Genomic DNA, 71,343 nt, shown 5'->3' with positions numbered 1-71,343 from the left:
TTGGCTATTCAGATTCTTTTACGATTCCAAGCAAATTTTAGGATTGTTTTTTCTATTTCTGTGAAAAATGTCATTGGAATTTTGATAGGGATTGCACTGAATCTGCAGATTGTCTTTGGTGGTATGGACATTTTAACAATATTAATTCTTCCAGTCCATAAACATGGGCTATCCTTCTATTCATTTGTGTCTCCCTCAATTTTTACATCACTGTCTTATAGCTTTCAGCATATATATCTTTCATCTTCTTGGTTAAATTTATTCTTACATATTGTTTTTAATGCTATTGTAAATAGAATTGTTTTTTAAATTTCTATTTCTGATAATTTGTTAACATATAGAAAAGCAACTGATTTTTGTATATTGATTTTGTATCCTTCAACCTCATTGAATTCGTGTATTAGTTCTAACTTTTTTTTTTTTTGGTGGAGTCTAGGGTTTTCTATATATAGAATCATGTCATTTGTAAACAGACATTTTTACTTCTTCTTTAAGAACTTGGATACCTTTTATTTCTTTTTGTTGCCTAATTACTCTAGCTAGTACTATGTTGAATAGAAGTGGTGAGAGTGGAAATTCCTGTCTTTTTCCTGATGTTACAGAAAAAGCTTCCAGATTTTCACTGTTGAGTATGATGTTAGCTGTAGGCTTGTCATGTATGGCCTTTATTATGTTGAGGTACATTATTTCTATGCCTTATTATTGAGAGTTTTTAATCATGAAAGGACGTTGGATTTTGTCAAATTCTTTTTCTGCACGTATTGAGATGATTCTATGATTTTTACCCTTCATTCTGTTAATGTGATGCATCTCATTGATTGATTAGAGCATGTTGAATGAACCATCCTTGGTTCATATTCATATATCCTTTAGGGATATTGGCCTGTAGTTTTTCTTTTCTTGTAGTGTCCAGCAAGGCTTTGGTATCAGTGTAATGCTGGTCTCATAAAATAAGTTTGAAAGTGTTCCCTGATCTTCAATATTTTGAAAGTTTGAGAAGGGTTGGTATTAATTATTCTTTATATATTTAGTAGAATTCACCAGTAAAGACTGTAGGTCCTGGGCTTTTCTTTGTTGGGAGGTTTTTGATACTGATTCAATCTCCTACTCGTTAGTCCGTTCAGATTTTCTATTACTTCATGATTCCATCTTGGTAGGTTATATGTGCCAGGGATTTATCCATTTATTCAAGGTTAAAAAACTTGTTAACATACAATTGTTCATAGTAATCTCTTATGATGCTTTGTATTTCTGTGGTACAGTTGGAATATCTTCTTTTATTTCTATTTATTTGAGTCCTCTCTAATTCTTCGTCTAGCTAAATGTGTGTCCATGTTTATGTTTTTTTTGTTTGTTCGTTTTTTTGTTTTTGTGCGCTTCTTTCTAATTGTATTTCAAGTTCTTTCTAAAACAAGGCCCTTGGATACCCCAGGTTCAATATGCCCCTGGGCCTGGTCCACTGCTGTCTTGTATTCATATGTGGGTATTTGTTTGTTCACCAACATGAAGTCCCAGGATAGGTGTGATAAAACAGGACTCCCTCCTCCATGACACAAGTCCTTTGCTGGTTTCAGAGGTGGATGGCGGTCTTTGCAGAAAACACACAGGAACTTTTTCTTGGAACTGAAGTGGGATGAAAAGTGCCTGCCCTGAACATCACCATCTTTTCCCTGACCCTTTCCCTCCAGTTTCTGAAGATACAGCAGAAAATAATCTTGCTTGAAGATACTGGGTAACAATTCCATAAAAGAAAAACACATGCTTCCAAGGCACTGTGCTTGCAGATATGCTGGGTTTAGTTCAGCTGCTGGATAAGCTGATTGATGCATTCACCTCGATAGCCAGGTGAGCCCACTTCCTTGAGGAAGCCCACTCTATTCTTGGTAGCGTGACGGGCCACTGAGTGTTGGAAAGGGCGCAAGAACCCTGAGATCACCTGAAAATTCTTCCCCAGAAAGGCAATTTCGTGAATGAGGTCTTCCAAGCAAATTACACCAAACTTCCCCAGGTGCTCCTCAATCACTGTGTTGTCTGTCAAAGGGATGATTTTATTCTTGACCTTGGCTTGTCCATGTTTCAAGATGAGTTCCCGAACTGACTTCAAATTTGGAAATCCCCAGGTCACATAAGGTTCCACTATACGAAGCGTTTTTATGGTTTGAGGAGTTACTTGCATAAAGACACCACTGAAAATCTTATTCAGGCGAAGTCTTGCAATGGTTCTCTGCACCGGTAAACTCACCCCATTAATCCTTTCGATGCGTAAAACAAAGGCCAAGGAATGTTTATCTGGCACTTCCAAGCCATGAGGTTTCACTTCTAGTCGTCTGAGTCGCACCTTGTCACGTAGTTGCTGCCAGAAATCATGTAGGAACCATTCTAGTCGCTTAAACTTGATCTCTTTTCCTTTCCTCTGCTCCTTCCTTTGCAAAAGCGCCTGCTTTGCCTGGGTGGCTTTCAGGGCCTGATAAGCCTTCTTCTTTTTCAGGAGATTTTCTGGAACCAAAGGGATCTTTTTTCTTGGCTCTTCCTCCGCCATCTTTCCAACTCTCCATGTTTATGTTTAAAAAAAAATCAGATCTTAGTTTCATTGACCTTTTCTATTGACTTTCTGGTCTCTTATTTCATTTATTTCTGCTCTGATCTTTGTTATTTCCTTCCTTCTACTAACTTTTAGGCTTAGTTTTTTTTTTTTTCTAGTTCTTTGAGGTGTAAAGTTAGGTTGTTTATTTGAAATCCTTTTTTTCTTAATGTAGACATTTATCACTATACATATGCTTTCCTCTTAGAACTGCTTTTGCTACATCTGTAAGATTTGGTATAGTGTGTTTTCATTTTTGTTTGTCTCAAGGAATTTTTTTAAATTTCCCTTTTGATTTCTTCTGTGACTCATTGTTTGTTCAGGAGTGTGTTGTTTAGAACACTCCCTAACACCATACACAAAAATAAACTCAAATGGATTAAAGACCTAAATGTAAGGCCAGATACTATAAAACTCTTAGAGAAAAACATAGGCAGAACACTCTTTGACATAAATTGCGGCAATATCTTTTTCAAGCCATCTCCTTGAGTAATGAAAATAAAAACAAAATTAAGCAAATGGGATCTAATTAAACTTAAGAGTTTTGCACAGAAAAGGAAACCATAAACAAAACAAAAAGGAGTGTGTTGTTTAATTTCCGTAAACAAAACAAAAAGGAGTGTGTTGTTTAATTTCCACAAAAAGGAGTGTGTTGTTTAATTTCCAATTTTGTTTTGTTCCATAAACAAAACAAAAAGGAGTGTGTTGTTTAATTTCCACACATTTGTGAATTTTCTCTGTTGTCCATTTGTTTTCTATTTCATTGGTTTCTGTTCCCTTTGTTTTCACCCTCCTGTTACTGATTTCTAGTTTCATGCCATTTTGGTAGGAAAATGAGATGAGATGGTCAGTATGATTTCAATCTTCTCAAATTTGTTAATACTTGTTTTGTGACCTAACAATACAATCTATCCTGGAGAATGTTTCATGTGTGCTTGAGGAAAATGTGTATTCTGCTGCTGTTGGGTGGAATGTTCTCTCTCTCTCTCTCTCTCTCTCTCTCTCTCTCTCTCTCTCTCTCTATATATATATATATATATATATATATATATATATATATATGTTAGATCAATTTGGTCTAAAGTACAGTTCAAATCCAATGTTTCTTTCTTGATATTCTGTCTGATTTGTCCATTGTTCAAAGTGGGGCATTGAAGGCTCTAACTATTATTGTATTGTTGTCTATTTCTCCCTTCAGAGCTGGGAGCATTTGCTAAAATATTTAGGTGCTCCATTGTTGGGTGCATATATATTTACGATTGTTATACCCTCCTGATGAGTTGACTCCCTTATCATTATATAATGAATTTCTTTTTCTCTTATTACAGTTTCTGATTTAAGCCTATTTTGTCTAATATAAGTATAGCTATCCCTGCTCTCCTTTGGTTTCCATTTGCATGGAATATCTTTTTCCATCCCTTCACTTTAAGCCTATGTGTGCTCTTAAAATGGAAGTGAGTCTCTTGAAGGCAGCATAAAGTTGGGTCTTGCTTTTTATCCCTTCAGCCACTTTGTTCCTTTTGATTGGAGAATTTAATCCATTTACATTTAAAGTAATTATTGATAGTAAGGACTTACTAATACCATCTTATTGTTTTCTAGATGCTTTATAGATCCTGTCTTCCTGGTTCACTGTCTTCCTTTGTGAGTTAATAATTTCCAATAGTGGTATGCTTTGATTCTCTTCTATCTTTTGTGTATCTACTGTAGGTTTTTGCTTTGTGCTTACTGTAAAGCTTACATAAAGCATCTTATAATTATAACAGTCTTTTTAAGCTGGTAACAACTTAAATTTGATTGCATATAAAAACTCTACCCTTTTATTTCCTTCTCCCATTTTACTTTTGATGTCACGGTTCACATCCTTTTATATTCCATATCAATTATATTGTGGGACTTCCCTGGTGGCGCAGTAGTTAAGACTCCTCACTCCCAATGCAGGGGGCCCGGGTTCGATCCCTGGTCAGGCAACTAGATCCCACATGCTGCAACTAAGAGTTCACATGTCACAACTAAAAAGCCAGAGAGCCACAACTATGGAGCCTGCCTGCCACAACTAGGGAGCCCACATGCCACAAATGAGGAGCCCACGAGCTGCAACTAAGTGCACATGTGCCAAAACTAAGAATGGCGTAACCAAATAATTAATTAATTATTGTGGCTATAGTTATTTTAATACTTTTGTCCTTTAACCTTTATAATAAACTTTAGTGATTAACAAACCACCATATACAGTATCAGAATATTTTGAATTTGATTAGGTACATACCTTTACCAGGGTGATTTATATTTTCATATGCTTTCATGTCACTAATGTGCATCCTTTAATTTCAGCTTGAAGAGCTCCTTTCTGCATTTCTTGTGAGGCAGGTCTAGTGGTGATGACCTCCCTCAGCTTTTGTTTGTCTGGGAAAGTGTTTATCTCTCCTTCCTTTCTGGAGGACAGCTTTGCTAGGTAAAGTATTCTAGGTTGGCAGTTGTTTTCTTTCAACACTTTGAATATATCATTCCACTCTCTCCTGGCCTGCAAGATTTCTGTTGGGAAATTCTCTGATAGCTTTATGGGGGTTCCCTTGTATATGAGGACTTTTTTTTTTCTCTTGCTGCATTAAAAATTCTCTCTTTATCTTTGATTTTTAGACAGCTTTATTTTAATGTCTTAGAGAAGATTCAAAACAAAAAGATTCAACAATCTTTGGGGGGACCTATTCGTGAACCTGAATGTCCAAATCTCTCCCCAGATTTGGGGAGTTCTAAGCCATTATTTTTCAAAGTAAACTTTCTGCCCCCTTTTCCCTTTCTTCTTCTTCTGGGACTCCAATAGTGCCTAGACTGTCTCTTTTGATGTTATCCATAATTCACGCAGGATTTCTTCACTCGTTTTCATTCCCTTTACTTTGTTCTTCCCTGAGTGAATAATTTCAAATGATTTGTCTTCAACTTCCTGTCTTACTGAGATAGAGAACAAATGACATGTCTTCAACTTGCTGTATTACTGAGATTCTTCTGCTTGATCAACTGTGCTGTTGCTCTCTATTGCATTTTTCATGTCATTCGCTGTAGAATTCAGCTCCAGAATTTGCTTGGCTCTCTTTTATGAGTTCTAGCTCTCTGTTAAACTTCTTGTTTTATTCATGTATTATTTTTCTTATTTCATTGAATTGTCTTCATGTTTTCTTGTAGCCTGCTGAGCTTCTTTAAATCGACTAATTTGAATTCCTTATCTGGCAAATCACAGCTCTCCACTCCTTTGGGATCAGTTACTGAAGAATTATCATGTTCCTTTATTTTTCATGTCCCATGAAGTGCTGAATGGCCATCTTCACATGTGAAGAGGCAGCCATCTCTTCCAGTCTTTAGTGATTGGCTTTGAAGGAGAAATAGCTTCTGTCAGTTCTACCAGGGATTCTGAGGCTCTTCCAGAACTTTTCTATTGATATACCTGTTTCATATTTCTTGATCCCTCCTAGGGGGGAATTCTTAAGATTCTCTGCCTTCTCTTTATCCTACAAAGCTAGGCTGAGTGCTGAGAGCCTCCTGTTTGCTTTCCCTTGGGCACTGCTGAATATTCAAATCTGTGTACTTTCTCCCAATCCTGCAGAGTCAGGATTTCTGCACGTGCTCACCAGGCATCTGCAAAGGTTCACTCTCACCACCTTCTGGGGTGTGCACAGGGATCCAGCCATGGGTTAGGGGTGTGTGTAGGTGAGTTATACAGAACATTGGGGATGACTTGGTTTCACATTTTAAATTACCATTAAATCACTGGTCCCCAACCTCTTTGGCACCAGAGACCGGTTTCATAGAAGACAATTTTTCCACAGACCAGGGCCAGGGGGGATGGTTTTCGGATGTTTCAAGAGCACTACATTTATTGTGCACTTTATTTCTGTTATTATTACATTGTAATATATAATGAAATAATTATACAACTCACCATACTGCAGAACTGAGCTTGTTTTTCTGCAACTAGATGGTCCCATCTGGGGGTGATGGGAGACAGTGACACTTGAAGTGTGTTGCTTATGTCCAGTCTGCTCCATAATCTCGTTTTGGTTGCTGTCACTGCAGAAAACCCTGCTTCACAAAGAAAGGATGTTGGAAATGGAAGCAGGCTTTTCAGTGCTTTTGTGGCAGCCTCAGGATACTCCGCCTTGACTTTAATCCAGAACGTATGGAGACTTGAAGTTGTCTCAAACATACTTTTAAGGCCACCGTCATTTGTGATCTCAAGCAGCTGATCCTCTTCGAGCACCGGCAAAGTCGATTCACCTGGTTTACTCACATATGGGTCGCGGATCCATTCGTTCCCAGTTCGGGGGTCTTTTGTGGTTGGGAAGTAATGCTCAAACCCTTTTGAAAGCTGAGACAGGTAATCATGCACCAGATGGGAGAAAGAAGGCCCTGGCTCAGTCTCTTTCAAAATCTCTGCTAATGTTTGAAACGTCAAAAATCCCAATGTTCACTCGTCGCCCCCATAATTCCAGTTTGGCTTTGAATGCCAACTTGAACATAGTTGTCCTTCTCCCCTGAAGTGACAGACTGACTTCTTTGAGCAGGTTGAATACGTCACACAAGTAAGCAAGTTTTGCAACCCATTCCGTGTCACTGAAATGTGCTGCCAGTGGTGACTGTTTTTCTAAAAGAAATCTCTGGAGCAGCTCTCATAACTCAAAAACTCTGGCCAGTGATCTACCCTTAGAAAGCCATCTCACCTCTGTGAATAAGAAAAGACGTGTGTGCTCTGTGTCCATCTCCTCACAGAGCTGCATGAACAGACGTGAGTTAAGGGTGTGTACTTTAATGTGGTCGATAATTTTAATCACATCCTTCAAAATGTTAAGTTCAGGTGATGGGCTTCCCTGGTGGCGCAGTGGTTGAGAGTCCGCCTGCCGATGCAGGGGACACGGGTTCGTGCCCCGGCCCGGGAAGATCCCACATGCCGCTGAGTGGCTGGGCCCGTGAGCCATGGCCGCTGAGCCTGCGCATCCGGAGCCTGTGCTCCGCAACGGGAGAGGCCACAATGGTGAGAGGCCCACGTACCACACACAAAAAAATTAAGTTCAGGTGACATTTTTCGGCTAGCCAGCATTTCTCTAAGTGTGTAGACTCACATTCAGAAGTGACCACTTTGACCTGAGTAGTGAAACCAGAAAGCCATCCAGTCATGGCAGCCACTCCGTCCGTGCATATACCGACACAAAATGACCAATTCAGTTTTCCTGATATGTAATCATTCAAAGACTTTAATAGTTCTGCAGCTGTGATGTTGGCTGGCAACAAAAGTGCACATAACATATCCTCATACACATCCTCCTGAAAAATATATTACACAAAGACAAGCATTGCTGCCTTGTTGTCAACACTGATAGACTTGTCAACCTGGATTGCGTACCATGGTGACTCACTAATTCTCTCTAACAATTGTGCCTCAATATCCTCTGCTATTTCATCAATTCTTCCAGTTACAGGGCCAGCCAAAAGAGGAACATGTGCCACCTTTTGAACTGCAGCCTCTCCTAAAAGTTCACGACCAATGTCCTTAGCAGCAGGCAGGATCGACTCTTTACCAATAGTAAAGGGCTTAGCTTTAGCAATGTGGTTAGCCACTAAGTATGATGCTCTCAGTGCAGACACATTTGATGAAGTGGTAGACTTCAATAATTGAACTTCTGTTCTTTGTATTCATTTTTTTTTTTCTTTTGAAAAACCCCAAAGACTTGTCTTTTAACGCAGGGTGCTTGGTCTCCATGCGGTGAAGCTGTTTTGAAGGTTTCATGCTTTCATTGGATAGCCAATCGCCACATATTATACAAAGCAGGCTTGGAGAATGTGAATCACCTGTTGCAATGAACCCGTAATTTAAGTAGGACTCTTGGCATTTTCTTCTAAATGCAGCTTTCTTTTTGTTGGCAGTCTTAGAGTTTTCTGTTGTCTCATCATTGGGTCTTTCCACCTTTTCAAAGAAGCTCTCCAGCGATGTTTGTTTTTTACTCATGTGGGCTACGGTTAGCCTGCGGGCTTACCAAAACTGTGACTGAGACAAGTGTGCAGTGCAGGAAAGAGGCACGGATGGAAGTGGTAAATAAAATAATGGGCGGGCCACACGAGGACTAAAATAAGTGTCGGATTCTGACTTAGAGCCCGCCATCAGATGCAGCTGTACGATTGAAGTACCATCAACTCACTTGCCACTATAAAGCCTGCCACCAAAAGCAGCGTAGTTTTCACTTACCACTCACTCATAGGGTTTTGATGAGTCTGCAAGCAATTGATTTATTATGGTCTCTGTGCAGTCAAACCTCTCTGCTAATGATAATCTGTATTTGCAGCCACTCCCTAGTGCTAGCATCACCACCTCAGCTCCTCCTCAGATCATCAGGCATTAGATTCTCATAAGGAGCGCGCAACCTAGATCCCTTGCATGCACAGTTCACAGTAGGGTTTGCGCTCCTATGAGAATCCAATGCCACCGTTGATCTGATAGGAGGTGGAGCTCAGGCGATAATGCAAGCAATGGGGAGTGGCTGTAAATACAGATGGAGCTTCTCTTGCCCGCCGCTCACCTCCTGCTGTGCAGCCCGGTTCCTAACAGGCCACAGACTGGTGCTGGTCTGTGGCCCCAGGGTTGGGGACCCCTATGTTAAATGATTAGAAGTCATATGAGAATAGTGATTACTGAAACTGACATTTATTTTTAAAATAATGGGGAGAGGGTGGATACATAGAGGACCTTTTTAACACATCCTGCGTGAGATAAGCTTTCCACCCCACTCCCACCTCATGTGCCTCGTTTTAAGAGCACTCACGTGTCCTGTTTCTGCTGAACGATTTACAATCCCTGGAGGCTCTCCGAAGCTTGGGCAGTTTGTAGCATCACATGAGATAAAGAGAAAACACACTATAAACCACATGGTAGTGATGATTTTTTTTCTTCTTTTTTTGGCCACACCACGTGGCATGCAGGATCTTAGTTCCCTGACCAGGGATCAAACCCTTGCCCCTTGCAGTGGAAGTGTAGAGTCTTAACCACTGGACCTCCAGTGATGTCCCCATGGTGATTTAAAAAAAAAAAATACTTGGAATAAGGTTAGTAGAGAGACCACTAAATCCTGGGCTGTGCTTTGAGAATGGCTCACCTCATCTGCCTCTTCTCCTGATTATACTTTTGCTGAATATGTGGGCAATGAACTCACCTAGGTTTTAGTGAGCATGTAAGTTCCTCTTATGATTTTGCAGTTCTGTTGGTACTGAAGATTGAACCTGAAGGGCCAGGGCCAGTTTGGTGTCTGGCACTGGCATGGTAAAGCAGCAGGGAGAACTCAGAGGCAGAGCAGAAGTTGGAAATGCCTCTCGCCAACTCTCTCATTTAGAAATGGGTTTGTCTGAGGCCACACATGAATCAGAGGCAGAGCTGGGATGATAACTCAGGTCTTCTGATCCTGACAGCGTCCCCTCCCTTACACCATGCTGTTCATTTTAGCTCTATCATCAATATTTAAAAACAAATTCATTTGAAACAATGTTTTCCTCCCAATGCAAAGTCACCAAACCAAGAAAACCCTCAAACCAGAATTACAACATGAATAGGGTAATTTCAAATCAGCAACTCCACACAGTAACTACTACATCAAGTGAAAAGGGTCATAAGAGGTACATGGTCTTGTGGCAGAGGTGGGGGGGGGGGTTCCAGCTTTATTGAGATATAATTCACATACCATAGAATTTTCCCTTTTTGTACAATTCAGTGTTACCTAGTATATTGAGTTGTGCAACCATCACCACTGCATAATTCCTGGACATTTTCATCACCCCCAAAGAAACCCTGTGCCCACAAGCAAGCACTCCCCATTCTTCAACCCCAGGCCCCTGCCAGCCTCTAGAAACTACTGATTTACTTTCTATGTCTATGGGTTTGTCGATTCTGGACATTTCATACAAATGAAATAATACAAATGTGGTCTTTTGTGACAGCTTCTTTCACTTAGCATATTCATCCATGTCGGAGCATGTATCAGTACTTCTTTCCTTTTTATGGCTGAACAACACCTCATGGAATGGATGGACCACATTTTCTTTGTTTTCTTTATCTATTCACCAGTGGATGGACATTTGGGTTATTTTCATCTTTTGTCTCTCACGAATAATGCTGCTATGAACATTCATGTACAAGTTCTTTTATGGCCATGTTTTCAATTCTCTCAGGTAAATACTGGGGAGGGGAACTGCTGGGTCATGGTAACTCTATTTTAACTTTTTGAGGAACTGCCAGACTGTTTTCCAAAGCAGCTGGAACACTTGACATTCCCACCAGCAGTGTATGATGGTTCCAGTTCTCTACATCCTCACCAACACTTGTTACTGTCCATCCTTCTGATTACAGCCGTCCTAGTGGGTTCTGGCAGCATTTTTATAACAGAAAGTAGCAGTTAATATACTCTGGGCAAGCGTATTCTCTGATGAACCACAGGACCCACAGGACCCGATCAACCACAGGCGGTAGAATAGGGATGATACTGACAATACTCCCTATCCCACTGCCTGGGTTGCCCTCCCTGACAGTTAAGCACAGTGGTTCTCGAAATGTGGTCCCCAGACTGGCAGCACCAGAATCACCTGGAAACCAGTGAGAAATGCAAACTCTCGGACTCCACCCAGACAGACTGAGTCAGAGCCTGCGGGTCAGGGCCCAGCTCCCTGTGACTCCAGTGACTGTGAGGCCTGTGCAAGCCAGGGGCAGGCAGCCGGCTGCACAGCATCTCTGCCCCTCAGTCAGCTTTAACCCCCTTACTGGTGATGATGACTATGCACCAAATCCTTCATCCCCTGCAAACAAGGATGACAGTGACCAAGGAAAGAGCTACTTGAAGGATTCAATCATGCAGCTCAAGTGGAAGGGCTTGACACCTTCCAGTAATGAGTGACAGATACTGTTGATATAAAATGTTCACAATAATTAATTTTGGACACAGAAAATCCAGCTGGAAGGTAAGTAGGAATTTCACAAGCACCATCCAAGGCAGTAACATAATCTCCATCATACTTGATATTTTAAATGTTCCTTATCCATTCAAAATTTCAAAGAACGTGCAAGCTCGCTGGGAAGGGAATGGCCCGGGAGCTTCACAGAGCAATCATTTGAAATGGTAGAGATGCCTCATCAGTACCAGTGAAATACACCGCAATACTCACCTAAAAAAGCGAGTACTACTGCTTGTTTCTTCCGTACACTGCAATTTAAAAACCTCTCTACACACATTTCTTACAAGCTTACACATTTAGGTGTTAGGGAAGCCTCTTTGTAGCTCCATTTTTGTTACTTCCTTCAGATACTGGCCAGACTCGCTGCTTCTTTGCACCTCCACCTGAAGCCAGGCTCCCATCAAGCCCGGTTTGCTGTGGCTTAGTAACTCCTGCCAGGCGGCCAGGATAGGGAGCCGCTCACTTGTGCACGCGGATGGAAGAACCACGGGTCAAAGCAGCGAAAACCTCACCATCAGAGCGGAACCACTGTAACTCTTCCATCCGATCCTTGACTCCCATACCTCACCGACTGCACCAGTTTTTACAGCATCTCTCTTGTCTGAGATGTCGCGGTGTCTCTGAGTAGATTCAAAACCTTCTGGTAAGTGTCCAGGACGTCCTGAGCGGTGGGTCTCTCTGCAGGCGTCTGGCTCTTACACGCCTTGTGAATATCAAACAAGTGGAATCGGACCATGTCGCTCCCTTCTACGTGCCCCAGAAGGAAACTGGAGACGTCTGGAATCTTCCAGATGTCGATCTTCTCGTCATACGCGGGCATGAGGTCGTCGTGAAAAGGCACGTCCTCTCCGTAGGGCCACAGCTGCTCTGGGGCCACGAAGTCCCCGCGAAGCTCCCGGTGGCCGCACTTCACCAGGGCCCCGGTGCTGCGGTTCACCAGGGGCAGGGCGTCCAGGTCGTTGAGCACGATGCTGAAGTTGGCGGTCAGCAGGTACTGGGACAGCGTCTTGGGCAGGTCGCTGGAGTCGCACATGACCAGCGTGCCCAGGGGACTACGGTGCAGGAAGTCGATGATGGCCACGTAGCCCAGGGCCAGCTGCAGCCTGTGCTGCCATGTGTTCGTGCTCCGGTACTTGGAGAGGTTCAGCGTTGCCTCCAGGCTGCTCAGGGAGCCTAAGGGGTGGTACTCGGTGAGGATGCTGTTGTCATCCTCACAGTAGCCCAGCAGCGTGACAACGTGCTCACTCTGCAACGACTTCAGCATCCGCAGTCCGTGCAGGAAGTCGTCTCTTACCTCCAGCCTGGTGAGCCGCGACAAAGCCACCTTGCGTTCCTTCCACTCGGACAGAAACACCTGGAACACAGCCACAGAGAACGTCAACCTGGAACCCTTGTCAGCTGGTGAGCCAGGATGCAACACGGCAAATGCCTCTCCGTGTCAGACGTGGTGCAGAGGACACAGACATTAGCGAGGCACAGACTGTTCCAAAGACTTGCTCATAAGCAGGACCAGATGCCGGGTGAGGCAAATGCCCTGTCAGGGCGAAGGCCCAGCGCCGAGGAGGCTGGGCAGCTGGTCCGGGTGCTGAGGGCTGTCTGGAGAGCCCGCGGGAATGTCCTGGAAGCTGGTCTGTGGGATGACGGGGCTCGCAGGCCAGCTGTGGAGAATGGGGGGCACTCCTAGGAGAGGGGACGGCATGAACAAAGGCAGGGAGTGGCAGACAGACCAAAGCAGGGCAGCACAAAGCAGGGGCGGGGCGGGAGAAGGCTGGAAAAGTGGTGAGTGGAGAGCTGGAAAACCCCACACAGGGACCGGGCCCAGCCAGCCCATCACACACAACGCCACCATTCGCTTTGAAAGGTGTCAGAGCAAACCACAAACAGGAACGACTCTACGTAAGGAACACAGTTTTACACGGTCCGTGGTTTTGTGACTTCAGCTGTAACAGCAGGAGCTGAAGTGGCACACACTGGACCTGCTGTCCTGGCACACAGCTGGCAGAGGAGCTGCTGTACCACACAGCCTTGGATTCCCATTTCTATCAGCTGGCAAAGAAGAACCACAGAGGAATTCCCTGGCAGTCCAGTGGTTAGGACTCTGCGCTTTCACTGTCATGGGCCCGGGGTTCAATCCCTGGTCAGGGAACTAAGATCTGTGAGCTCTGCGGCTTAGATAGATAGATAGATAGATACATACATACATAGATAAAAAAACAGATAAATAAATAAAGTGGTATGGGAAAAAAAAGAAATAAGAACCACTGATCTTCTGCTCGAGTCCCCAAAGGGAAGGCAGAAGGTTGCAGAAGAGACAACAGGATCCGGGTCAGGACTCCACCGCACCAGGTGGCTCCTGACCCCGTGGGCTGTGTCCCTCTGGCTTTCTCTTCTTCATTGTTAAAATAAAGCTTATGAAAGCAACTTGGGGCATATTTATCAAGAGCCTTTAACATTAAAATCTACAATCTATCTAAGGCAACAATCTGAAATACCTAAAAAGCTCTAAGAATAAAAATCTGGCATTATTTATAAAAGCATAACTGGAAGCTATCCATCCATCAAAAATCGGGGAGCAGTCCAGTTATGCAGGACCACTCAAGGAAGGTTACAGGGCTCAGCAAAATGCAGACCCTGATAGGGTTTTCACAGATAAAAGTCACGTTACAAATGAAAAGGATACAAAGTGTTTTCATACCATTGTTCTAACTGCATAAAACAAGGCAAAATTACATAGGAATCGAAGGATTTTTGCTGTTCTCTTTATATGCTTTTTTTTTTTCTTCATACCTTTTGGTATAACTTTTCCAGAATGAATATATATTACTTTTATATTTTAAAACATTTTTTTAAAGAACTAAAAACTATTATTTCAAATGGAGATGGGCTAGAGGACTGTGAAGATTTATTTTGGGCCTGAGAAGGGAGGTTCCTTAATGGAAAAACCCTTTAACTACTGTTGACCGTTTATTCAAAAGAGAAATCTTTCAAGACCTTCTCAAAAACCCGAATTTGAGAAATTTCACTACGGATAATTTCTATTAAGAAGCCATATTTCTCTGGCTGCTACGGTCACTGTAAGTTTCATGAATATATATTTTATTTATTTTTATACAGACCACATTTTATTCTCTCCATAGATCTGCACCAGCACTGTATTTGATCTCTGACTCCAATATAAAAATCCTGTTTCTGGGCTTCCCTGGTGGCGCAGTGGTTGAGAGTCCGCCTGCCAATGCAGGAGACACGGGTTCGTGCCCCGGGCCGGGAAGATTCCCACATGCCGCGGAGCGGCTGGGCCCGTGAGCCATGGCCGCTGAGCCTGCGCGTCCGGAGCCTGTGCTCCGCAACGGGAGAGGCCACAACAGTGAGAGGCCCGCATACCGTAAAACAAAACAAAACAAAACAAAAAAAACCCTGCTTCTGTTAAGCCCATCACTCCCTTGGGCTCCCCTCCTGCTCATGGTCGGCACCAGTACTAGCAGACGGCTTTGGTGTCCAGGCCCATTTTTCATACAAAACAGTAATCACTTTAGAGAAGCTGCCACGGTTTACGCATTTACTCAACAAGAAACGCGGGAGACGTTCGGCTACAGGCCTCGTGACTTCCTCCTGAACCCTCGTTTATGACAAATCCATTTTTGTGCCTCAGATAAATGAAAGATTAAATACTACTTATTATTAAGTAGTATTAGTCTTTGGGATCTCTCACAAATATCTGAAGCCTCCAATATTAAATATTTGCAAGTTAAAGGTTAAGAATCATTTCTCAGAAACCAACTTTACCTTTTTTTTTTTTTAGTTATAAAAATAATCATGAATACTTTTCTTGGTAAAAGTTCAAATACAGAAGGAGTAGAACTCCTTCCTCTGCATTTACTCCCAACCCAAAGGAAACTAGCTAACTATTTGCCTGGTAACCTCCCAGAAGTTTCTCTATGCGTTTACATGTGTTAATGTCCATTTATAAAATAGCATTTGAGTTTATTATGTAAAGTGGGAATATGACAAATATATTGCAGGTGGCTTTCTTCATTTAACAGATGCCTCAGAAATCTTTCCGTAATGTATATATAGATCTAGGTCATTCTTCTTAAAGCTGCAGGATATTTCATAGTATGGGTGTACTACTTATACTGGTATATTTTCAGTTTTACAGATGATCATTTCTTTTTTTTAAAACTAAAGTATGATATAATAAAAATTCATAAAATTTGGAACAGATGCTGTCAGAATGGATTAGGTTCTTTTTTCTACACAGCTCTATCATTTTACATAAACATTTAATAAGATCTTACGTAATCTATCTTTAAAGACTTGATAGACATTTAAACTATTTCCCATTTATTTCCTAGTAACAACAATTCTGCAATGAATAGCCTTATATTTACATCTCTGTGCACATGTGCAAGTGTTTTTATAAGCTAGGTAAGTAGACGCATCACTGAATGAAGACGAGGTGCTATCAGGACCCTTCAAAGTACCAACATGTACTTTCACCAATCGTGTATAAATCTTGTGTTCTAGAGCCTTAACCACACTAGGTGTTACCAGTCTTGGTAATCTGTGCCAATCTAATGGCTGAAAAACATTTTCCTGTTCCAATATGTATTTCCCTGATTATTAATGAGACTGAGCACTTTTCACCCTCTGGGCATTTCCGTATTTCTTCTGTGGAAAGTCTGTTCATTGTCCTTCATAGTATTTTCTCTAGGGTTGTTTGCTTTGTGCTTATTAATATCTAGTTCTTTATATATTATTCATGTGATCCTTTATTACAAATGTAACGACAAATTTTAGAAGATAATTAGCTTATGTGGTCTTCTGTAGTACAATGTCAAATCTGTCTTCATTCATTTAACAAGTACTTATGTCAATTAAAAAAACTGAAATAAATCCCTGCCCATATGAAATTTACATTCTAGTGCAGGAGGCGGACAAGAGAGAAAATAAATAGGAAGTGTGTGAAGTACATTAGAAGGTAAAACATGCTTTGGAGAAAAATTAAGCAGGGAAGGGTTTACAGCTTTACTAGCTTGGGGAAGCTCTCACTGGGGTGAGGCTCGAACAGGAGCCTGAAGGAGGTGGAGCATGGAGCCACGTGGCATCTGGGACCATGTCCCAGGCGGGGAGGACAGCAGGGTAAAGGCCCTGGGGTGGGATATGTCCACCGGCTGCAGTGTCTGAGCAGGGGGAGGGGAGCAGAGGCTGGGAGAGGCCTTGAGTCGCCGAAAGGACTAGCGTGAGACAGGGCACCCTACACGGAGGAGCTGGCTGCTGTGTGAGAGCATCTGAAGGGGCAAGTGTGGAGGCAGAGAGCGCACTCTGCAGGCTGCCGAGATAATCAGGTACCAGGCACAGAGGCCTGGGCGGGGAGGGGGCCGGGAAGAAGCCGAGGAGCGGCCAAATTCCAGGTCTCTCCTGCGTGTGGAGACGCTGCAACTTGCTGAGGGACTGAACGTGGCTGTGGAGAAGGCAGGATGACAAGGGTGCCTCCCTGGGCGGGGAGGGATAAATTAGGAGTTTGGGATGAACATATACACACTACTATATACAAGACAGATAATCAACAAGGACCTGCTGTGTCGCACAGGGAACTCTACTCAATACTCTGTAATGACCTATATGGGAAAAGAATCTGAAAAAGAGTGGACACATGTATAACTGACTCACTGTGCTGTACATCTGAAGCTAACACAGCATTGTATATCAACTCGACTCCAATATAAAAGAAAAATTAAATACAAAAACAAAAACAAAGGATGCCTCCCGGGTTGTGGTGTAAGCAGCTGGACGGATGGGGTTGTCCTTAGGGTGATGGGGACAGTGAAGGAGGAGCCGGCTAAGGGGATGGTCTGTGACACACTCAGGCTGAGAAGACATTCAACATCCAAGATGTGGGGTAGGCAGGGGATAGAAAAGTCCAGAGTTCTTTCAGGGGATAAAGATACGGGGCTGGACGAGGCCACGCTGGCAGTGCGCACAGAGGAGAAGTCCAAGGCTAAGAGGATGAGGAGGTGGAGCCTGCAGGGGAGACCGAGGGGCGGACGCTGCTATTTCATGCCACGCCTGCGCTCCCGCCAGCCTTCCACAGTAAAAACAGATCACACAAACGAGAGGGCGACAGAGTAAGGGCTGAATCCATTCTTCTGATGGGAGCCAACTCAAATGTTATGGCTTTTTAACGAACCATACCTTAATTTTAAAGGAAAAACCACGTAACCGAGAAAACTCTACTGGAGGGTTGTGCGGCTAAGTACACAGATGCTGCACGGGGCCACACCGCCTCCGCTCCCCCAGGTGGACACGAGTGGCCGGGATGGTGCCTGGTGTCCGCAAAGCACGGTGCAGTGTCCGCCCCCGGAAGCACCGGTTCTACTGCAGCCCTTCCTCCTCACGAGCACTGCTGCCCAAGTCTGTGGTTCAGAAAACAGGCAGCCCTGAGACGTGGCCGCTGCTGTCCTTGAGCGGCTGGCAGAAAACATACCTGTCCGTTCAGTGTCATCTTGGGTTTAAAAATCCAAAAGGGCTGAACCCACTGTCACCTGCAGGCGTCAGACGGGACAGCAGGGAGGGGCAGGTGAAGGGCCTTCACCCTGGGCTCCAGCTCCTTTGAACATCCGAGCTGGATGTGCTGCGTTCATAATCAAAGGGCAGAAAAGGAAAAGCAGGGGGGCAGTCGGCCTTGCCCCCAAACCAGCTGCAGGAAAAGATCTGTGGCCCCAGCAATTCCAAACACAAACCAGAAACACAGCCTGGGGAAAGGGGGGAGGGTGGTGTGCTTGTATAGTGAGGAAACTGTTAAAGATAAGCCAGTATTTTATTTTATGTGGATTCAGCAATGAGCCTTTGTGTTCAGGCCCCTAAAATTTGCTCTATGAACCTTCCACAGGCTAGACTTGCTCTATGAACCAGCCACGGGCTAGGTGCTGAGGACACACAGGTAACTGGTGTCTGTGCCCTCAGGAAGCTTGCATTTATACGAGACAACAAACCAGATGCCAGATGGGAGGGTCCACGGCAGGGGGTGAGATGGGTTTAGAGAGGGATGTCAGGGAAAGCCTCTCAGAGAAGTGACATCTGAGCTGAGATCTGGACATGAGGAGTCGGGCAGATGGGGAGGAAGAGATTTCAGGCTGGGAAAGGCCCCGAGGTGAGAAAGGGCTTGTCTGATCAAGGAACAAAAGAAAGGGCAGGGTGGCTGCAGGGTGGGGTGAGGACCCGGACTGGCCTGGGTGAGTTTAGGAGGAAGGTAGGGCCCGGGTTTGGGGTTTTTCCTAAGGATGCTGTGGGTTTTAAGGAAGGGACATGTGTGGTCTGAAGTGTGTCTGCAAGATGCCTGCCTGGGGCTTGGGGAAGGGCACAGGTGGGCAGGGAGGCCGGTTCCAAGGCCAGGGACAGAGGGGTTACCCAACAAGTTGGGAAATGTTTTGAAAACATACCTGATGGAACTTGCTCTTGGCCTAGTCAGGGGGAGGGGGTGAGGGGACGCAAGCTGACTCCCTGGTCTGGCCGGCGCCACTGGGCGGAGTGCTGGCATTTACTGAGACAGGAGGGCTGGGGAAGAACGGGCTTCAGAGGGGAAATTACCAGGAGTTCCACCTTTGTCACACTTAGATTCTCAAGAGGCTTCCAAGTAGACAGGTCAAGTACAGGTGGATACACAGACCTGCAGCTCAGGGGAGAGGGACGGGCTGCAGGTATCAAGCTGGGGGTCGCCAGCCCATAAAATGCATTTAGAGCAATGGATAGATTAAATCACCTAAGAGTGCATCCCAAGAAGAAAAAGGGGACCCTGGAAGCCACCGGGAGGAATAAGGTTTCTCAGCCTCAGCACCAGGGCCACCTCGGGCCGCGCAGCCACCTGCTGGGGATGGGGCCGTCCCCGCATGTCAGGGTGGTCAGCAGCGCCCCTGATGTCTGCCCACTGGACGCCCGTTCACCTCCCCACGCCCAGCTGTGACAGCCACACGGGGGTCTCTACTCATTGCTAAACGTCCCCTGAGGAGTAGCCTCGCCTCTGGGCTAAGAACCGCTGCTTGAGGCAAGAGCGAACAGGAGAAGTCAAGGGGAGAGTAAATAGGAAGGGCTGCCCAGGGGAGGAAAACCAGAAAGTCGAGGAGCCCGGGCTGCAGGAAAGGTCAAGTGAGAGGCAGGCAGAGCAACATCTGGCCAGGGGTCAGAGGGAAGCTGGGTAAGAGCGTCTCCTTGGAGGTTGGTGTTTGGGAGCCTCTCAGGAGGAGGATGGAAGGGTGGATGGGTGAGGAGGAAGCAGAGGGGAAGCAACAGGGAATCACGGGAAGAGGGTTTTCTCTTTGAAAGCGCGAGCGTTTGTGTGTAGCCAGTAGGGACCACCTTCAGAGTGGGGAAGAGCGATGATGTAGGGAAGGGGGAATCATTTAAAGGGAACTTGTGAGCAGTCAGGGACAACCCCGGAGCTGGAAGGTTTGTAGGTCGGGTGGGCAGATGAGGACAGGGCCTCTGGGTGGCTTCTGTTTTCACAACATCTTAGTAGCAAGATCACCAGCTAAGGAAACGTCTAAGGAAACAACGAGGGGGTTGTTAAAGGAAACGTCTGTCTCAGAGAATGGGAGGAAAAAGTAGCTAAGGGAAAAGAGCCTGACCCCTGGGCTGTGTTGAGGTTTGTGGTCGTGCCGGAATGGCAGGGTTGTGACGTTCCTCTCTGCCTCCAGGACAGCTGCCCAAGTGCAGATACACAGCTGGCGTCAACCGGGTGTGGGGCTTTCCCCGCCAGGCAGGATGGAGACAGAGATGCAGGGAGACGTTGCCAGTGTCTGCGCCAGAGTGACGAGGACACAGCAGCAGAATCTGCTGCTGGGTGAGTCGGAATGCAGACAGGTGGGAGGGTCAGAGAGGGAGAAGGGGGTGGGATCAGCCCACCGAGGCCCCGAGGAGTTACTGAAGCCGGGGCGCCAGGAGGGGCGGGGTGGAGGTCAGACAGGGATGTCAGGAACTTTGGTCACAGAAATTCCTATTGAGAAACTATGCCCCCAGAACGGGTGCCAGAGAGGAGGGATGCCCACATAGGCGGGGTGGCCGCAGCAGAATTGTGGGAGTAGGTGCCTACACGGAGGGTCAGGGGACTGCCCTGGGCCAGACCATGCACAGGCCCTGGGGTCCCAACGGGGCAGGACAGATGGGGCTCCCAGTGGAGCTGACATCTTGCGCTCAGAACACCTGTGACCCAAGGGCAAGTTTCAGCCAAAGAAACAAAATCTCAGTGTAACAGCCCTTTACCTTAACAAACAAACCACATTCCACATTGTTGAATCTACTGGGCTGGGTGTCATCTGCGAGGTTCCGTAAAATCAAATCTGTCCTCAAACAATAATCTGCCACCATCGAAGCTACTCAAAAACATCCTTCAGGGTAAAAAGCAATTCCAAAAAAAATTCCAAAAACGTTCTGAGCGAGCACAGCAGCATGGAAGCAAGTGGGCAGCCCTCAGGGTCCCTCTCCGAAGGAGACAGAAATTACCTGGCTGTGAGTCCTCTACTGCTCCCCTCCCTGGTGACCGCTTAGCCCAATGCTGTCAACACCCCCCAAATCTCCATCCCCGCCCCCGAGTGCCAGACTCGTACACCCGACTGCCTGTGTCCCTGCCTGGCCACCTAAACGGCTCAGGACGGTCACCTCACACACTCACAAGGCCTCCCCAAGCAGGTGACACAGACCCTGTCCTCCCTGCTGCCCCAGCCGGGCGCCTCCGTCATCCCCTCCCTTACACCCCACGTCCAGTCTACTGGGATGTCCTACCGCCCCCACCTTTAAGATACAACCAGAACCCACTGATTTCTTACCGTGTCCGGTGCTGACACTGTCGAGCTGTAGCCACCTGTCACCAATCTCCCCGCGAGCCCGGCCGGGTCTGCTCTGCACACAGGCCAGCAGTCCTCCCCTCCACTCACGCTGCCCGAGGTGGTGCCTGCGGCCAGCACCCCTGGGGCACCCTCACCTCTGAGGCCTTCCTCGCATCCTGCCTCTGGTCCTGGACAAGCAGGCACATCCCACCCAGGGGCGTCTGCTGGTCCCCATCTTTCTTGCTGGGTCATTGTCCCCAAGTACCACACCATTCTGACCACCTGGAGTAACAAGCCCGCGGCTCTTCCCTTGCCCCACTGGCTCAGAGCACGTCACTAACACAGCTTCCTACGCACCTGTTTCTTGTCTTCTTGACTGTCTGACTCCCCAGCCGGCTTCAAGGGCCTTTGTTCTGTCCACTGCTGCACCCCCAGCACCCACTACAATGAGCGGGCGAATCTGAAGAAACCCATTACCTTCCCGTCACCTGGCTTCATGGTTTCACCTCACATTAATTCCCCTCCCTTCTTCCCTCTGACTCCCTCCTTCAAGGTTAATCCTTTCCCCATTCAGGGACGCAGCTGTCTATCCAGCTGCAGCCCTGCCGTCACTCGCTGCGTCCTCACAGAGGGTCTGTCCTGTTCAACACCCTTCACTGGCTTCTGGAGTCACCCTGTCTCAGTGCAACCACTGCAGAAATGCAGCCCATGAGACGGGGCTCTGGAAGCTTCTACGTGAGAACTGAATTCGCCCCTTTGCTTTCTCTTTTTAAAATAAAAATTTTTTAATCAATATAATACCACTATAGAGTTTGAAAAATAAGAACGAAAAAAGCTGCCCCAAATCTTCCTTCACCATAACACACTTTCTATCATTTCAATATTTTTCTACATATATAATCTTGCACATGAAAACTGCATATTGCACAATTTTCTATTTTGCTTTTCTACTTATCATAATGAGAGCTTTTGCACGTTGCCGCAGAGGGTTCCTAACCACACTTACTGGCTGTAGAATATTCTACAAGTGGTTGGACCATAACTTAACCATTGCCCTGTAGTTATGACTTCTAGTTTTCTATTACTGTCAACAGCAAAGCAGAGTACTCCTTGATGCATCTAGCCGCTTCCTTCCTTCGCCTCCCTCTATAGGATAGTGTCCCAGCTGGAGGCACTGGCGGCCACACGATGCCAGCCCCCCTCCCCGCTGGGCCACTTGCTGCCCCGGGCAGTGAGCCAGGGACTCACTCTCTTCACGGCTCCTTCCCCGACACGCTTCATCTGCCTCACTTCTGTCCTCAGCTGCTCGCAGGACAGCCACGGGGAGCAGTTGCTCGTCGGCCCCATCCTGAAGTGGCCGTAGGGACAGCGCGTGGGGTCCTCCGTGGAGCGCCGGGGCGAGATGAAGAGCCAGTCGAGGCAGAGGTAGAGGAGGGCGTTCATGAGGGCCATGGACAGCAGCAGTCCCACCACCGGGGGCACGTCCCTGGGCGGGGGCCCTTTCCTGCCCTCCTGGGGCCTCGTCTCCATGGCGCTGGCTTCTGCAAGCTCCTAAAACAGTGAAACAGGGAGTAGTCACGGTCCATCTTATTTCAGGAAGGACTGAGGGTGACACAGCCTCCCGGGCTTCAGGGTCACCGTGAGGATCAGAGAGGGTTTGAGAGCAGCCTTGCACCAAACGCTCGATGCCAGCCCCTCCCAGAATCGTTGCTTCCTATTACAGCTTCGAGCAGAAGGGAGTCTTGGGTCTGACTTTGTCTCTGTCTCCCTGCAGCTGTCTGCGCTGAGTAGATACGCACTTAACAGTTAGTAAGATGAAAGCAAACTGTGGCTTTGTTAGTCCAGTGGGGTTGGGGCAGGAGGTGGACAGGAGAGAAGCTGGGGTCGGGGTATGGCTGGGACTCTGAGGGGTTGGGATGTTCCTTGCAAGGTACTCAAAAGCCCCCTGATGTTTTTAAGAAGCAAAGGTGTGAAAGGTGCCCCAGGGTGGGAGGCTCCAGCGGGAATCCAGAACGAGCACTGATGAGAACGCAGGGCAACACGACCAGGGGGAGACGGGCGGGCGCACAGGTAAGCACCACGGTGAGGCAGGGGCGCTCGCCATCCAGTGGGCTCCCGTCTGGGAGCAGGTGCGAGGCCCGGGGTGGAGGCAGGTGTTACCACCCGGTTGCCTCGGTGGAGGGTGGGGAGGGACCTGGACATCGGGAGCGGGACACTCAGGGTGCCTGGGGCGGACGCTGGTTGCCACGCGCAGGGAGCATCACTACCCCGACGAGCGACGTGGCTGTACCACTGTGCGCTGGCTTAACCACAGCACTGGGGCACACGGGACACCACTGACGGCACAGACCCTGTGCCAAAGCTCAACAGCCAACGTGCAGGCCTGACCCCTCGGCAGCACCTGGCCTGGCTGGCTGACCACTCCCTCCCTCCTCCTGAAAACGCTCTGCACTCGGCTCCCAGGAAACCACTTGCAGCTGGGACCTGGCCCCCACCCTCGTTCCCGGGGTGGGGAGATCTCCATGACCATCCGCTGAGCTCCAGGTGTGAAGCCCAGTCCCAGCCTCCCCAGAACTCCACACCTGCCTTCCTGACACCTCTACTTGGAGTCTGGTGGACAACTCAAAAATAATATTTCTCCTCCGCAATAAAAAGACAAATAACTCAATTTAAAAATGGGCAAAGGACTTGAACAGACATTTCTCCAAAGAAGATATACAGATGGCCAACAGGCACATGAAAAGATGCTCAACTTTAATAGTCACCAGGGAAACGCACACCAAAACGACAAGATCCCACCTCACATCCTCTAGGATGGCTATAATCAAAAAACCAGGCGGTAACAAGTGTGGATGGGAAACCCTCATACGTTGCTGGTGACAATGCAAAATGGAGCAGCCACTGTGCAAAACAGCCTGAAGTCCTCAAAGGTTAAACACAGAGTTACCACCAAATCTACTGCTCGGTATCTACCCAAGAGAACTGAAAACACACATTCGTGCAAACACTTGTACATGAATGTTCACAGCAGCATTATTCATAACAGCCAAATAGTGAAAGCAACCTAAATGTCCATCAGATGATGCCTGGATAAACAGAACGTGATGTGTCCACACAATGACATAGTATTCAGCCATTAAAAGGAATAAAGCACTAATACATGCTGCAACATGCATTGAAAACATTATTCTCAGGAAAATTAACTAAGGGAAATAGCATATGATGCCATTTATATAAAACTCCAGAACAGGGAAGTCCAGAGACAGCAAGTAGATCAGTGGTTGCCAGGGCCTGGGTGGAGGCGGACATGGGAAGAGGTAGTTGATGTGACAGGATTTCTTTTTGGATGAAAATGTTCTGGAATTAGTGGTGACGGTTGCACAACCTTGTGAATATACTAAAAATCACTAACTGTACACTTTAAAATAGCAAATCTATAGCCTGTAAAATATATCTCAACCTAATTTTTAAATTGAATTATAGTTGATTTACAATATTGTATTAGTTTCAGGTGTACAACATAGTGACTCAGTATTTCTCTAGATTATATTCCATCTAAAGCTACAGCAAGTCCACTACCTACGAACGAGTTCCATTCCAAGATAGTGTTCGTTAAGTCCAACAAAGTTAGCCTAGGTACCAAACTAACACAATCGGCTATAACACTGTACTGTAATAGGTTTAGAATACTTTTCACACAAATAATACATAAAAAACAAACACAAAAAATACAGAAAACATTTTTAATCTTACAGTACAGTACCCTAAAAAGTACAGTAGTCCAGTACAACAGCTGGCACACAGGGGCTGGCATCGAGTGAATAGGCAAGAAGAGTTACTGACTGGAGGAGGGAGAGAAGGTGGGAGATGGCAGAGCTGAAGGATTGTCAGCAACAGGAGACGGAGGGCAAGCTGCCATTTCACTCACGCCTGACGATGATGGAACATAGGTTCACATCTTTGAAAGCTCGCAACTTGAAGGTTCATGTGTAGGGGACTTACTGTATTACAAAACAATGGCTGTATTCCCTGTGCCGTACAATTATCCTTGTTGCTTACCTATTCTATACATAGGAGTTTGTAACTCTTAATCCCATACCTCTATCTTGCCCCCTCTCTTCCCTCTTCCCACTGGTAACCACTGGTTTGTTCTCTATGTCTGTTTCTGTTTTGCTATATACATTTGTTGGTTTTATTTTTAGATTCTACATATAAGTGACATCATACGGTATTAGTCTTTCTCTGACTTATTTCACTAAGCATAATACTCTCTAGGTCCATCCATGTTGTTACAAATAGCAGAATTTCATTCCTTCTTATGGCTGAGTGATCAGAAAACCTGAATAGACATTTTTCCAAAGACAATATGAACGGCCAACATATGAAAAGATGCTCAGCATTGCTAATCATCAGAAATGCAAATTAAAACCATAATGAGATATCACCTCACACCTGTCAGAATGGCCATCATCAAAAAGACAAGAGACAATAAATGCTGGAGAGGGTGTGGAGAAAAGGGAACCCTCCTGCACTGTTGGTGGAAATGTAAATTGGTGCAGCCACTATGAAGAACAGTGTGAAGGTCCCTCAAAAAGCTAAAATTAGAACTACCATATAATCCAGCAATCCCACTTGTGGGTATATATTCAGCAAAAAAAAAAACCCACTAATTCGAAAAGTTACATGCACCCCAATGCTGACTGCAGGTCTATTTACCATATAAATAGACATGGAAGCAACCTAAGTGTCGATCGACAGAGGAATGGATAAAGAAGACGTGGTATGTAATTTTATGTATATATAAAATCTCAACATTAAAATATAAAAATACTTCCCGGGCTTCCCTGGTGGCGCAGTGGTTGAGAATCTGCCTGCCAATGCAGGGGACACAGGTTCGAGCCCTGGTCTGGGAGGATCCCATATGCCGCGGAGCAACTAGGCCCGTGAGCCACAATTACTGAGCCTGCGCGTCTGGAGCCTGTGCTCTACAACAAGAGAGGCTGCGATAGTGAGAGGCCTGCGCACCGCGATGAAGAGTGGCCCCTGCTTGCCACAACTAGAGAAAGCCCTCACACAGAAACCAAGACCCAACACAGCAAAAATAAATAAATTAATTAATAAACTCCTACCCCCAACATCTAAAAAAAAAAAAAAAAAAAATAGAAAAGGGAAACCTTTAAAAGATAAAAATAGAAAAGGGAAACCTTTAAAAAAAAAAAAAAACTTCCCAAACTCAACTCTTCCCCTCAAATCTGCTGTTTTCAGTGTTCACAATCTCAGTGAGTGACAACTGTATTCTTCCAGTGACAAGCCTGCAGGTGAAGGGTCAGGAGTGACACTCTTCTGCTGAGCAGGGAATTTTAGAAGTAATGGACCCTTCTACGGGTCAGTGTACTCTTCCTAATGAGAAGAGAACACGCTGCTTTGCTCATCCCTGCCATCATGACGAGGTGCTCGAGAGACCCTGGCTCTACTCGACTGCTCCAGCCTCATTTAACAGCTCCTTTCTCGAGACGATGCCACATGCTCACCCGCCACCTGAGTCCTGTCAGCAACGTCCAGCAATGCTGCAGGGAGTTGTCTGCTCACCTTCCTCACCGAGATTCCGGGCCCACATCTTTCTCTCCACCTCTCTCCCTCCAGGCATCTTCCAGGACTCCTGTGGACATGATGACGACGTTCACCACTCAGGCTTCACGGTCTCTTGAGCTTCTTCCACCGACGCCTGATTCTTAGAAGGTGACCTTAAAGAAATGGGCAAAACCACGGCCATCTCTCCTCTGTAGCATTTAAAGTGACCAAGAGTGTGTCAACTTAGACCTGAGGTCAGGGAGCAGAGAACTATTTTCTGTAAAGGATCAGACAGCAAATGTTCAGGTTTAGGGGCCAGAAGCGGGAATCGAGTGGCCACGGCACTGTGATGTGCGGGGTGAGAAGCAGTGGTGCCGAGCGACCAGGTAACTGTCAAGAGTTATTTCATCTCGTCGTCAGCAGCAGCCAGGCCATGCTACACAAGTGAGCGAGCATGACTGTGCCCCAACAAAACTGTGTTCATGGAAGCTGAGATTCGAATTTCACATGCCACATGTTCTTTTGATTTTCCCCCCAACATTTAAAAAAGTGAAAAGCCTCCTCAGCTTTTCCTCAAGAATGGGTGGCGGGGAGCAGCCAGCCAGCCAGCTTAGGTGACGGCATCCCTCTGGATGTCGTGGGCCCCGCTTCCATTCCACGCCTTCCACACGGTCTCGTCCCCGCATGTGGCTCTGGCGGCTGTGTACACGCCGACTGTTTCAGGTCTCTTCTGTGGCCTGGCTCTTTCTCCTACACTTCGCTCAGTTGGCCCCTCAAGGTCTGCAACATCCATACCTGAATTCTGTCTCTCCGGTCGCCAGCATGCCCACTCCACAGGGTTGCCCTCTGTGACGGGCACACAACCAGGTGACTTGATTCTTCCCTCCCCGTAGCCACTAGACCAACCAGTCACCACCGACAGTCACTTGTCTCTGCAAAGCTCCCAAATCTGCTCACACCCGATCCCCCCGCCCCCGTTCCCCCGCCCTGGTCTAAGCATCACCTTCCTGGGCTTCTGCAACGCTTTCCTACGCACTCTCCCACTGCTTTCTCTTTTCCAATTCATTTTCCTCACTGACTAGGATCTTTTTTCTTTCCTGAAATGTTTCAAGCATAAAGAAAGTTAAAACGTAAGATCATGAGCACCCATCCAGCTTTGTCAAGTAATACTGCATCCCCTTGTTAAAGAAATAACCTATTACAAACATGGTTGAAGCCAGGGGCCCCTCGCAGTCCTATTCTGCTCCATCCCAAGAAATAGTCCTCATCCTCAAGCTGGTATGTCAGTAGTTCTCAAACTGTGGTCCCTGTACCTGCCGCAGCACCACCTGGAACTTCTGAGAAATGCAGGTTCTTAAGTCCTTGCCCCACACCTACTGCACCAGAAACTCTGAGGTGGAGCCCAGACATCTGTGTTAACACACGTGACGTGGGGGTGCAAGCTGAACTTTAATAATTTCCATGCGTGCTTTTTATTCTCACCACATGAGTATGTGCCCATAAATAACAACACATAATACACGTATGTTTTCAAACTTTATATTAATACAAGCAGTGTTGTACTGGTCGTCCCTCAGTAACCGCAGGGGATTGGTTCCAGGACCCCGTGCGAAAACCAACATCTGCGGATGCTCAAGTCCCTCATATAGAATGGCGTAGAATCCCTCTGTATCGGGGATGCAGGACACAACGTCCTCTTATGACTTGCTTTTTTAAAAGCCCAGCATTATGTTTTTGAGGTTTATCGAAGCAGATACATGACGCTCTACTTCGCTCTTTTGGATTGACTATACCGCAGCTGGCGATTCAGGTTTGCACACACTTCCTGTGTACATGTGGAAGGTTTACACAGGGTCTTTTTTTAAAAAATCATTTTATTTACTTTTGGCTGCGTTGGGTTTTCATTGCTGCACACGGGCTTTATCTAGTTGCGGCGAGCAGGGGCTACTCTTCGTTGCAATGCCCGGGCTTCTCACTGTGGTGGCTTCCCTTGTTGCGGAGCAGGGGCTCAGTAGTTGTGGCATGTGGGCTTAGTTACTCTGCGGCATGTGGGATCTTCCCAGACCAGGGCTCGAACCCGTGTCCCCTGCGTTGGCTGGCAGATTCTTAACCACTGTGCCATCAGGGAAGTCCCACCCACTTCTTAAAGAAGTCATTCACCCACTCCATCACCTTATGGTCTTTTTTTTAAAGATTTATTATTTACTTAATTTGTTTTTGGCTGCATCGGGTCTTAGTTGTGGCATGCAGGATCTTTCATTGTGGCTGCGGGCGTCTTTCTAGTTGTGGTGCCCAGGCTCCAGGGCGTGTGGGCTTTGCACTTTGCGGCAAGAAGGCTCTCCAGCTGTGGTGTGCGGGCTTAGTTGCCCCGTGGCATGTGGGATCTTAGTTCCCTGACCAGGGATTGAACCCGCATCCCCTGCATTGTAAGGAGGATTCTCTACTACTGGACCACCAGGGAAGTCCCCTCCTTTTTCTTTTAAAGGCATATTTCTGTAGTATGTTGCCCAGAGTTAGGGAAGAGGCTGTATGGCTGAGGAAATGTTCTCGCCCAGAAATAAGCAAAACGACACTGAAAGCTTCTACAAATTAAGAAATAACGATTAAAGGTCCAGGTGGGTAGGAGAAATTCAGGCAGTGTTTAGACACAAAGGATTTCTGACAACAAGAAAAAACTGGCAACAGGAAAAAAGTGGTTCCCACTGCTATACACTCACAGCTTAATTTAAAAAGAAAAGCAATGGAACAAAATTGGTTTTTACCAGCTACAGAATAATTTACACAACCAACCAGAGAAGAAATGATGAATTAGTGCCCCCCGCCCCCGCCCATACAATTTTGGTTAGAATCCCATTTTGCCAACAAAGCACAGGTACATTAATTATTTTAAATATTCCTGATGCCTGCTTAGCCTTAAGGTTCTATAGTAAAGGTCAAGCAAGGGTGGAGAAGACAAGAAGACCACCAAAGAACACGGCTAAACCCTGCTTTTTAAAAAGGGGCAGCAGACGATTCCAGACCTGGAGGCGGTGGCAGCGCGGCACCAACAGAGGCAGGACCTGAAGCCTGTCCCGGCGGCGTGTCCGTCGGCTCAAGTCCAGCTCGGGCGCCGGGCAAGACGCGGCCCAGCTACCCCCGCGCCCGCCCGCCGCCCCTACCTGCCGACCCCTCCCCCGGCCCGCCGCCCCTACCTGCAGTCTCGGTTCCCGGTCTGGCTCGCGGCCTCCTGCGCCTGCGCGGCCGGAAGCGCGCCCAGCAGGACCAGCGCGAGGGTGCGCCCTAGTGTCGTCCTCCAGCGGCCACGCACCCGGAGGTCGGTCGCCGGAACGCAAAGCCAGTGTCGGAGCGCACCCGGAAGCAGCGCCGGCGCACCCGGCCGGCTCCTGTGGCGGCTGCTTCTCTGCCAGCGCGTGAGGGCGGTGACGTGTTTAGTCCGGACGCGCAGCCGGGTGCGGAGAGGACTTGTACGATCTAGACGCTGCAGAAAGCTCCCGCTCAGCGCAAGGCCGTGCTTCCAAAGGGCGGTCCTCAGACCAGGTGCCGACGCTTCACGGCTCCAGGGAACTTGTCAGGAGTGCGAATTCTGGGCTCCATCCCAGGCGGGGCTGGGGCCAGCGCTCTGTGCTTTTACAGGCCCCCGGGGGTGCCCGTGCTAGACGTCCACGTTTGTTTATGCTTAACTTCATCCTGGAAAAACACTAGGTGAATGCGGAAAAATGCACCCAGCTGAGCCGCGCTGCGTAGGAACGCACAAAGCACACGCACGCACCTCAGCATCTCTCAGTGTCTTCAGTTCCTGTCGTGAGCCACAGCCATCCACATCTGGTGTTTCAACTTACCAGTGGGTTTCGGGTAACTCCCCATCGCTTCACAATAATTCAGAGGCTGCAGCCCTTCCAATGCCCATGTCTAGAACTGAGAAATATAATAACCAAAACAAAAAACTCATTGGATTGGTTCAATAGTAGAATGGAGATGACAAGAGAAAAAAAGTCAGTGAATTTGAAGACAGATTAATAGAAATGATCTAATCTGACCAACAGAGGGAAAAAAAGGAAAAAGAAAGAAAGAAAAAAGAACAAAAGGCACCTTCGGGACAATAACAAAAGGTCTAACATTCTTGCATTGAGAATCCCACAGAAGAGAAAGGGCTGAAAAAATGTTTGAAGAAGTAATGGCTGAAGACATCCCAAGTTTGGTGACACCTACAGATTCAAGAAGCTGAGCAAATAGGGTAAATCCAAAGCCATCCATGGCCAGACACATCAAAATCAAATTACTAAAGACAAAAATTTTGCAGGCAGCCAGAGAGAGATGACATGTAGGTGAACGACCATTCTAATGACAGGAAGTGACATTTCTCAAGTGCTGAAAGAACTGTAAACTCAGAATTCAGTATCCAGCGAAAACATCTTTCAGGAATGAAGATGAAATAAAGACCTTCTCAGCTGAGGAAAACTAAACAGAATTTACAACCAGCAGAACTAATCTAAAAGAACTGCTGAAAGAAATTTCTTCAGGCAAAAGGAAAATTATACCAGAAGGAAACTTGGAACATCAGGAATGAAAGAAAAGTAACAAAAATAGTAAATCTCTTGGTAAATGTAATAGACTACTATTCTTGAGTTCTTTAAAATGTTTGGTGGTTGAATGCAAAAAAATTGTCTGATGGGGTTTTCAATGTAAGTATAGGTAATATATAAGACAGCTATAGCATAAATGGTGGGGGTGAGGAGACCTATACCGTGGTAAGGTTTCTACATGCCAATTGAAGTGATAAAATATTGATATAAATAGGCTGTAAAAAGTTGAATACATATTATATAATTCCTAGAGTAACCACTAAATAATAATAATAGGGAATAACAGGAAAATCTCTGATCACTTGGCAATTAAATGATACACTTCTAAATAATCCCTGACTGAAAGAGGATGTCTCAAGAAGGGAAATTAGAAAATATTTTGAGCTGAATAAAAATAGAATGTATAGCATTAAATGCTTATATTGGGGAAAAATCATCATCTAAGCTTGGATCAATCTAAGCTTCCACCTTAAAAAATTAGAGCATGTACTATATACTAGAAATTTGCTAAGAGAGATCACACACACACACACAAGTGTGAGGTGAAGGATCTGGTCACTAATCTTAACGTGGTAGTCATTTCACAATATGTATCAAATCATCATACTGTATGTCTTAAGCTTACACAGTGTTACTTGTCGATTATATCACAATAATTGCTAGGCAAAACAGCTAGAGTGGACCAAGTCAAGTAGAAGGAAAGAAATAAAATGTGAGAGAATTCAGTGAAGTTGAAAGTTCTATTATATATACTTTTTTGTTTTTAAAGCTTGTCGATACACACTGACTTGCCCATTAATGGGTTACAACCCAATTTGAAAAACATTGCCTTTTTTTTTTTTTTGAAAAACATTGCTTTTTATAACATAACTTCCAGAGGGAAAACTTCTGGACTCTCTTACTAATTTATAAGTTAATATCTGGGATATAACCAATTAAAAAATTGAGTTGAAGGCCTCACTAAAGGATGTAATTAACGAAATTTGTCCTTCTTTGTGAACCCTTCCTGACTCCATCAGGAAGATAATCCCTCCTGCTTCTGTGTTCCCAAATAGTACTTCTTCAACAAGCTAATAAACATTTTCAGGGTACTGAGGGGTGTAGCATACTGTTGGTCTCTCTCAAAATTGGGATCCCTGAGGGCAGAGATCTTACTCTCTCCTCTAGCTCCAGATTTCCTTTATGTGGGTCCAAGCTAGTGCTATTTGCTATATTTGAGATTTTAAATTTTTAATTCATTAATAAAGCAATCAACCCATTACATGTTAACAAAAATAACATTTTATGAAACTTACATTTTCCAAAAAACCAACCAGGAAAATGGCAGTTTTACATTTTTGCAAATCTCTTTCGTCTGACTTAATAGAAGATTTCCAGATTCTCCTATCTGCATCTGTATTCAATCTGTTGGAATATGGTGTTTTTGGTTGAAGTACGTGAAGAAAATCCACTCATACACACAGATATATAGTCAGAAAGGGAGTATTTTAGGAGTCTTTTAAGAAGTTGTGGATATTCTCCAATACTACACCAAAATTCGACAAGTGGTGGTTTCTCAAAGGTTAGTTGCAGTGTGGAATCTGCAACTCTATCAATGTACTTTTTGTGTTCTGTTACATCTGGTAATGTGAATGGATTCTTTATGCATTCATGATAATATCATAGATGGGTCATTTGGAAAATATTGGTCCATTGAGCTATACGGATCCACCAATTGTGGATACATTTAACTATTCATTATTGATTCAATAATAATGAATTAATAATTCATTAATATCATCACTTTGATTTCATCAGAAGGTAGCGGGAAGCTGTCAAGCTGACTGTGGTAGATTAAAATTTTCCCTCAAAAGCTCAAATTTTATGATTGGCAATAAACACTCAGTTGTTCAAGTACAAATGGCATTCCAAGAAGAGTGGCCTGTTTGGGCCACAACTTACACAATTGCACAAATGCTTTTCTTCAAGACAACCAAGAAGTTTAGGCATACTTCCATTCAGTCACACAAAATACTGAAGAGACCATGAGTACTGTGAATAAAATATATAATTACTGATTCATCAAGTACATTGTTCAGTAGAATGCATGGCAGTGAAGAAAACAATGAGTACTCAGTACCACTGCCTTGATTTGTGCTAAGGCACCAGCAGTTTGACCCACTGTTTATGCGCCAGCAGTGCAGATAGCAACACAGTGAAAGTATTATTGGATAAATAATTTTGAGCTAACAGCCCCTCCACAGACCACATTTTAATTGTTAGTCCAATGAAAAAAGTGCACTGCCAGGTCTCTGTATTCAGCTGCCCATCAGGAGATGACCCTCATTAGGATCATCAAAATAAGTCATTATACACTTGAATCATGGGGCCTCCTCACCTGATTCCATACTCACTAAGCAACCTTGTGATAAATGAATTGCCACCTAGTTAAACTTCAGGCAGAAAATGCTAAGTGGCTAGGCTGGTGCAATTGCTTGGTCCGCCTGTTACATTTCTCAGTGTAAATCCCATTATGCTTTTTATTAAAGTCCCTTACGAGCTTTGTTGAGTCAGCAGCCCTGAATCTAATCAATTTGGGTACACTGACAGGGTAGTTTCTGAGAGTAAATGCCATCTTATGAAAACTTTTCTGTACAATTTTTTTCATGACACCTTTGAAATTGTCTATATAGGGATGACACTTTATGAAAATTTCAAATATAAATTCAGAGATTTTTGGAGTCTAAAAACAAAAACTGACATGTAAAATGTTAAATACCCACAATGTATATTTTCTCCAGGAATTTTTTTTTCACCATTATCCTAGTTATTTTGGGGTTTTTTGTTTGTTTTTAATCAGACCGGTCTTCCTTTTAATTAGTGTTTTTTTAAATTTATTGGAGTACAGTTGCTTTACAATGTTGTGTTAGTTTCTGCTGTACAGCAAAGTGAATCAGTTATACATATACATATATCCCCTCTTACATATATCCCCTCCTTTTTAGATTTCCTTCCCTTTCAGGTCACCACAGAGCACTGAGTAGTTCCCTGTGCTATATAGCAGGTTCTCATTAGTTACCTATTTTATACATAGTAGTGTATATATGTCAATCCCAACTCCCAATTCATCCCACCCCACCCATTCCCCCTTGGTATCCATGTTTGTTCTCTACATCTGTGTGTCTATTTCTGCTTTGCAAATAAGTTCATCTGTACCATTTTTCTAGATTCCACATATAAGCGATATTATACGATATTTTTCTCTTTCTGACTTACTTCACTCTGTATGACAGTCTCTAGGTCCATCCACATCTCTGCAAATGGCACTATTTCATTCCTTTTTATGGCTGAGTAATATTCCATTGTATATATGTGCCACATCTTCTTTATCCATTCCTCTGTTGGTGGACATTTAGGTTGCTTCCATTTCCTGGCTACTGTAAATAGTGCTGCAGTGAACATTGGGGTGCATGTGTCTTTTTGAATTATGATTTTCTCTGGATATATGCCTAGGAGTGGGATTGCTGGGTCATATGGTAGTTTCTCCAGGAATTATTAAAATACTGTTATTGGGAGTTCCCACAAACTACGCAGCATGGCCAGAAAAAAAAAAGTTTGTTTAAAAAAATATTGTGGGAATTCCCTGGTGGTCCAGTGGCTAAGACTCTGTGCTCCTAATTCAGAAGGCCCGTGTTCGATCCCTGGTCAGGAAACTATATCCCTCATGCCACGACTAAGAGTTCGTGTGCTGCAGCTGAGGATCCCACACGCTGCAACTAAAGGTCCCACATGCTGCAATTAGGACGCAGTGCAGCCAAATAAATAAATATTTTAAAAAAATATCGTTATTTTCTGAATTCTTGAGATAACTGTTCTTTTTGTTTGTTTGTTTCTTTTGCCGCACCACGCAGCTTGTAGGATCTTACTTCCCTGATCAGGGATTGAACCCAGGCCCCTGAGTGAAAGGGCTGAGTCCTAACCACTGGACTGACAGGGAATTCCCTGTTCTACTCTATATAATTTCTTTAGTTATAGTCTGGTGCTTTGAACAGTGAACAAAAATTCTTTATTGATAAGGTGAGATTTAATTATGTGCAGGTAAACAAAAACTCGCTTGTTCAACCTTCAACTCCTTTCTAGCAAGTCTTCCTGAAGCGTAGAGGCTGGAAAGCTATAAACTACATTTCCCAGATTCCTTTTTGCAGTTAAGGGTGTTCGATGTCCTTTAGGTTCTTTCCAATCAGATGCACTAAAGTGAGCCTTTACTTTGGAGCCACGTCCTGTGGGAAGGGAAGCAGGTGAGCCTGCGTGGAAGGTGGTGGAGGTGGACATGGAGCTGGCAGCCTCACGCAGCAGTTCCTGATCCCAGCACAGGCAATAGCAATGTGATGCTCCAGTTCTGCAGTGGGGTTTTGGGACATATTTTGGAAGATCGGGTAATTATTCTGTGAGCTACCTATATACCTCAATAAACCCTGTGAGTTTTAAACCACCTTGAGTGAATTTTGTTGCTTGTAGTCAAGAACTGACCACTTCACATTTTAATTACATTTCCTTTAACATAGTCATGTTTCTGGTTTCTTCAGTTTTATAGCAATATATCCTTCCTCAATTGCTTTTCTAAGCCGAGACAATGTCCCCTGTATATAGTTAAATGCTATTTAAAAAGTCAGGGGCTTCCCTGGTGGCGCAGTGGTTGGGAGTCCACCTGCCAATGCAGGGGACACGGGTTCGTGCCCCGGTCCGGGAAGATACCACATGCCGCGGAGCAGCTGGGCCTGTGAGCCATGGCCGCTAAGCCTGCGCGTCCGGAGCCTGTGGTCCGCAACGGGAGAGGCCACAGCAGTGAGAGGCCCATGTACCGCAAAAAAAAAAAAAAAAAAAAAAGTCAAACCACTATGGCAATTGTTTTAGGATACAGCTATAATTTTATTACAAAACCATTCTTTTGGCATTAGTTGGTTACAGTGATAGCAAGATACTGTGAGTGTGGCAGAGCAGCTCTAATGTAACAACTGCACTCCCTGCTTTCTGAACTGAAATGTAAGTGACTCACATCCTTCACATACGCGTTGCCTGCAAACATTAACGCTGCAAATCCTGACATATACACCGTTTAGGGCAGTTGCTGCTAAGGGGTTACAGTGAATGCTGAAAGGCTACCAAGTTCCTCTGGGGACTTCCTGTTTCTCCTCCCTCCCCTGAATCACTCTGCTTAACAAGAATCAAATCACTCAGAACCAGTCTGAACAGCATTAGCACCCCAGGAGCATCACACTGGGTTCATGTTAAAAAGCAGTGCCCGTGTAATGTACATTTCACACCACAGGCAAAGGGGATGATCGCTCTGGTTTTTAACTCCTGCGTTAGAGTCTCTTAGAAAAATAAAAGCATCCCATCAAGTTCTTCTAGATGGTGTTATTGCTGTACATTTGTAGGTGGGTCACTTTCTGTGCTGTGTTTGCTTTGAAGGGATCTTCCAATATATCTCCAATATTCCTTTCTTATAGTGTCCTTTTCTTTAGCTAGGATTTCACATAACTGAAAATGAACAACAAAAATTCATTAAAGGAAATGTGTAATTCAATCCCTAGGGCAAATGCATTTGGACTAGTACAGTTTCATTCAGGTCGTGATCAAATGAGATACACACTAGAGTCACATACTATGTGCACTAGTGATATGGGTGTCACCCTAAACAGCAGAATAGCCCTGCACGGAATTCTGAGTGGCTGTGTTGAAAGGGGCATGAATACTCGTGTCGCTGGGCAGACCCAGCTTTGAGACTCCAAGAAGAAATCACTGAGTCCTGACAGCTTACCTCTAATGCTTTATTAAGAATGTCCTCCTTGTTGTCACATTGGTTTTCTAGCATGTCTTCATAGATGTCCACGAGAAAGGCAATTAGGTAGGGGGAACTGTGACTTGGTTGTAAATCAAGTAATTGATTTAACAGGTTGGGATACTTGGAAAGACCACGATCCTGCAAAATCCTAAAAAAAAAAAAAAAATTATTCCCAATTTTTAGAAGGAAGAACAAAAATAGTAGAAAGATCAAGAGAAAATGACCCCTGTAATATAAGCAAGAAAAGGAAACATTTTGAATGAGGTTGAAATGAAATGAAATTTTTAAATTAAATGTGAGCTTTATCATACATAATTAAGAGCTGGGTAAAATTAGCTAAAAAGAATAATGAAGTTTAAAAATAATCATTTGTAAGTCAAACTGCAACATACAAAATTAAAGGAAAAAAACTCCATTTTCTTAAAATTAAAAGTGAAGGAAAAAAACAGGAGAGACATTTCTGTGTCTTGAGATGGTTATTCATCCCTTTAGCTCTCCAGATATTATAGGTCCCAACCTCTGACAGATCTCCAAATGTGACTGAGCTCCATGCTTTGTGCATTTTGGGCCTGTTTCCTTGGAGACCCTTAAGTTTGACAAGGAGCCGGGTGATGTCAGTGGCAAGAGAAACCTTGCTGATTTAAGGAGTGAGACTTGTAACAGGAGATCTCCGGAAATGACAATAGAAAGGGTGGCTATGTGTCTGTGCAATCTGTTTCTAAGTGATTTGTCTTGTCTTCCCGTGATCCTGAGCTGAACAGAAACTGGTGTGTGTATTCCGTTCTGTGACATAAAGACCCCAGGATTCATAAATGCAGTTAAAATTGTGTCACTGTCTACTCATGGACTATTCTAAAAACTGTGCTGGTATGTGCCTGGGAGGTTAAGGAAAGGGTAGAAGGTACTGTTCTTAGGTGTTATCATAACGCTATTACACTTCTGCTCTTAGATCCAGAAAAATGGAAAATTCTTTAGTGTCCTTTTGGAATCTGATTATGGAACATATTCCACGATGACTCATGTTAGCAGGTTAAAAAAAAAAAAAGCAAAAACAACCTCTTACCCTTTCAAATAGTTCCAAGCACTTTCATTATGTGGTACTAGTTTGATCATTTCCAGAGTGTACCTGTAAGAAAAAGACCACAAATAAACGTGTATAACTCTGCAAGAGCAGTGCAATAATGAGAAACAGTCTTCCTATGGTGGTGGCAGAGCCTGGACATGAGCTTTCACTTATCTCTGCTGGTGGACTTGGTACCTCCCTAGGTTATATCTGAATTAGAGACTCCCTCGTGGCTGCAATGGTCAATTCTTATTTACAAAGTAATACGAAGGCTCAGTTCACAAATGGAAAAGAAGTTAATGTTGGAGACTGCCCTCTGAAGGAGATGTCAGCTACAACAAGGAGACTGTCCATTTTTCGCTGAAGCAATCTTGGGGAAAATGTCTAAGATCTACTTATGCCAGAAAAATCATTACTCATTGAAAAAGGAGAACTAAATAATCTTGGAAGCTATAATAAAAAATAGACAAGCATGGAGATTATATAGACAAAGAATAAAAATAAGAAACCAACAGCATATTTCTTATATTCCAAAACAAGAGTACCTGCAAACTATGATGTGATTCCATTCCAAATGGACGCTCCCTACTTTTCTCTTCCCCTTAACCAGATTATTAATTGTAATTTAGATCCAGTTACAAAAAATTCCAAGGGAGTTACAGAACTTTGCTTCACTATACACTTGCTCAAATTAGTGACTGACTAAAGTTTAGTAATCTTAGTTTTGTTGCAGTGCTGTTTTAACAGCATTTTTTTCCACAGAGAGTAATAATAAACTCATTCAGCATTATGAAAATTATGAATATTATAAAGAAAGAAGCCTGGAGAAGAGAGTCAATATAGGACATTAGGTTGGAGACTGTGTGTGTGTGCTTTTTTAAAATTTAAATCACCAGAACCCTATATATAGAACAGATAAAATTAGAGCCAACTGCCCTGATCCAAGCAGAAGTAAGGGCAAGGGAGATGAGAGGCAGATGTACCATGAAATCAGCTCTTCCTAGGAGCTGTTGAAACAACTTTTATAATTAAAATATGACTATGATCTCATCAGGCTATAAAGATAATAAACATATTTAAATTTCAAACAAGACACTGAGACAAATTAGACAAAGTCAGAAAAGAGGTTTATGGATAGAATATAGAAATTCATGCCAATTCAGAAATTTCTAGATCTTATAACAGCATTTGGTATGCTACAGCAGTTTTCAACTGGGGGTGATTTGGGCTGGGGTGGGGTCTACTACTGAGATATAGGGCATAAAGGCTGAGAATGGAGCCACACATCCTGTAATGCACAGGACAACAAAGACTCATTGGCCCAAACCCTGCACTAGAGTAACATGGCATCTGGGGACTGTTATCTAAAATTTAATGAGATAGTTTTAAAATAAAGCTTCCTAGACACCATGAAATCTGAGTTCTTCTCAATCTACAGTAGCAACAATATTTTAAGAAACTTAAGCCACTACAAAGTAAAGGTTTACTATACACCAGGGGCCCCCAACCCCCAGGCCGTGGACCACTCCCCATCGCTCACATTACCACCTGAACCATTCCCGCCACAGCCCCACCCCATCCCCGGTCCGTGAAAGAACTGTCTTCCATGAAACCAGTCCCTGGTGCCAAAAAGCTTGGGGACCGCTGCTATACACTATATTATTTGTAAATTTATCATTCTAGGTTTCACCTAAGTATTCTGTCCTATTACTTCCATGAGGGTAGGATTGGGGCAATCTTGATCTTTGCTGTATCCCAACGCCTTTATACCCTGTATCTCAGTAGTAACATGAGACATGGTAGGCACACAAATATTCTTTTAATGAGTGAACAAGCAAAGATTACTAACTGGACTTCTCTCTCCAATACAGCACGATCATTGTAGCCCATGGTGTTAGAAATTACGAAGTATCTTTGGTTCCAGACAGAGTTATTTCTCACATCCTCTTTGAGAAGTTGGTCTACATAATGCAGCTCATTATCCCAAAGTTTAAATTCCTAAAAGAAAATACAAAATAAAACATCCAATTAGAAATGTCCTATCATTTATTAACAACAAAAATAAATAAATAAAACTTCAGCAAAGCTAAGCAGGTAGAACTGAAGACATGGACTCATCACATATTTGGAGAGGGATGCTGAAGGTCAAGGAAATGACGGGGCAAGAAAAGTCATCAAAGACAGAGGAATGGCGATGAGGAAGGAAAAATGAGGAAGTGAGAGTGAACACCCAGAGTGGCTGTCATTCAGGAGCATCTTGTGGAAAACAATTTAGATACCAAGCAGCATGTTTTAACTTTGACCCAAGAACTACTCTAAAGAATTAAATCAAAAGAAAAAAAAAAAGAAAGCATATCTAACTAAATGCTTATGCATTGTTTACAGTAAAAATGTGGAAGGAAAAAACCAAACTCAGTGATAAGACAATGATTAACTGTACTACTGTATATTAATTTGATGTGATTTGACATTATTACATATATTAAGTAAAAGGGAAGTATTCAAAAATGCTAAAATACATGTAGATAAATATACAATTGGATTTAGATATAAATTTTTACATTACAAAGCTGTTTTAATTTAAAAAATTATGGAGAGAACTAACAAAGACAATTTGAAAAAGGAGTAAAAGGTCAAAACGTACAAATGCCACAAAAGTTGGGGATGTTAACTATGAAAAAGCTAACGGAGATACATTGCTTATTTGATACTAGCAAAAAACTAGAATTTCATAAAAAAAATACTAAATGTCTTTAGAAAATGTATTCCTTTAATCAAATTAGGAAAAGTTTAAATTTTTAAGCAATAAATTTTTTGGTGAAATATTCTTGGTATAATGAACAGTGCAGAAAGTAGCAATCCCTGGAAAAAATTCACTGGACACAACACTACAATTGTTTGCTGGAATAAATAAAAATGCCCAGAGTGGGAGTTATAACTATTTTTTCTTTTTTTTTTAAAGATTTTTTTGATGTGGACCAATTTTTAAAAGTCGTCATTGAATTTGTTACAATATTGCTTCTGTTTTATGTTTTGTTTTTTGGCCCCAAGGTATGGGGGATCTTAGCTCCCTGAACAGGATCGAACTTGCACCCCCTGCATTGTAAGGCGAAATCTTAACCAGTGGACCGCCAGGGAAGTCCCATAACTGTTTTCTTCTATTCAGGACTTAGCATAAAATTTTAACAAGTGGGCAGAAATAAAATATACAACAGTTACTGTAAAATCATATTTCAAAGTTTAAGCATGCAAAACCTTAATATGTAATATGTCCTTGTTAATTAAAATAACACAGCTGTATAAAAAATTTACAACTACTTTTTCTATTCAATTTGCTAGCAAATACATGACTCAAGTTCAATCCAAAAAGTATTTAAAAAGTCACTATTATTATTCTTTAATGTGAAGTTACTCACCAACATATCCAAAGAGATTATAAAGGTTAACCAACATGAAGGATGTCAGGTTTAATTAAGTATCTGAATAATTCTTAATCATTATATATTGTTTGTAATGATCTACGTGTGTGTTTAAGTATACTACAATTTAATAGTAATTAAATTATTTAATTCAGTTAAAAAAATAAAAATCTGTAAAACACAAGAAAGGCAATACCTGAATAACCCATTGTCGATGTTGCCAGGCGTGGTAATTCTTTGCATCCTGATTAAGAATATCAGCAATAAACTCAAGCTCTTGAGATGGGTCTCTCAGCCATTCCACTAGCACTCGCCTATGATGCCTAAAGTCGAGAGAAGAAGTTTCGTGTTAATTTACCCCAAAACGGAAGTATCCGCTGCATGTGTTAGGTGATGTGGAGGGACACTCAAGAAACAGCAATTTATCTCTAATTCTCAAGACTCTACTAGAAAGAAAAGGTACTACAGAATAAACACTATGAGAAAAAATTTCAGAACACTAAGTAACAGCTGAGAAACATAAAACAGTGATTTGCACGTAAAATGAAACCAGATAATAAGAGCTTAAAGAAGGTTTATCTCAAGCTAAATCTGAAAGTACAGTAATCTCTTGACAACCACAATAGCGTGTGAAAGAATTTTTCAACATGCCCAGATGTCACAATGAGATTATGGGAAATGTGATACTATTTTATCAAGTATGGAAGCCCCTCTGGTTATCAACATGCTGTCAGTTTTCCTTAAGTCCTAAGTGCCACCATTCAAGCAACTTCTTATTCCACCAGTTTGTGGGCAGAATGGAATTCACTTCTTCTCTGGCAAGTAGCTATGACAAGTTGCAAGTCTGTCGAAAGAGGAGTTTCTGTACCAGGAAAATACTTCTAAGAGTTCTCTACTGGATTCTATTTTTATAATTTTCTTTAGCTGAAATATTTATAAAAATCTATTAGTGAAAATGTTCTAAAATTCACTGTGGTGATGGCTGCACATATATACCCCTTAAATGGGTAAATAGTATGATATGTGAATTATATCTCAGTGAAGCTGTTTTTTAAAAAACCCATTAGTACTCATTATACTAAAAGTGCGCAGGGATGATGGGGGAAAGGGGAAAGATTTAATGCTTAATGGGTGACCTATTCTACATGCATGGAAAATTTAAAAATTCATCTTAGAGAATATTAAGGCAAGAAACTACCAAGAGGAAGATCCTAGAGGGAACGGTTTCCAAATAATTTAAGAAGTCTTCCAAGTCAGTGAGCACAGTAATAATTTATTTTTCCAGGTTACTGGTAAATTCTATAATTCAGGAAAAACTTAAGAATTAGGTCCTCCAGTGTGTCAAAATGACTTCTCAGAAAAAAATACTAAGAAGCTCTCTCTGATGTTCTATGATTTAAAGAGTATTAATTAAATACAGGGGTTTGATCTTACAGCATAAGTTTTCATAGTGAATTTAATAAAAAGTGACGTGGCATACAGGATTTGCATTACTTGTACTATACTAGTTATGATAGCAACTAGCGGAGTGGGCAATTTAAAATGTACCGTAATTAAAAACTGCTAGGTTTCCAACAGCAACTGCTCTGGGTTTCTTTTTTTCTTTTTAAATTTTTAAAATTTTATTTATTTTTGGTTGTGTTGGGTCTTCATTGCTGCACACGGGCTTTCTCTAGGTGCGGCGAGCGGGGTCTACTCTTCGTTCCAGTGCGTGGGCTTCTCATTGCGGTGGCTTCTCTTGTTGCGGAGCACGGGCTCTAGGCATGTGGGCTTCAGTAGTTGCAGCACGTGGGCTCAGTAGTTGTGGCACACAGGCTCTACAGCGCAGGCTCAGTTGCTGTGGTGCACGGGCTTAGCTGCTCCGTGGCATGTGGGATCTCCCGGACCAGGGCTCGAACCTGTGTCTTCTGTATTGGCAGGTGGATTCTTATCCACTGAGCCACCAGGGAAGCCCGCTCTGGGTGTCTTGTATTTTGTTTTTCATAACGATAGGTGACAACGTGTTAATGACAGTATCTGCAGCGTCCAGAAAAAGAAGCTACTTCTCTTCAGCAAAAACTAGATGTAATCAAATGCTGAGAATGCTTGTGATGTCTGGATTTTTTTTTTTTCTTTTAAGATAAAATGGTACATAGTTTATATATCTCTTCAAGTACTTTTCTGGATTTTTTTTTGGCCGCAACACACAGCTTGTGAGATCTCAGTTCCCCGACCAGGTACTGAACCTGGGCCACGGCAGTGGAAGCGCTGAATCCTAACCACTAGACCACCAGGGAACTCCCTTCTGGAGCTATAACCTCCAAATATTTATATAAAAGCACCTTAATTCCGAAGAGTCAATGCCTTTTAAATGAGGGACTGAAACTCTCTAGCTAATCACTTTTGTCAATAAAACAGCTCTTTCATAAGGCAATTTCTCAGGAATGCAACCATCATGCACTCACAAAGAAAGAAGCTACACAGGTCAAGTTGTTTAAAATTCTACAAATGGAAATCCACAACAGCTAGCACTTCCATGCTTTGCCAAATGTTCAGTTACTCACTGTCAGATCTATTATGTTCTAATTCTTTGAAAATTAAGTATCTACTTATGGTTTGTACTCCTTAATGACCGTATTTGATCATGCAGATTATTATTAGCCAACTGGGCCAGAGAGCAGTACACTCTCCGCATGTGTCCACAGCTGGGGAGCTGTTCCTTCTCCTAAGGCTAACCTATGTGTTGGATCTCTTCCCAACTCCAAGCAAGCCCTTGCTCTATCCCCCTTTTCTCCAGAATTCTCACCGTCTCTCTTTCTAGTAACTCTCCCCACACCACGAAGTCTTTGCCACTTTGGAAAAACAAAACCCAAAGACACAGCCCGGACTAGCTGCTTGCTCCGTCTTCTCTCTCAACAGCGATTCAAGCACTGCTCCGCGGCTCATTTCCTCGTCCCACCCCTGCCCTGCTCCGCCCCTGGTGGGAGGACTGCTCGTGCCAAGACCAGTCACTGGCAACTGCCTAACTTAAAAATCCCACGGGTCATCTCTAGCCCTTGCTCTCCTCGACCTCTCAGCAGTAGCTGATACTGCCATCCACCCCTTTCTTCTTGAAACTCTCCCTTCTCTTGGTTTCTGTGAGGACACTAGCTTCTGGTTTCCTTCCTCAGTCGTCCTGGACCACCTCTCTGCCTCTCTGACACTGATACTCACCAGTGTTCTGTCCCCAGCCTTCTCTAATTCTCCCTGAGCATCCTCATCCAGAGCTGTGACTGCCACTCCAGGGAAGCATTTTTCAGTCACTTACTGGACAACTGGACAACTTTACACAGGTTTTCCATAAGCACATCAAGTTCTACTTTTCTAGTACTGAATCCACCCTCCTTTCGCAAAAGTGTGCTGCTTTGTTTCCCAAAATTCCCCAAGTGGTCAGCACCACCATTCACCCAATGGTCAAGCCAAAAATATAGACATCATTCTTCTCTGTCACTCCCCTGATAAGTTTAACTTCAAAGCCTGTTGCTTCTGCCTCCAAAACCTCTCTCACATCTACCCTTCTCTCTCCCATACCCTACCACACTCTCCCCTGGCTCCCACATTGCCAATGGCCCACCAGAACTGTGAGCCTGTTCTGCTATCCTCCACCCTGCTGTCAGGGTAAAGCTCCTGAGACACAAATCTAATCATACTACGTCCTTAATTAAAATTTGTCAGGAGGTCTCCACTGCAGCTAAGATCAATCCCCAAACCCTTACCAACGTTCGTAAGGCCCGTTATGATCTCGTCCTAGGGCCCCCAAATGTACTCTAATCACATGGAATTACATGCAGTTCCCAGAGTGCACCAAGCTCTTTCATGCCTCTTCTCCCCGGAATATTCTCTTTGCCTCAGCAGTCTTTCTTCTCAGAAATCATCCTTAAATCTCAGGCATAAAGACAGGGTGTGTGTGCCAGTCATTACCCTGGAAAAACATCCAGTGGAGGCAAGCCCTGCATGAAGAGCAGGCAGTCAGTGGCACAGAAGTGGAGACAGCTCTTGACGGTCACCACGCTGCTGCTTCTCCTTCACCATGACCACGGCAACGCCACCTCCTCCACCTCCTCTTCCTCGACTGCCACCTCCATCACCACAGTCGCTACCATTCATGGGGGGCTCACTAAATGCTGGGTACTGTCCGGACTCTTCCTTTCTTTCCTATTTGTTCTCTGTCCTCCTGTTCCCTAACTTCTCTTTTCCCCCACTGTGTCCTGCTCCCCCATCCTCTTGTCTAAGCTAAGTTAGGGGCTTAATTTTTAGAACAAATACACACTGTAAAAAACCCTAACATTATATTTTTCACACTGCTCTGTAAAATAACTGGTTTTATTATTTGCTTTCCCTTTTAGATGGTGTTGCATTCATTTTTGTACCCCCAACATCGATAAGAAATTTTTAATAAACAAATGAATAAAAGATGAAATACCAGAGAGTCATTTTATAACACACTGAATAGAAACATTTTTTCAGATTTTTCACTCAATTTTCTTCCTGACTCTAGTACTATTACGTGCTAATGTCGAAGTCTGAAATAATTACGGCAGCAAACATTTGAGTGTTAACTATGGGTCAAGCACCACTTCAAGCACTAAACATAAAGTTATCTCAGGTACTCCCAACAACACTGTTAAGCCTGGTGACATTAGCTCCAATGCAAGCACTGTAATCATAAAGAAAAAAACAATTCCCTATGGTTTCGTCACCCATTGGCAGGTACTATTAGCATAGTGACTTATTTCCTTCCTATTTTCATCTTACCAAACTTGATAGTTTTTGGGCTGTTCCTCAATTATTGCCGTGATGTAGTTCATTTCCTCATGTAGATCCTTTTGAAGTGACTTTAAGAGAACTCTCCGAAAATGCCTACAGCAAACATCAAGCATCCAAAGTCTCATTACTCCACATAAATTGCCCAGCCACAGTATCAAATGAAGTCACAAGACAACAACATAGGCACATTTTTGGTAGGTATTCTATATAACCAGTAATTTAGCAACTTAACTGCTTGTCGTTGTCCAAACTCATACAACTATCTGATGAACGTAAGAATCAGGCATTTTGAAGCAAAATAGTGAAAGGCAGCAAATGTGAGACAGAAGAAAAGACAACCAACAAATGATTATTTCCAGGTAATACTCTGGTTACTAGTGTTCTATTACACAAGAATCAAAAACATCTCATTCCCCATATGGTATAACCTGTTCATTTAGATACATTACTCATATAATAAATTAATTTCATTACAAACATTATCATATATTTTATTTTTAGAACCACCCTAAAAATGTTACTTATAAATGAAACAAGTTTCTCTTTAATTTTTTCACAGGTGAAGTCAAACCATTAAAAAAACCTTTTCCCTAAAGACATGATTAGTTCTAGTCTATTTTCACTTCAAAATTTCAAAATATTCCAACTCAATATATAATGAGACAAAAAACTACTTTATTTTTTATTTTCTTTTTTTTAATACAGCTTTATTGGAGCATAATTGCTTCACAATACTATGTCCGTTTCTGCTGTATAACAAAGCGAATCAGCCATATATATACATATATCCTTATATCCCCTCCTTCGTGAGCCTCCCTCCACCCTCCCCATCCCACCCTTCTAGGTGGTCTCAAAGCACCAAGCTGATCTCCCTGTGCTATGCTGCTGCTTCCCACTAGCTATCTATTTTACATTTGGTAGTGTACATGTCGATGTTACTCTCACTTTGCCCCAGTTTCCCGACCACCCTGTGTCCTCAAGTCCATTTCTACGTTTACGATTTTATTCCTGCCCTGCCACTAGGTTCAGCAGTACCATTTTTTTTTATTCCATATATATGTGTTAGCATACAGTATTTGTTTTTCTCTTTCTGACTTACTTCACTTTGTATGACAGACTCTAGGTCTGTCCACCTCACTAAAAATAACTCAATTTCGTTTCTTTTTATGGCTGAGTAATATTCCATTGTATATATGTGCCACATCTTCTTTATCCATTCATCTGTCGATGAACATTTAGGTTGCTTCCATGTCGTGGCTATTCTAAATAGTGCTGCAATGAACACTGTGGTACATGTCTCTTTTTGAATTATGGTTTTCTCAGGGTATATGTCCAATAGTGGGATTGTTGGATCACACGGTAGTTCTATTTTTAGTTTTTTAAGGAACCTCTATACTGTTCTCCATAGTGGTTGTATCAATTTACCTTCCCACTAACAGTGCAGGAGGGTTCCCTTTCACCACACCCTTTCCAGCATTTACTGTTTCTAGATTTTTTGATAATGGCCATTCTGACTGGTGTGAGGTGATACCTCACTGTAGTTTTGATTTGTACTTTGCTAATAATTAGTGATGTTGAGCATCTTTTCATGTGCCTCTTGGCCATCTGTACGTCTTCTTTGGGGAAATGTCTATTTAAGTCTTCCACGCATTTTTTTTTTTTTTTTTTGCGGTACACGGGCCTGTCACTGTTGTGGCCTTTCCCCTTGCAGAGCACAGGCTCCAGACACGCAGGCTCAGCGGCCATGGCTCATGGGCCCAGCTGCTCTGCGGCATGTGGGATCTTCCCGGACCGGGGCACGAACCCGTGTCCCCTGCATTGGCAGGTGGACCCTCGACCACTGCGCCACCAGGGAAGCCCTTCCACGCATTTTTTAATTGGGTTGTTTGTTTTTTGATATTGAGCTCCATGAGCTGTTTGTATATTTTGGAGATTAATCCTTTGTCCATTGTTTAATTTGCAAATATTTTCTTCCATTCTGAGGGCTGTCTTTTCGTCTTGATTAGGTTTCCTTTGCTGTGCAAAAGCTTTTAACTGTAATTAGGTCCCATTTGTTTATTTTTGTTTTTATCTTCATTACTCTTAGGAAGTGGGACAAAAAAGATCTTGCTGTGTTTTATGTCAAAGAGTGTTTTTCCTATGTTTTCCTCTAAGAGTTTTATAGTGTCTGGTCTTACATTTAGGTCTTTAATCCATTTTGAGTTTATTTTTGTGTATGGTGTTAGGGAGTGTTCTGATTTCATTCTTTTACATGTAGCTGTCCAGTTTTCACAGCACCACTTATTGAAGAGGCTGTCTTTTCTCCATTGTATGTTCTTGCCTCCTTTGTCATAGATTAGGTGACTATATGTGCATGGGTTTATCTCTGGCCGTTATATCCTGTTCCATTGATCTATATTTCTGTTTTTGTGCCAGTACCATACTGTCTTGATTACTCTAGCTTTGTAGTATAGTTTGAAGTCAGGGAGCTTGATTCTTACAGCTCTGTTTTTCTTTCTCAAGATTGCTTTGGCTATTCGGGGTCTTCTGTATTTCCATACAAATAGTAAAATTTTTTGCACTAATTCTGTAAAGAATGCCATTGATAGTTTGATAGGGATTGCACTGAATCTGTAGATTGCTTTGGGTAGTATAGCCATTTTCACAATATTGATTCTTCCAATCCAAGAACATGGTATATTTCTCCATCTGTTCACATCATCTTTGATTTCTTTCATCAGTGCTTTCCAGTTTTCTGAGTAGAAGTATTTTGCCCCCTTAGGTAGGTTTATTCCTAGGTATTTTATTCTTTTTGTTGCAGTGGTAAATGGGATTGTTTCCAGAAAATGGGTTTGCCCATTTTCTGGAGAGTTTTTGTAAATGGGTGTTGAATTTTGTCAAAAGCTTTTTCTGCATCGATTGAGATGATCATATACTTTTTTATTCTTTAATTTGTTAATATGGTATATCACATTGATTGATCTGAGTATACTGAAGAATCCTTGCATCCCTGGGATAAATCCCACTAGATCACGGTGTATGATCCTTTTAATACGTTGTTGGATCCTGTTTGTTAGTATTTTGTTGAGGATTTTTGTGGCTATGTTCGTCAGTGATATTGGTCCATAATTTTCTTTTTTTGTGATATCTTTTTCTGGTTTTGGTATCAGGGTGATGGTGGCTTTGTAGAATGAATTTGCGAGTGTTCCTCCCTCTATAATTTTTTGGAAGAGTTTGAGAAGGATGGGTGTTAGCTCCTCTCTAAATGTTTGATACAATTCACCTGTGAAGCCATCTGGCCCTGGACTTTTGTTTGTTGGAATATTTTTAATTACAGTTTCAATTTCATTACTTGCAGTAGGTCTGTTTATATTTTCTAATTCTTCCTAGTTCCTTCTTGGAAAATTGTACCTTTCCAAGAATTTGTCCATTTCTTCATGGTTGTCCATTTTTCTGGCATATAGCTGTTTGTAGTAGTCTCTTATAATCCTTTGTATTTCTGTGGTGTCCGTTGTGATTTCTTCTTTTGCGTTTCTAATTTTATTGATTTGCATCCCCTCCCTTTTTTTCTTGGTGAGTCTGGCTAAGGGTTTATCAATTTTGTTTATCTCCTCAAAGAACTAGCTTTTAGTTTTACTGATCTTTGCTATAGTTTTCTTCATTCCTATTTCATTTATTTCTGCTCTGATATTTATGATTTCTTTCCTTCTACTGACTTTGGGTTTTCTTTGTTCTTCTTTCTCTACTTCCTTTAGGTGTAGGGTTAGATTGTTTGAGACTTTTCTTGTTTCTTGAGGTGAGATTGAATTGCTATAAACTTCCCTCTTAGAACTGCTTTTGCTGCATCCCATAGGTTTTCGGTTGTGTTTCTGTTGTCATTTGTTTCTATGTATTTTTTTTATTTCTTCTTTGATTTCTTCAGTGATCTCTTGGTTATTTAGTAGTGCACTGTTTAGCCTCCATGTATTTGTGTTTTTTACAGTCTTTTTCCTATAACTGATTTCCAATCTCATAGCATTGTGGTCAGAAAAGATGCTTGATATGCTTTCAATTTTCTTAAATTTTCCGAGGCTTGATTTGTGACCCATGATGTGATCTATCCTGGAGAATGTTCTGTGTGCACCTGAAAAAAAAGTGTATTCTGCCACTTTTGGGTGCAATGTTCTATAAATATCAATTAAATCTATCTGGTCTATTGTGCCATTTAACGTTTGTGTTTCTTTATTTTCTGTTTGGATGATCTGTCCATTGGTAAGTGGGTTGTTAAAGTCCCCTATTATTATTGTGTTACTGTCGATTTCTCCTTTCCTGGTTGTTAGCATTTGCCTTATGTATTGAGGTGCTCCTATGTTGGGTGCATAAACATTTATAATTGTTATATCTTCTTCTTGGATTAATCCCTTGATCATTATGTAGTGTCCTTCCTTATGTCTTGTAACAGTCTTTATTTTCAATTCTATTTTATCTGATATGAGTATTGCTACTGCAGCTTTCTTTTGATTTCCATTTGCATGCAATATGTTTTTCCATCCCCTCACTTTCCACCTGTACATGTCCCTACATCTGAAGTGCGTCTCTTGTAGACAGCATATATATGGATCTTGTTTTTGTATCTATTCAGCCAGTCTGTGTCTCTTGGTTGGGGCATTTAATCCATTTACATTCAAGGTTATTATCGATATGTATATTCCTAGTACTATTTTCTTAATTGTTTTGGGTTTGTTTTTGTAGGTCTTTTTCTTCTTGTGTTTCCCGCCTAGAGAAGTTTCTTTAGCATTTGTTGTAAAGCTGGTTTTGTGGTGCTGAATTCTCTTAGCTTTTGCTTGTCTGAAAAGCTTTTAATTTCTCCATCAAATCTGAATAAGATCATTGCTGGACAGAGCAGTCTTGGTTGTAGGTTTTTGTCTTTCATCACTTCAAGTATACCTTGCCACTCCCTTCTGGTTTGCAGAGTTTGTGCTGAAAAATCAGCTGTTAACCTTTTGGGGATTCCATTGTATGTTATTTTTTGTTTTTCCCTTGCTGCTTTTAATATTTTTTCTTTGTATTTAATTTTTGTTAGTTTTAGTTTGTCTTGGTGTTTCTCCTAGGGTTTATCCTGTACGGGACTCTCTGTGTTTCCTGGACTTAGGTGACTATTTCCTTTCCCACATTAGGGAAGTTTTCCACTATAATCTCTTCAAATATTTTCTCAGACCACTTCTTTTACTCTTCTTCTTCTGGGACCCCTATAATTTGAATGTTGGTGCGTTTAGTGTTGTCCCAGAGCTATCTGAGATTGTCTTCAATTCTTTTCATTCTTTTTTCTTTATTCTGTTCCTCAGCAGTTATTTCCACCATTTTATCTTCCAGCTCACTTATTCGTTCTTCTGCCTCAGTTATTCTGTTATTGATTCCTTCTAGTGTATTTTTCATTTCAGTTGTGTTGTTCATCTCTGTTTCTTTGTTCTTTAGTTCTTCTAGATCTTTGTTAAACATTTCTTGTATTTTCTCAATCAGTGCCTCCATTTTATTTCCGAGATTCTGAATCATCTTTACTATCATTACTGTGAATTTTTTTTCAGGTAGATTGCCTATTTCCTCTTCATTTATTTGGTCTTATGTTTTTAACTTGCTCCTTCATCTGTGATATATATTTAGCAGTCTCATTTTTTTTTTTTTGATGGTGGGATTGTGCTCCTGTCTTACTTGTTCTTTGGCCTGAGGCGTCCAACACTGGAGTTTGTTGGCTGTTGGGTAGGGCTGGGTCTTGGTGCCGAGATGAGGACCTCTGGGAGACCTCACTGCGATGAATATTCCCTGGGGTCTGAGGTGCTCTGTTAGTCCACTGGTTCAGACTCGGAACTCCTACCACAGGAGCTTCAGTCCTACCTACCCTGGCTCAAGCACCAAGATTTTGAAAGCTGCGCAGAGCAGCAAATAAATAAATAAATAAATAAATAAGAAGAAGAAAGAGTAAAAAATAAAATTAGACTAGGAAACTAACAGGTATGTTAGAAAGAGTATAAAAATAACAATATAGATGAAACAACCGTAAGGTAAAACAGAATCACAATAGTAAACAAGAGCAGAAGGGAAAAAAAAAACAAGAGCAGAAGGAAGAAAAAAAAAAGGTAGAAAAGGCCTTGGCTGTGGAGGGTGGGGCCTAAGCAAGGGTGAGGTTTGGGCAGTGGGTGGGGCCTATGCTTAGGACTCACACAGCTGGAAAAGGCCCTGGGGGTGTGTGTGGGGGGGGGGTGGGGCTTAGGCTCAATGGAACAGAAGGGGCCCAGGCCTGCCTCTGGTCTCAGAGGACGGGGGACCCGGCCTGGGAGCCCAGCTGGCTTCCTGGGCCCAAGTGGGTGGGGCAAACGCCCTCTGCTCCTCTCCTGCTCCTGCCGTCCTGGAGGGCCCCTCCTGCTGCCTCTCCTCCTCTCCCCCGGCCTCCCTCCTATGCCTCCAGGACCCACGCATCCTGGAGGGGGCTTTGGAGGGCGGGAGACCCGGCCTGGGAGCCCAGCAGGCTTCCCAGGCTCAAGTGAGTAGGGCAAATGCTGGGCACTCTGCCCGCTCCAATCCGAGCCCCCAAGGGTCCCTCCAGGCATAGGAACCCCTCCCCTCTCAGCCACCCCTCAGGGGCGCTGGTCCTGTCTGGCCTCCACTTCTCCTCCCTGCTCAGTCCCCCCACGTCCTACCGGTTCACTTGGGGGTTCCTCCCATAGTCTTGGGCTTCGAGGTCCCCCACCAGTGTCTGGCAAGCGCCCTAGTTGTGGGGAGACGCCAACTCTGTGTCTTCCCATACCGCCATCTTGACTCCAACCCCCCAAAAAACTACTTTAAAAGTTATCTCTTAAAATGAAATGCTAAATAGAGGAAATGACAGTATTCCTCTATTATAATTAGTTTAAAGAAAATAAGGCTTCACAGAGCACATACACATACAGGCAGCCTGGTTCATACAGGTAATTTCAGGTATACTGTTTTTAAGAAAACAGCAAATAAACTTAGGAAATTTTAAATGCATTCTAAGTTGCTCTGAGCTGTGTACAGTCAGGAATTTCTTACAAGCTAAAAATGTGCATATTAGAGACATAAAGTGATGGAAGATCACCCTAACAGCTCTAGATAATCCTACTAAAATGACAGTAAAGAAATAAAAAGGGTATAAATCCACAAGGATGAGGGGATACCACAGCAATTGGAAGAGGTCAACAAAACGATGGAAAATGGTAAGCTGATAAGTTTTGACTGACTTAGAAAACCAGAAAGTGCTAAAAACCTGTCAACTGAGGAAGAAAGGTTCAGAAATCAGATGTATCAGGTACTTCCGAAACTGGAAGTCAAGGGTGGGGCTGAAAACATTTTACAATGTAGACAGAGTCCTCAGCAGCCAAGATCCTTCCCCCAACCCTGAGCAGAGAGGTGACAACATCTCCCAACCTGGGTGTGTGTGTGTGTGTCTGTCTGTCTGTCTTTTTCTTCCTCACACAGAGCTCCTAAAACCCTTGTAAATTCCTGAGTGATAAGAGCACTCGGGCATCCCTTCTACTGAGGTGATTCTGGTTGGGCTCCTGGATGGCTCCTGGTCACCAGAAAGACCAAGCCTTGATTAGAAACTTGGAATGTTCAGCCCCACCTCCCATCTTCCATACAGGAGAGAAGGGCTGGAAATGGAGTTAATAATCAATCGTGTCCACGTGAGGAAGCCACCATTAAATCCCAACAGTAGGGGATTTAGAGAGCTTCCAGGTGGGTGAACACATCCATGTACCAGGAGGGTGATGCACCTCAACCCCACAGGAACAGAAGCTCCTGTGCTCGGGACCCTCCCAGATGTCACCCTATGCACCTTTTCATCTGGCTGTGCATCTCTGTGTTTTATCATATCATTTAATAAACTGGTAAACATAAGTAAGTGTTTCACTGAGTTCTGTGAGCTGCTCTAGCAAATCAGTTGAACCCAAGGAGGGAATTGTGGAACCTCTGATTTATGGCCCACCAGTCAGAAGCACAGGATGTGCGACTGGCATTGGGGTGGGGCAGGCTTGTGGGACCGAGCCCTTAACCTGTGGGATCTGACGTTACCTCCAGGTAGACAGTGTTAGAATTGAGTTAAACTGTAGGACACCCAGGTGGTGTCACAGGGCACTGCCTGGTAGGGGAAAAATCCCACACACATTCGGTGACTAGAAGCGCCAGAAGTGAAGTGTTTTGTAGAAGTAAAGAAAACACATAGGAGAAGGAGGACTAGGATTTTCTTAAAAAGCCTGGGCAGCAGACAAGTGGCTTTATTTTCTGGAAAAATCCAAAGCAGAAAGAAATACCCGACACAGCAGAAGGCAGGGTGAAGTAAAGGCTGGAAACAAGGAAATTTAACGCTGATACACTGAACAGCTGAGATGCCCCCCACCCCAGTCTTCCCCTGCCAGAACTGACCCCCAGAACTGTGGCAGCCAAATGTACATTCTTCAGACAGCTCTTCTTCAGAGAGACAAAGTAGTCAAGAGAAAAGACCCAGAAATACTGACATATGAAGACGTCAAACAAAGCAGCCATGCCTCCACACTAACGTCACGGTAAACCCCTCTCGGTGACAAGTCCTGCAACACGCAGGGATGCCAAATCATTTTCCTGCTTCCACTGTAAGTATGAAAGGAGAGCCAAGAATTTACCATTCATTTGAGAAAAATGTTTACATTAAAGAGACCAAAACAAATAAACAGAAAAATGAAAACATAGCCCATCCATGAACTAAACAAGATGCTATTAAATAAGAATACTCAGAGAAGATAAAAAGAGCTCTTGTAAATTAAAAATGAGTGCAGATAGAAGAGTTAGAAGATAAAGCTGAAAAAATCTCAAAAGTAAATAAAAACAGATAAAAGTAAGAAAAGACAACCTCAGAAGTACAACATGCAACTAAAAGGCATTCCAGAGAGAGCCAACAGAGGAAAGAGAGAAGACATTATCAAAAGAACATAAAAAAAAAAAAAATTCCCAAAGCTAAAGAAAAGGTTAAAACGAAGGAATGGGAATCTTCTCAATAGAGGCTGAAAGAAACAGAAAGACAGTTTTAAAAATCTAACAGAGAATGATTTCCAATCTAGAATTCTATCACTAAAGCTCGAAGAGACTGAAGACACTTTTAAATTTACGAAACCTCAGTAACAATTTCCATCACAGCCTTCTAAGAGTTTTCTTCTATTCAAGGATCTGGTCTATAAAATGAGAGTAAAGCAAGAAAGAGAAAGATGTGGGATCTAGGAAACAGGGACCCGACACAGGAAAGAGCTATGGACCAGACACACGGTGCCCAAGTCCTTGGAGAAGAAAGGAAGGAACTGAAGGGTTACCTGCTGTGCTCAACAGTAACGCGACATTCTACATGAGCAGAGAGTCGGGGAGACAGATAACTTGCTGGTAAAAAGAGAACAAAACTAAATAAAAAAGCCAATCTGTTAAAGGAAATATAAATATATGATGAAATGTGGGTCTGCATGAACCATGAACTGATTACTGTGATGGAGACAGTACAGGAGACTGAACTCTGTATCTTCCATAGCAGGAGTAATGTCTAAAGTGAAAAAATTAAAAATAATCAAGCATATGATTTAGAATATAGAGGTGATTTTAAGAAAAAACACCTAGGAATTGTTGCCTCCGGGGACTGGGACTCTGTAATGAGAAGGAATAGAGCAGAGATTGCTATTTTTCATTCAGTCTCTGACTTTTAAACTCATATGTGAATTGTTATTTTGATAAAAATTATCGTTAAGAAAAAAGTCATCCAAACTAAAACCTGCGATATTCAGACAGGGAATATTAACGAGGTGTCTTACTTACCACACTGTGTAATTGGCTGCATTTAACTCGATAGCATCTCTGGTTAGTTTAAAAGCTCGTTCACTTCTCTCGTCACGCTGCAGGACAGCCCGGAAATAATCATAAACATCCTGAACTAGAAACAGAGCACACAACTGCATTAGGATGGTCTTTCTTGTTTAAAACAACCACTATAGTACAAAATGTTGTTTTACTCTATGAGGAAGATACTTTATCGTATGTATACGATTTATAACAATACGCAAAAGAAAGAAAATCCATGACTATGACTGCCACCCTGATAACTTGTGTCACAGCCAGGATGCACGTACGGGGGTTGATGCCTGACTCCAGATCCCCCAGAGACCTTATGCATTAAAGAAAAATTAAGAGTGAATATATCCAAATATATTCACTTAGCTGTTTTTCTCACATTTTATTTTGATCAGTTTTTTTTAACTGAAAAAGTAATATACACAATGATAGAAAACTCAAATAGTACAAAAAGGTTCATGCTAAGTTTCCATTCCACTAAATTCCCAGTTCTTCTCCCCAGAAGCAACTGTGGAGTGATTCTAATGCATCCTTCCAAATATATCCTATGCACACAAAAGTATATGTTCTAATTCCATCTTCTCATTTTTTTTTTTTTTTAATACAAATGAGATCACATCCCATTCTAATGTCCTGGGCCTTGCTTTTTTCACTCATACATTATTCAAGGTCGTATAAACTAGTAAATATCTCTATGGAAAACCGTTTGGTAATATGTATTAAAAATTAAAAACTGGGGACTTCTCTGGTGGTGCAGTGGTTAAGAATCCGTCTGCCAATGCAGGGGACACGGGTTCGAGCCCTGGTCTGGGAAGATCCTACATGCTTAGTTGCAGAGCAACTAAGCACGTGTGCCACAACTACTGAGCCTGAGCTCAAGAGTCCGCACGTCACAACTACTGAAGCCTGCATGCCTAGAGCCTGCAAGCCACAACTACTGAGCCCGTGAGCCACAACTTACTGAAGCCCACAGGCCTAGAGCCCGTGCTCCACAACAAGAGAAGCCACCGCAATGAGAAGCCCATGCACCGCAACGAAGAGTAGCCCCCGCTCGCCACAACTAGAGAAAGCCCGTGCACAGCAACAAAGACCCAACACAGCCAAAAATAAAGTGTTTCTCTAAAAAATAAATAAATAAATAAAAACTGACTACTCATTGACCTAACAATTCCAGTTCCAGTAAGTTTTCTTACAAATATACTCCTGTATATGCCCAAAGCATCCAAGGAAATTTACATAAGAAATAAAGAAATGAAGACTGGAAACAACTGAAATTTCCATGAGTAAAGAATGGGTTAAGTCCATCATGGTACACCCATACAACAAAATCCTATGCAGCTATTAGTAACGAGGCTGGTCTGTTATGTACTGAAATGGAACAACTCCTAAGACAGGTTGTTGAGTGAAAAACATAAGGTGCAGAGCAGCAGCTATTCGTTTAGTTAAAAATATATGCTTATTTATGAACATACGAGTTTGAGGAACAAGATGAGATGACATAATTTTCAACCACATTCCCCGTTACAAAGTTTACTACATTTTTCAAACAGTTGCACAGCATTTCGTTGTATGGGCACTCTATACCTAACTCGTCCCCTATAAATGAATGTTTAAATTGTTTTCATTCTTTCACTGTCCTATCATGGTATGTTTCTGCACACACGTGCAAATTCAGTACATCTGTAGGATGAATTCCTACAAGTGGAATTACTGGATCAAGGTTATGTGCACTGTTGATGCTGACAGACAGTGCCAAATTAACCTCTCAAAAAAGGTCTGTTCAATATATAGTCCCTCCAAGAATGTATGAATACACCGATTTTTTTCCACATCCTCACTGACAGAGTATCAAAACTTCTGATCTTTGCCAATCTCTTAACTGAAGGAACTTAGACCTTTACAAATATTAACCTATTTTACTCTCATTTCCACAAGAGAAACAGGCTTAAGAGAGATTAACAAGTTCACATGGCCCAGTGTACTTTGGAGACAGAAGTTAAACCCCAATCTAGTCTGACACCAAAGCACACACTGCTAATCACAATGCTCATTTCACTGCAGCTGAAATGCCTTCACATCACAGCACAGATTAACATAGAGAACAGACTAAGGCCCTAAACAGACTACTAAAGAAACCCAGGTGTTAAATACTCCTCAATACTTGTTTTTCCACAATTAAAAATTTATGTGGACATGCTATGCTTTTTTTTTTAATTTTTATTTATTATTTATTTGGCTGCGTCAGGTCTTAGTTGCAGCATGTGGGATTTCATTGCGGCATGCGGGATCTTTTGTTGCAGTGCACGGGCTCTTCATTGTGGTGCGTGGGCCTTTCTCTAATTGTGGTGTGTGGTCTCCAGAGCGCATGGGCTAAGTAGTTGCAGTGCGCAGGCTCTCTAGTTGTGGCGCATAGGCTCCAGAACATGCGGGCTCAGTAGTTGTGGCGTGTGGGCTCCAGAGTGCAAGGGCTTGGTAGTTGTGGAGCACGGGCTCAGTAGCTGTGGCGCATGGGCTTAGTTGCCCCACGGCACGTGGGTATGTTCCCTGACCAGGGATCGAACCTGCATCCCCTGCATCGGAAGGTAGATTCTTAACCACTGGACCACCAGGAAAGTCCTGCCATTTTTCTTATAGCATATAATTTTCCAGTTACTGACAGGGTTCACAAACTTTTAGGAGGTCAATGTGCATGAATACAATGTCAATATATCCTGATTTGCCTAACCATTCTGCTACTACTGGTTGTTTTCAATTTTGTTTTATAAAAATCACTACTTTAAGCATCCAATGACCTTTCATTAAAAAATTTTAAAAATTAAATATACAATACACACATGTATTTATGTGTGTGCATGCAAGCACACATGGGTATGTATACAGTTTCATTAGACTACAACCCCAAAAAAGAAATTATCAGAGGAGAGCATGAATAATTATAGCTCTTTCTGAATATACAAAGGTCATCTACTCCTAAATACTATCTTTAAAATGCTGAATTTAATTTATACCGGAGTAAAATTTAGAAACAATATAAATGATAAATAACTATGGAATATTATGTGGTCATTAAGAACCAAGCTCCCAAATACTTTAAAATGTGTAACAAAATGCTTATAACATGTTAACTCTATATACAATGTATAAACACATTATTTTATATTCACACGTGTACACATACATAGTATAAACCTAACTCTGTGGAAACATATTTTCCGAGGAGTGGAAGGCTATACACCAAATGTTAACAGTGGTTAGTTCTGGATGATTATACTCTTCTTTTGATGTTAACATCTTCAAATTTTTCTTCAATGAGCATGTCTTACTTTAAAAAATATTTTTTTTTGGCTGCACTGGGTCTCCGCTGTGGTGTGTGGGCTTTCTCTAGCTGAGGCGAGCAGGGCCTACTGTTCGTTGTGGTGCGCAGACTTCTCACTGCGGTGGCTTCTCCTGTTGCGGAGCACGGGCTCTAGGCGCGTGGGCTTCAGTAGTTGTGGCACATGGGCTTAGTTGCTCTGTGGCATGTGGGATCTTCCCAGACCAGGGCTTGAACCCATGTTACTATGTATTATAATGTAACATTCATTATTTAAACTTAAACATGTCCACTCTTTGGACAAAATAAAACTTTTAATCATGAAAATAAATTACAAAACCCCACAAGATTAGCTTAAGTCACTTAGATCTTTATTAGACAAAAATCTGTCATCTATCTAGTCACATAGTTGTGAATTTCAACTTTGCTACTAAGTTTGACTTACAGACCTTTCCCTAATAAAAAATAAACTTACATTTTTCACTATAAATGATCTGGACCACTGGATTGGGGCCATCATTCTGCGGCACTGGATCTATATCAGCCCATTCTGCTCTGTCCCTGAAAATACATATATTTTTCAGTGATTATATTCAAGCGTGTAAGGAAAAGAAGAAATCTGATGTTTTTTTAAAAAGGCAACAATTACACTTTAACTTACAAATAATGTAACCATGGTTGGATTCTTCAAGACCAAGTGTTGCCACTTTGTTTTACATATTAAACTTTTAAGTAAAAGAAAAATAAAATGAATAATTTTCCAATTAAAGTTAATAAGTCAATAGTTTTCAAATTTAAAGTTTTTACATAAATGCAAAAGCAGGTTTTTGTAGCAAGTACACAATAGTTTTAAATTAGAAATCAATCTAATTCATTGGTCTAATAAGGCTCTTTGGAATCAGTCAACAGTTTAAAAAAATTCGAATAACAGTTTTTTATTTGAATACTCTGAATAACTAGAAAGTGATATTTAAAAGTAAAAGTAATCACTATCATTTTTGTACACTGAGAGGTGGTCCAGGTGGTCAGTAGAGTCTGGAATCTGTGGAACACTGGCTCTACCACTTAACTAGCTGTGTGACCCTGAGGAAGTTACTTAACCTCTCTGGGCCTCAATTTCTTCATTTATAAAATGGAGATGATACTATTACCAACCAACCTTAGAAGGCTACTTGGAGGTTTAAGTGAGATAATATGTTAAGCTCTTAAAATATGCATAATAGTAAGCATATAATACATAGTATTATACTATATATACACTATTATACTATATATACCCTAACACACACAGCATACACAGTATTATACAGGAAATACACTAAATGTACTATATAGTATTACTGTATGCTTAAATATATATGCTATATGTTATAAATGTAGCATATAATAAATGCATATAGTAAGTATTCAATGAATACTACTTCTCATTATCAATGCTAAAATAAGTTACACTGGCAACACTGGGTGCCTATAGACACTGCTGTGTAAACTGCTCAGTGTGACCAAATTTTCGTTAACCACTCTTTTACTTACATTCTTTTCCTATTACCCATTTTTCAGTTCTCTGTACTCATCAGCTATTGACAGCAAAAATTCTGTGGTATCTAGACAAATCCTAAAATTGTGCCCATTATACAGGGAGAAATCCAGGGGAAACAATTACCCGAGGTGTGAGACCTATATGGGGAGTGGCATGAGAATGGTACCGCTGTCCTTTAGGCACAGGGAAATAGGACACAGTCAAGGGAAGAACCCGAGTATTTCACAGTTCAGAGAGGAGGTCTGAGGGCTATGGGGCCACCTCAACCAACTGAAATCACTAACACTGTAAACTCCAAGAACGAAATCTGCATAGTGGCTTTCACTCAATTCATAAACAACCTACGCAAACCAGTCATCTAATGGGTTTACCTAGAACTACAGAAGAAAAAATAAAACATGAGAAAAGTAAGGACTTCTCAGTCGTCTCTGCAGGTTCAAAATGCAGCTGGGGAACCAGCATGACCAATAGAAAGCAAAGAACTAACGGGGACGGGACTGGGTGGTGGCAAAGATGGAGAGGAAAGGTGAGAAAGTTACAGCAGTACCCGACACTGCACATGGCTTGCACTAAGCACGAGGCGACGAGGAGATGCGTAACGGAGTTGAATTCTCATAGTCTCATCCTTACAGCCTAACTCGGTGCCTGGCTGACGCTGGGCGCTAGAAACACTGAAAGAAAACGCTGAATGAAAACGTCCCGGTCCCTAAAGCTCTTACGCTAGCTCTCTCCGTTTCAGCAGAACAAACCACGGGAAGCCCCGTTTCTAAAGCGAGCCAATCTGGACCTTCTTTGCGGTCCGACTGCACCCAAGCCCTTTGGCATTCGGACTACAGCAGGCCAGCGCTGTGGCTTCCGGAACCTCCACCGCCCAGAACGGTGACAGCGCGGGCCCCACCCCGCCGCTCCCGGCCGCCGGACGGCGAGGACGCGCTAGCTTCTGCCGCAGCCGCGCCCCGTGCAGCGCCGCGCGCGGGGGAGGGCCTCCCGCCCCGCGACCATGCCGTGGGCGTTACCTGTACAGGACATAGGTGGGCGAGTCCAGGCTCAGGAACCCGTCGTCCATAGGGGACGCCGCCGCCTCTTCTTGCGGCAGCTGGGGCGGAGGGGGATGCGGCTGGGGCGGCGGCGGCTCCGGCTGACCTGGCTCCCCGCCTTGCGCAGCCTCCCCGACGCCGTCGGCGGCCGCCATCTCTCCTCTGCTCCCAGCGGAGGAGGTGCCAGAGGCCCCGCCCCTGCCCCGCCCCTCTCACGGGTACTTCCGGTTTTTCCGCTCCTACCATAGAGACGCGGGCCGGAGTGCCCAGCGCCCGCGCCTGCACCCTGGCCTGGCCGTCCCTGTTGGGCGCGGTTCTGCATTTCGGGCTGCATCACGCCACCTGGGGCACCAGGTTTCCCACTCGTCCTGTCCGCAGGCCTGTCCGAACGCTTGTAGCTGGTGCTTCGGAACGTACTAGTGTTGTTAGTTGTTAGTGTCGGCGGGAGAAGCTTGGGAGCCCTGGATAAGCAGCTGGCGCCCGTGCTCCGCGTTAGCCGTCCAAGGGCATTTACGCTCCTTGCACACATTTTTTTTTTTTTTTCCTTTTGGATGCTGAGTTTATACCGCAGAATTTCAGTAATCCAGGATTTTAGTCTTTTGAAATTAAAGTTCTAATTATGCAAGGAATATGGGTATACATTATAGGAAAGGTAAACGTTTAACACTGACTACCTAGTATATGCCGGGCTTGCTCATGGCACAAAATAAACTCTGCAGTCACGGGCTTTGCATTCTAGGGGAGGATAGCAGAATACGCCCCAAAATATGTATGTAGGAGTACAGGACATGCCACTCCACAGATGCTGCTTTGGTGTTTTGGTTATTTTGAGCTGTTGGCACTTGAAAAACAGTAAATGTGGGGAGAAGCTTCTCCGAACTCCCTTACATTTCTAAAGACAGACCCTCCAAAAGGAACTCAATTGCCGTTAAGTCCCCTCCCTGGGAGTTTCAAGAGTGGAAGTGGACGCCACACCCTGACAAGTTTTGTCAAATTGTCACATCTCCAACCTGTTCTTGTAAGGGCCCGTTCATCTTTCCTAAAAACCTTTTACTCTCCCCCAAGAGGCCTTCATCTCCCATCCCCTTTCCTTATTAAGGTGGTATTTAAGCCTGAGTTCTAAGCCATCTCAGGGAGTTGCTAATTTTTCTCTGGGTATCTCTAGGTATTTTTCTATTTTCTCTAGGTATACACGAGGTATACATGTTAATAAACCTCTTTTTGTTTTTCTCTTGTTAATCTGTCTTTTATTACTGGGGTTTCAACCAAGAACTCAGAAGGGTGGAAGGAAAATTATTTTTCACCTTCAGCAGTAGATTTTCAGGAAGGCTTTGCAGGGGCTGTTTGAGCAGAGACCTGTGAGAGGAAAAAGCATACCAGTCAGAGAACAGGAAGTGCGTGCTTGGTGCGATCTTGGTTCAGCAAGGATGCCAGCAGGGCTGAAGGCCTGTGAGTGAAGGGAAGGAACTGGTGGGTGATAAGATTGAAGAAGCAGCCAAGGATCATGGTAAGGATTTGGATTTTTATTATTATTTTTATTGTGGTAAAATAGTCATAACATGAAACTTATCTTTTTAATCGTTTTTAAGTATATAGTTTGGTGATGTTAAGTACATTCACGTAGATGTGCAGCCATGGCCACCATCCATCTCCAGAACTTTATCATCTTCCCAACTGAAACTCTGTCCACATCAAACACTCCCCATTCCCCACCCAGTCCCGCCCCGGCCCCTTGTAACCACTATTCTACATTCTGTCTCCGTGAGTATGACTATTCTAGGTCCTCATGGAAGTAGAATCATACAGTATTTGTCCTTTGGTGTCTGGCTTATTTCAATTTGCATAATGTCCTCCAGGTTCATCCACGTTGTAACGTGTGTCAGAATTTCCTTTTTAAAGGCTGAATAATATTCCATTGTATGTATAGGCCACATTTTGTTTATCCAATCATTTGATAATGAACATTTGGGTTGCTTTCACCTTTTGGCTGTTGAGAATAATGAAATACCTGTTAGAGACCCCGCTTTCACTTTTGGGTATTTACCCAGTGTGGCATTGCTTGACATACGGTAATTCTATGTTTAGGTTTTTGGGAACTGTTTTCCACAGCATCTGTGCAAGGGTTCCAGTTTCTTCCCATACTCACCGATGCTTGTTTCCTGGTTTTGTTTTGATAACCATCTGAATGAATGTGAACTGGTATCTTCACTTTGCATTTCCCTAATGATTAGTGATGTTGAGCATCTTTTAATGTGCTAATTAACATTTGTGGGATTTGATTTTAAGTGGAAATTAGTGGAAGGTTTTGAGTAAAGGAGGGACATGTGATTTACATTTTTAAAGGATTATTTTGGCTACCATGTGTGAAATACACAAAGTAGAAAGGCAAGAATGGAAACAGATTAGTGTAAAGCTATTGTAGCAGTCCGGGCAAAAGGTCAAAGTGTTTAAATTATGCTTCACAATTCACTGATCGATCATAAAGTCATTTTAGTGGGTCCTATGGTGGACAAGGTGACCCACCAGTCCTCCTCCAAGGAGGAACTATGCTGCCCAGCTTTGGGGAGTGCAGTCAGCAGCCAGCCTCCTGCGTGGCCTGAGGACAGCCCACAATGGACTGCTAAGAAACAGAGGGCCTCTTAGGTATGAGGGCTCAGCCATCGCAACCTGACGGGGATCACTGACAGGTGCCACACGGCTTCCACCTGGGAGGCTGAGACCTCACAGGCCTTGCAGTTTGACCACACGGGTGTTGGTTCCAAGTTCCATCTTAGTATCTGATTCCATGACCAGCATTTTTTGGAGTGTTTAATGAGTATTTCAAAAACTGAAATACAGTGGAATAGAAAATAGTGCACAGTGCATTTAGAAGAAGAAAGTAATTTTTGGTGAAGTTTTTTTTTTTTTTTTGCAGTACGCGGGCCTCTCACTGTTGTGGCCTCTCCCGTTGCGGAGCACAGGCTCCAGACATGCAGGCTCAGCGGCCACGGCTCACGGGCCCAGCCACTCTGCGGCATGTGGGATCTTTCCGGACCGGGGCACGAACCCGTGTCCCCTGCATCAGCAGGTGGACTCTCAACCACTGCGCCACCAGGGAAACCCTGGTGAAGTTTTTTTAAACTTATGTTTAAAAAACATAAACTTATGTTCAGGTGTAATGGGTCATGTTGTAAAATGTATTTCTTACCGTGGGTCGTGGTCAACAATTTTAGAAAACAATGGACTGTATCAGTTCAGTTAGAGGTGATGAGCAGTGTATGGATTCTGGATGTTCTTTGAAGGTTAATCTGATAGGATTTGCTGACAGCTTAACTGGATGGAGGATGCAAGACCCAAAAATAGTTAAGAATGACTCCAAGGTGACAGTTCCTTTTGATCAGAGTAGACAAAACTCCCTTTGACCATCCAATCCTGATTTAGTTCAGTTGTTCACTGTGTTCTTTCCCTATGGATTTACATCCATGCATATATTTCTGGTGGCTTTAAAAGAAAAAAAAAAACAGAGTCATATTTATTTGGCAAATTTTAGTATTGAATGGATATAGATCTTTCTGGGCTACAATACAGCTTCTCTGTCCTTCCTGATCCTTTGATATGTATCTCTCCAAACCACAATAACCTAATAACTCCTCCAAACTCTAATAAATCACAGAACATATTCTTTTTTTAAAAATAAATTTACTTATTTATTATTTATTTCTGGCTGCGTTGGAACTTTGTTGCTGTGCACGGGCTTTCTCTAGCTGCAGTGATTGGGGGCTACTCTTTGTTGCAGTGCGCGGGCTTCTCATTGCGGTGGCTTGTTAGGGAACACGGGCTCTAGGCACACGGGCTTCAGTAGTTATGGCACGTGGGCTCAGTAGTTGTGGCTTGCGGGCTCTAGCGTGCAGGCTCAGAAGTTGTGGCACACGGGCTTGGTTGCTCTGTGGCATGTGGGACCTCCTGGACCAGGGCTCGAACCCGTGTCCCCTGCATTGGCGGGCAGATTCTTAACCACTGCGCCACCCGGGAAGTCCCAGAACATATTCTTTAAAGTTGTCAGTTATAGGAAAGGAAAATCAATGACTGCTGCCACTATTTCAAGATAGGTACCCTACACCATTAGCTTTCCCATCAAACCAGTACAAATAAGAATACAATCTGAGTAAAAAAAAGACTGGCTGATCCTCTTTCAAAACAGCTGGATACCTGTCAGCACATGGATGTTCTAAACCTGTCATTGTCTTCTAGATCCTTGCGATGTGCTTTGAATTGTGCACCAACACTCCTGCCTTCTTACCAATCCCTGAGGATATCAGAAGCAGTCTACAGATGCTTGGTGAAAATACGATCAGAAAAATGAAAGCCAGAGAAGGGAAACTGTAAGACAGGGTAGAAGAAAGTCATCACCCCAGACGAGGGACAGATGGGATCTGGACGAATATCCATAAGGACACACAAATGCTGTCTCATTTGAGACCAAAAAAACCCTATGGAGAAGCAGGGCAATTGTTGATTCTCCACTTTACAAGTGAGAACCTGAGCCAGGCCTGACGCACTTGTTACAGAACATGGAGAAGGGTGACAGTTAGGAAATGGACACTCATGAAACCCATGCCTGCCTCCCCAGTTTCAAAGTGTGCCTTCCTCTGTCCAGTATTTCTTAACCCTGGCTGCATCTTAGAATCACGTGGACAGTTTTAATGAAACTCCAGTGACTGAGCCCCAGCCTCAGGGATTCTAATTTCATTGGCTGAGGGTGAGGGCTTGGCATCAGCATACTTTAAAAGCTCCCCCCATAATTCTAAGGTGCAGCCCAGGTTGAAAACGACGGCTCCATGAGTCCACAGTACAGACTGCTGCTATGTCATCAGGGTTTCTGGGGAAAGTTAAGACGCCACAGTGCTAGTGGGAGAGCGTAGGCAGGGTTGATCAGCAATCAGTATGTTGTGCTAAATACAGAAGTCAACCAATCAATAAACAATTTTTTTTAAATTACCATTTATTATACAAATAAACTAAATCACAATGTGTGTGTAAATAAAACTACTTAACAAGTGATATAAGTTGTAGTGCAAATTGTTCATCAGTTTTTTATTAAGGTGTATTTTACCTATCACAAAATTTATCTCATTCATGTGTACCATTCATCATTTGTTTTTGACTTCTTGGGAATTATTGATATGAGCTTTTCATTGGTAGGGCCGTCACTAGCTACGTGATGCTCTCAGTTTGACTGCATTCTTCCAGAGTTTACCCATAAGTTTGATAATGATTAGGTGCCTGGGGATTGTGTTAAATGCTTGAGCTTTCAACTTCCCCCAGTGCTCTTTAAGCTTCAACATTTTCTCTCTTGGCTACAATCAGGGAGGTTGGTACTTTCAGGGCCCTGGTTGCACTCCAGGAGCTAGTACTAGAAACGTGTGAGCTAGACAGAGAGGGAGAAAACAGGAGGGGAGGGCAGGAAGGGTGAAAGCACATGAAGATTGCTTAATCGAGAACCAGAACCAGGAGCCTGTGATTGTCTTTTGGCTCCACCACCACGAAGCACCTGAGGCTATGCCCAGCTGGGTCAGGACAGTCATAACAGACAGTAAAGCAGTGGCTGAGTGGAGCCCAGTCATAAGTAAGACAGAGGCACAAGGCAGTGGAGTGATCGGTTCAAGATGGCGCAGTAGAAAGATGTGCGGTCACTCCCTCCTGCGAGAGCACCAGAATCACAACTAACTGGTGAACAATCATCGACAGGAAGACACTAGAACTCACCAAAAAAGATACCCCACATCCAAAGACAAAGGAGAAGCCACAATGAGATGGGGGGAGGGGGCGCAATCACAATAAAATCAAATCCCATAACCGCTGGGTGGGTGACTCACAAACTGGAGCACACTTATACCACAGAAGTCCACCCACTGGAGTGGAGGTTCTGAGCCTCTCGTCAGACTTCCAAACCTCGGCACCCAGCAACAGGAGGAGGAATTCCTAGAGAGTCAGAATTTGAAGGCTAGCGGGATTTGACTAGAGGACTTTGACAGGACTGGGGGAAACAGAGACTCCACTCTTGGAGGGCACACACAAAGTAGTGTGCGCATCAGGACCCAGGGGAAGGAGCAGTGACCCCATAGGCGACTGAACCAGACCTACCTGCTGGTGTTGGAGGGTCTCCTGCAGAGGCGGGGGGAGTGGTGGTGGTGGTGGTGGTGGTGGCTGTGTCTCACCATGAGGACAAGGACACTGGCAGGAGAAATTCTGGGAAGTACTCCTTGGCGTGAGCCCTCCCAGAGTCTGACATTAGCCCCACCAAAGAGCTGGGTAGCCTCCAGTGCTGGGTCGCCTCAGGCCAAACAACCAACAGGGAGGGAACCCAGCCCCACCCATCACAGTGGATTAAAGTTTTACTGAGCTCTTCCCATCACAGCAACACCCAGCTCTACCCACCACCAGTCCCTCCCATCAGGAAACTTGCACTAGCCTCTTAGATAGCCACATCCACCAGAGGGCAGACAGCAGAAGCAAGAACTACAATCCTACAGCCTGTGGAAAAAACCCCACATTCACAGAAAGATAGACAAGATGAAAAGGCAGAGGGCTATGTACCAGATGAAGGAACAAGATAAAACCCCAGAAAAACAACTAAATGAAGTGGAATGAAGGCAACCTTCCAGAAAACGAATTCAGAATAATGATAGTGAAGATGGTCCAGGACCTCAGAAAAAGCATGGAGGCAAAGATTGAGAAGATGCAAGAAATGTTTAACAAAGACTTAGAAGAATCAAAGAACAAATGAACAGAGATGAACAATACAATAACTGAAATGAAAAATACACTAGAAGGAATCACAAGCAGAATAACTGAGGTAGAAGAACGGATAACTGACCTGGAGGACAGAGTGGAGGAATTCACTGCCGTGGAACACAATAAAGAAAAAAGAATGAAAAGAAATGAAGACAGCCTAAGAGACAACTGGGACGACATTAAACGCAGCAACATTCACATTATAGGGGTCCCAGAAGGAGAAGAGAGAGAGAAAGGACCCAAGAAAATATTTGAAGAGATTATAGTTGAAAACTTCCCTAACACGGGAAAGGAAATAGCCACCCAAGTCCAGGAATTGCAGAGAGTCCCAGCCAGGATAAACACAAGGAGAAACACACCAAGACACATAGTAATCAAATTGACAAAAGTTAAAGACAAAGAAAAATTATTGAAAGCAGCAAGGGAAAAATGACAAATAACATACAAGGGAAGTCCCATAAGGTTAATAGCTGATTTCTCAGCAGAAACTCTACAAACCAGAAGGGAGTGGCACGATATATTTAAAGTGATGAAAGGAAAGAACCTACAACCAAGATTACTCTACCCAGCAAGGATCTCATTCAGATTCAATGGAGAAATCTAAAGCTTTACAGACAAGCAAAAGCTAAGGGAATTCAGCACCACCAAACCAGCTCTACAACAAATGCTATAGGAAATGGTAATAAGAACATACATATAGATAATTACCTTAAACATGAATGGATTAAATACTCCAACCAAAATACACAGGCTCGCTGAATGGTTAAAAAAACAAGACCCATATATATGCTGCCTACAGGAGACTCACTTCTGACCTAGGGACACACACAGACTGAAAGTGAGGGAATGGAAAAAGCTATTCCATGCAAATGGAAATCAAAAGAAACTGGAGTAGCAATACTCATATCAGATAAAATAGACTTTAAGGAATGTTACAAGAGACAAGGAAGGACACTACATAATGATCAAGGGATCAATCCAAGAAGAAGATAGAACAATTATAAATATATATGCACCCAACAAAGGAGGACCTCAATACATAAGGCAACTGCTAACAGCTATAAAGAGGAAATTGACAGTAACACAATAATAGTGGGGGACTGTAGCACCTCACACCAACGGGCAAATCATCCAGACAGAAAATTAATAAGGAAACACAAGCTTTAAATGACACAATACACCACATAGATTTAATTGATATTTATAGGGCATTCCATCCAAAAACAGGAGATTACACTTTCTTCTCAGTGCACATAGAACATTCTCCAGGATAGATCACTTCTTGGGTCACAAACCAAGCTTGGTAAATTTAAGAGAATTGAAATCATATCAAGCATCTTTTCCGACCACAATGCTGTTGGAAAAAAACGTAAAGAACACAAACACATGGAGGCTAAAGAGTATGTTACAAAATAACCAAGTGATCACTGAAGAAATCAAAGAGGAAATCAAAAAATACCTAGAGACAAATTACAAAGAAAACACAATGATTCAAAACCTATGGGATGCAGCAAAAGCAGTTCTAAGGGGGAAGTTTATAGCTATACAAGCCTACCTCAAGAAACATGAAAAATCTCAAATAAACAACCTCACGTTACACCTAAAGGAACCAGAGAAAGAAGAACAGACAAAACCCAAAGTCAGTAGAAGAAAAGAAATCATAAAGATCAGAGCAGAAATAAATGAAATAGAAACAAAGAAAACAATAGCAAAGATCAATAAAACTAAAAGCTGCTTCTTTGAGAAAATAAATAAAATTGATAAACCTTTAGCCAGACTCATCAAAAAAAGAGGGAGAGGACTCAAATCAATAAAATTAGAAATGAAAAAGGAGAAGTTACAACAGACAATGCAGAAACACAAAGCATCCTAAGAGACTAATACAAGCAGCTCCATGCCAATAAAATGGACAACCTGGAAGAAATGGACAGATTCTTAGAAAGGTATAACCTTCCAAGAGTGAACCAGGAAGAAACAGAAAATATGAACAGACCAATCACAAATAATGAAATTGAAACTGTGATTAAAAATCTTTCAACAAGCAAAAGTCCAGGACCAGATGGCTTCACAGGTGAATTCTATCGAACATTTAGAGAAGAGCTAACACCCATCCTTCTCAAACTCTTCCAAAAAATTGCAGAGGGAGGAACACTCCCAAACTCATTCTATGAGGCCACCATCACCATGATACCAAAACCACACAAAGATACTACAAAAAA

General features: G+C 43.0%; 3 protein-coding genes across 7 annotated transcripts; all 3 read right to left on the bottom strand.

The window, feature by feature from the left end:
• Nucleotides 1-1,795: 1,795 nt before the first annotated feature.
• On the bottom strand, nucleotides 1,796-2,545 carry LOC309977610 (large ribosomal subunit protein uL30-like; the record flags this gene model as incomplete). Its single annotated transcript, XM_082863766.1, has 1 exon — nucleotides 1,796-2,545. Exon 1 carries the CDS (start codon nucleotides 2,537-2,539, stop codon nucleotides 1,796-1,798), a length of 744 nt encoding a protein of 247 aa, XP_082719892.1. The 5' UTR covers nucleotides 2,540-2,545.
• Nucleotides 2,546-9,210: 6,665 nt separating this feature from the next.
• POMK (protein O-mannose kinase) lies at nucleotides 9,211-30,182 on the bottom strand. Of its 3 annotated transcripts, XM_082863930.1 has the most exons (5): nucleotides 30,144-30,182; nucleotides 27,956-28,049; nucleotides 26,971-27,125; nucleotides 22,630-22,932; nucleotides 9,211-12,917 (listed from the first exon to the last, which is right to left on the bottom strand). In XM_082863930.1, the coding sequence occupies exons 4-5, from the start codon at nucleotides 22,909-22,911 to the stop codon at nucleotides 12,147-12,149; spliced, it is 1,053 nt and encodes a 350-aa protein (XP_082720056.1). In that variant the 5' UTR covers nucleotides 22,912-22,932; nucleotides 26,971-27,125; nucleotides 27,956-28,049; nucleotides 30,144-30,182; the 3' UTR covers nucleotides 9,211-12,146. The 3 variants fall into 3 exon arrangements, with proteins under 3 accessions (XP_082720056.1, XP_082720058.1, XP_082720057.1); XM_082863932.1 differs by lacking the exons at nucleotides 26,971-27,125; nucleotides 27,956-28,049 and having other exon boundaries at nucleotides 30,144-30,171; XM_082863931.1 differs by lacking the exons at nucleotides 27,956-28,049; nucleotides 30,144-30,182 and having other exon boundaries at nucleotides 26,971-27,445.
• Nucleotides 30,183-36,237: 6,055 nt separating this feature from the next.
• Nucleotides 36,238-62,507, bottom strand: FNTA (farnesyltransferase, CAAX box, subunit alpha). Of its 3 annotated transcripts, none has more exons than XM_082863896.1 (9): nucleotides 62,330-62,507; nucleotides 60,249-60,334; nucleotides 56,428-56,542; nucleotides 46,615-46,719; nucleotides 42,038-42,164; nucleotides 40,272-40,420; nucleotides 38,423-38,485; nucleotides 37,336-37,507; nucleotides 36,238-37,055 (listed from the first exon to the last, which is right to left on the bottom strand). In XM_082863896.1, the coding sequence occupies exons 1-9, from the start codon at nucleotides 62,503-62,505 to the stop codon at nucleotides 36,933-36,935; spliced, it is 1,116 nt and encodes a 371-aa protein (XP_082720022.1). In that variant the 5' UTR covers nucleotides 62,506-62,507; the 3' UTR covers nucleotides 36,238-36,932. The 3 variants fall into 3 exon arrangements, with proteins under 3 accessions (XP_082720022.1, XP_082720023.1, XP_082720024.1); XM_082863898.1 differs by lacking the exon at nucleotides 62,330-62,507 and adding an exon at nucleotides 61,861-61,898 and having other exon boundaries at nucleotides 36,239-37,055; XM_082863897.1 differs by lacking the exon at nucleotides 46,615-46,719.
• Nucleotides 62,508-71,343: the final 8,836 nt, after the last annotated feature.

Source organism: Leucopleurus acutus, assembly GCF_964270905.1.
Source record: "Leucopleurus acutus genome assembly, chromosome: 21".
Taxonomy (NCBI): domain Eukaryota; kingdom Metazoa; phylum Chordata; class Mammalia; order Artiodactyla; family Delphinidae; genus Leucopleurus; species Leucopleurus acutus.
This window is presented reverse-complemented; position numbering and strand designations above follow the sequence as displayed.

Coding starts and splice junctions, on each gene's coding strand:
- POMK (XM_082863930.1), bottom strand. CDS start 22,911: ATGGAGACGAGGCCCCAGGAGGGCAGGAAAGGGCCCCCGCCCAGGGAC. Junction 12,918..22,629: donor GGGAAGGAGCCGTGAAGAGA/GTGAGTCCCTGG, acceptor GCTGTGTTCCAG/GTGTTTCTGTCCGAGTGGAA.
- FNTA (XM_082863896.1), bottom strand. CDS start 62,505: ATGGCGGCCGCCGACGGCGTCGGGGAGGCTGCGCAAGGCGGGGAGCCA. Junction 42,165..46,614: donor CCCAAAAACTATCAAGTTTG/GTAAGATGAAAA, acceptor TCTCGACTTTAG/GCATCATAGGCGAGTGCTAG. Junction 37,508..38,422: donor GCTTGGAACTATTTGAAAGG/GTAAGAGGTTGT, acceptor TTTTTTTTTTAG/GATTTTGCAGGATCGTGGTC.